At 40.9% G+C, this 71525-nt stretch overlaps 1 protein-coding gene and 1 long non-coding RNA gene across 4 annotated transcripts; both read left to right on the forward strand.

Moving 5' to 3' along the window:
* Positions 1 to 662: 662 nt before the first annotated feature.
* Positions 663 to 49705, forward strand: EXO1 (exonuclease 1). Of its 3 annotated transcripts, XM_014858916.3 has the most exons (15): positions 663 to 798; positions 1148 to 1599; positions 2514 to 2693; positions 12644 to 12763; positions 15447 to 15570; positions 16572 to 16709; positions 17886 to 18098; positions 25959 to 26146; positions 26853 to 26949; positions 31901 to 32126; positions 35345 to 35591; positions 39970 to 40531; positions 43172 to 43273; positions 45862 to 46055; positions 48973 to 49705. In XM_014858916.3, exons 3-15 carry the CDS (start codon positions 2533 to 2535, stop codon positions 49106 to 49108), a joined length of 2508 nt encoding a protein of 835 aa, XP_014714402.3. In that variant the 5' UTR covers positions 663 to 798; positions 1148 to 1599; positions 2514 to 2532; the 3' UTR covers positions 49109 to 49705. The 3 variants fall into 3 exon arrangements, with proteins under 3 accessions (XP_014714402.3, XP_070357622.1, XP_014714403.3); XM_014858917.3 differs by lacking the exon at positions 663 to 798 and having other exon boundaries at positions 1460 to 1599; positions 35348 to 35591; XM_070501521.1 differs by lacking the exons at positions 663 to 798; positions 43172 to 43273.
* Positions 49706 to 63437: 13732 nt separating this feature from the next.
* Positions 63438 to 66424, forward strand: LOC106842416 (uncharacterized). The gene is made up of 3 exons (XR_001400912.3): positions 63438 to 63508; positions 64201 to 64314; positions 65483 to 66424. It is a non-coding gene; the product is annotated as an uncharacterized lncRNA (long non-coding RNA).
* The last annotated feature ends 5101 nt before the right edge of the window (positions 66425 to 71525 follow it).

Consider the following 71525-nt stretch of genomic DNA (forward strand, 5'->3'; position numbering starts at 1 on the left):
TCAGCAGCCTGAGCCTCCTCGGGCAGGCCCTCTACGGAGCTAGGACCATCCTAGGGATGTGGCCTTGAGCTCTTCCACACCACGCTAGTGTTCTGTTCATCTTCATAGGCTTAGTTGAGAGGAGAGCTGGGGAGGCGGCTCCACTTCGGTGGAGGAGAGAATGTGCGTCACTCATCAGTTACATTACTTACTAAGCGCCCCCCTCTCCTTCCCAAAGTCCACAGTCTGCAATACCCCAAAGAATACTATAACTCAAGCTGCACCTCCCGTTTCCCTGGAGCCCACCGCGCAGCTGTCTGAAGACCCGCGTGGAGAGGAGCACAACGCGACCACTAAGGGCTAACTGCAGCAGGGATCCTTCCCGATGTTGTCAGCCCTCAGCGCAAACGCGCGGCGGCGCTCTTTAACCTTCCCTAGAGGGAACTGCGACGGCAGCCAGGTGGAACTACAACTCCCAGCAGCCCCGGCGACAGCGAAGGCTCCCACGTCAAGGGCGCCGCTCCCCGTTGGCGACCAGCGCCAGCTCCGCTCACCCCTTCAAGAAGCTGCACGGGGTTCCGACGGCCAGCGGCGGCCACAGTCGCAGGACCCCGGGCCTCTGTCGCTACCGGCCAGGCAGATGCTCCGGACAAGGAAGCGTGAGGCCGCGGGAAGCGGCGCCGGCGTGACGGAAGTGCGCTTACGTCACTTCCGCTGGGCGGGCCGCTGGTTATCCCGCGCAAATTGAAAGGTCCGGCCCTTGGTGCGCGGCTGCAGCCCGGCTTGTTCCGCGCCGGCCGCCTCGCGTGCTCCGGCCAGGTGAGCGGTGCGTGGGGGGCGGGTTTGGGAGCCTCCACCCGGGCGCTCCGGAGCTGACAGCGAGAGCCTTTGCGGGGAAGCGAGCGCGGTGGGCTCCCTGCTGGTCCCCCGCGTTGGGCCCGGGCAGCGGGGTCTCCCGGGCAGGGCGGCCGAGGCTTGCCGGGTGCCCGCCCTACAGCGGGTCCTGGGAGCGCGCCGGCGGCCGGGCTGCCGTTCGGTGACCCGAGGGGTTCTGCCCACTGCAGGCGCGGCCCCCCAGCGTTCGGGCCGCGGCGGGCCGTGCGGGGCTGCCGTGCAGCGTCCCGGCCGTGACCTGTTGACCGGTGCGTGCTTTTCTTCTGTCGTGCAGGCCGACGGACGGTGTCTTCTGGGATGGGCCCGCGGGCGTCTCCTGCGCCTCCCCGCGAGCCGCGGGACCGGGACCTCGGCTGCGGCGGGCGGGCTCCTTGAGGTGACATGTGCGCGGTGGCCCGCAGTCCGGCCTGCCGTGCTGAAGGGAAGGATTTATTCGAGGCTGTTTCCCTGGCAAGTCTCGTGAAACGTGTACTATGTCAGTTTTCCTCCGAGTGGAAGAAAACTCCTTTTAGGGACGTTATCTGAGAGCTCGGAGGCTGATTGCTTTTCCCAGGCTGCGGCTGGGGGACCACCTGCATCCAGATCACCTGCGCAGGGTAAAATTCAGAGCCCGCCTCCCTCCGGACGAGAGCGTCGCCGTCGCGGGAGTGGAGCTGAGCGTCCGCGCGCCTCTGAGACCTGCGAGTGCGGCCCGCGCGGAGCGGCGACGGCGACAGTGCCAGCGCGGTGAGGCCGGCCTCCCATCCGCTGCCGCTTCCCTTCTCCCAGGCTCAGCGCTGGGCGGCGGAGGCTGATGCTGTGGATCGCTGAGCAGCTGCTCCGTGCCCTCTGCTGTCTTTTACTTTTTATGGTGGGAAGTGATGGGGGCTGGGAACAGTTGCTTCGGAAGGGACTGTGGCAGCCCCCCAGTTTCTGTATGGAAAGGGCTTAGGGGCCGCACGCCCGCCGGAAGGGGACGGGAAGTTAAAGCACTTGTCCTGAAGCCCTGTTTGCACACCAGGCACAGTTCTTTGGGGCAGCTTTCAGAGCCTGGTGGGGTTGCCCCTAGGGGCCTCCACTGCCTGGTAGCAGAATGCTCGTTGCGTGGAATAACGCGTTCTATGGCAGTGAATTTCAGTCCTAGGAAAGTACATGTCTAGTGCTGTAGTTCTGTCTAAGTTTTCTATTGGAATGCCTCTCTTCCCACAACCTGTTCGAGCTTCCTCTCCTATTCTAATTTGCGTGTTGGCCGTGATAACGCCTGTTTAGATGCCATGTCATGCACAATTTGTAGACGTTAACAAAGCCTTTTTGGAGAAAAGAGAAACGCATACTTTTTTTAGCACCTCCTCTGTCGCTAGTACTGTCTTAAGGGCTTGGAGCACACTATGATTCCAAGTGGGAAAGCACTTTGGAAAGAATAAACCTTAGGGAGCTATCAGGTGGCATTAGAGATAGTAGTAGTGATCAGTGTAAATATTCTAGACTACAGAAATTGTTAGGGAGGAGCTCAGTTACAATTTTAAAGAGCAGTGATTTCCCAATATCTAAACAATAACAGTTGCTATACCAGTTTCCAAGCTCTTTGTCTTTATTTTTCTGACTTCCGGGTAAATATATTTTGCTTTAAATATTGCCATTTTCCCTTTCTCCTTTCATAGCACTAGTTAACTTGGCACCATGGGGATACACGGATTACTGCAGTTCATCAAAGACGCTTCTGAACCCATCCACGTGAGGAAGTATAAGGGGCAGGTCGTAGCTGTGGATACATACTGCTGGCTTCACAAAGGAGCCATTGCTTGTGCTGAAAAACTGGCCAAAGGTGAACCTACCGATAAGTAAGTTTGGACCTTATATTGGTTCCTTGCCGATTAAAAATGAGCCTTATCATGCCTTTTTTCCAGAAAGGGATCATTTTCATTCAATGCCAGGTTTATCGAGAAGTGAGTGTGTGTGTTTTGGAACATTGCCAAATCCGGGGTGACTTCTTCTATGACATAGACCTAGTTTTCATTCTTTGTAATAAGCCAGAATACCTGAACACCAGTGGACAAAGACCAAAGATCGTCTCCTTTATTCTTTATCTGAGATAAACTCTTTAACAAAGTTCTGAACACCGTGGTGGCTTCAGTGTCCTTCCTTCTTGGCTGCAGACAACACACTGCTAAGCCCCGTTAGCAAAATGAGGCAGTTGCCTGAAAGGGACGGGACGTTCTGGCTCCCTTCTACTTGACTTGGGGCCACAGTGGTGGGACCTGTTGACCTCCGGTCATAACTCTGTGACTTCATTTGAGGAAGATTCCTGTAATATTCTCTTTTTAAAATAGAAACGTTAGAGAAATAAGCAAGTATAATTTCAGGACAGAGATTTTCCAGAGGGATTTGGTCGCTGTTATGTGCTTCCTTTTTTGCAATATATAGTGTATCTCCTAGAGGAAAGGCACTCAGATCTCAATATGACTGACTTACACACAGTAGACAGTAGGTGAAATGTTCTAATCCTGTTTGTTTCCTAGAAGAAAGGGGGCAAAATCCTTACTGAGTAGTGAGTGTCGTGGTCTCAGGCCTGTCTTGTTAATTCGACTGGGAGTGCCCTGTGACAGCATGTGTGGGATCTGAGGCAGCCTGGGCACCTGTCCCACCATCTTCTGAGGTCATGTTTCGAAAGCAGCTTCTTTTCCACCAGTAAATTTGGACAGTTACAATTGTAGATGAAGACTACAAGTTTTTCATTGCTACTTTCAGTGTTTCTTTGAATATTTCTTCATGGGGGGAGAACTTTATCTCTAGTGTTTTATAATTCTTGAGGATTCTGAGATTTTTGACTAATTGAAAGAGTTGTCCAAAATACAGGGACCGTCCTTTATTATTAGAAATGTCGCAGGTGAACTCCACAGGACCTGCCTGCCATGTAGGAGGCGCTCCATAAATGTTTCTTGAACTACAAAGTTTCAGGACTTTCAATAATGTAATGTGTGTTTTAATTTTTTTCCACCATAGCAACTAAAAAGTCACATTTGATAAGAGTGTATTTTCTTCTTCTTGTCCACCTTTGGATGGGTATTAACAGAAAAGGTCAGCGAGGTTAGATAAGCCCACAATAAACATTTATGACCATTGTAAAGAATGAGGTAGATCTATGCGTGCTGACCCTGACAGATGTCTGTGAAATATATAAAATGAGGATGTCAGGTGTCTGATGTTTGTATTCTGCCTAGTTAAAAAAAAATTTTCCAGGGCCGGCCCCGTGGCCGAGTGGTTAAGTTCATACACTCCACTTCGGCAGCCCAGGGTTTCGCCGGTTCGGATCCTGGGCGCGGATATGGCACTACTCATCAGACCATGCTCAGGCGGCCTCCCACATGCCACAACTAGAAGGGCCCACAACTAAAATATACAACTATGTACTGGGGAGATTTGGGGACAAAAAAAAAAATTTCCCTTGAAAATTTATCATTTTATATTTGCTTTCCCCTGTTTTCACTTGGTATTTAATCAGTGGGTTCCAATCATTGTTCTGTAGATCAGTGCAGGTCCAGTGTCACTGGTTTATAATAGAAAAGGGACCACGTAGTGAGTCTTTCATTAAGATGAATATATTTGATTTAAAAGATTATCTTAGGATTATATCTTTCTATTCCTGTTTTTTTTTTTTATTATTATATTTTCTCTTTTTTTTTTTTTTTTTTTTTTTTGAGATTTCAGTTGTACATTTTTGTTAGTCATATTGTGGGTACACCACTTCCCCCTCCGTACCCTCCCCCCACCCCCCCTTTTCCCTGGTAACCACCGATCGGATCTCCTTCTCAATATACTAATTTCCACCTATGAGTGGAGTCATATAGAGTTCGTCTTTCTCTGACTGACTTATTTCGCTTAACATAATGCCCTCAAGGTCCATCCACGTTGTTGTGAATGGGCCAATTTCGTCTTTCTTTATGGCTGAGTAGTATTCCATTGTGTATATATACCACATCTTCTTTATCCAATCATCAGTTTCTGGGCATGTAGGCTGGTTCCACGTCTTGGCTATTGTAAATAATGCTGCGATGAACATAGGGGTGCAACGGACTCTTGAGATATCTGATATCAGGTTCTTAGGATAGATACCCAGTAATGGGATGGCTGGGTCATAGGGTATTTCTATTTTTAACTTTTTGAGAAATCTCCATACTGTTTTCCATAGTGGCTGTACCAGTTTGCATTCCCACCAACAGTGTATGAGGGTTCCTCTTTCTCCACACCCTCTCCAACATTTGTCGTTCTTGGTTTTGGATGTTTTTGCCAATCTAACGGGGGTAAGGTGATATCTTAGTGTAGTTTTGATTTGCATTTCCCTGATGATTAGCGATGATGAACATCTTTTCATGTGTCTATTGGCCATATTCATATCTTCTTTTGAGAAATGTCTGTTCATGTCCTCTGCCCATTTTTTGATCGGGTTGTTTGTTTTTTTGTTGTTAAGCCGTGTGAGTTCTTTGTATATTATGGAGATTAACCCTTTGTCGGATAAGTGGCTTGTAAATATTTTTTCCCAATTAGTGAGCTGTTTTTTTGTTTCAATTCTGTTTTCCCTTGCCTTGAAGAAGCTCTTTAGTCTGATGAAGTCCCATTTGTTTATTCTTTCTATTGTTTCCCTCAACTGAGGAGTTACAGTGTCCGAAAAGATTCTTTTGAAACTGATGTCAAAGAGTGTACTGCCTATATTCTCTTCCAAAAGACTTATTGTCTCAGGCCTAATCTTTAGGTCTTTGATCCATTTTGAGTTTATTTTGGTGTGTGGTGAAAAAGAATGGTCGATTTTCAATCTTTTGCATGTGGCTGACCAGTTTTCCCAGCACCATTTGTTGAAGAGACTTTCTTTTCTCCATTGTAGGCCCTCTGCTCCTTTGTCGAAGATTAGCTGTCCATAGATGTGTGGTTTTATCTCTGGGCTTTCAATTCTGTTCCATTGATCTGTGGACCTGTTTTTGTACCAGTACCATGCTGTTTTGATCACTGTAGCTTTGTAGTATGTTTTGAAATCGGGGATTGTGATTCCGCCGGCTTTGTTTTTCTTGCTCAGGATTGCTTTAGCAATTCGCGGTCTTTTGTTGCCCCATATGAATTTTAGGATTGTTTGTTCAATTTCTGTGAAGAATGTTCTTGGGATTCTGATTGGGATAGCATTGAATCTGTATATTGCTTTAGGTAGTATGGACATTTTAACTATGTTTATTCTTCCAATCCATGTGCAAGGAATGTCTTTCCATCTCTTTATGTCATCGTCAATTTCTTTCAAGAAAGTCTTGTAGTTTTCATTGTATAGATCCTTCACTTCCTTGGTTAAGTTTATCCCAAGGTATTTTATTCTTTTCGTTTCGATTGTGAATGGGATAGAGTTCTTGAGTTCTTTTTCTGTTAGTTTATTGTTAGTGTATAGAAATGCTACTGATTTATGCACGTTAATTTTATACCCTGCTACTTTGCTGTAGTTGTTGATTATTTCTAATAGTTTTTCTGTGGATTCTTTGGGGTTTTCTATGTATAAGATCATGTCGTCTGCAAACAACGAGAGTTTTACTTCTTCGTTACCTATTTGGATTCCTTTTATTTCTTTTTCCTGCCGAATTGCTCTGGCCAGCACCTCCAGTACTATGTTGAATAGGAGTGGTGAAAGTGGGCACCCTTGTCTTGTTCCTGTCCTCAGAGGGATGGCTTTCAGCTTTTGTCCGTTGAGTATGATGTTTGCTGTGGGTCTATCATATATGGCCTTTATTATGTTGAGGTACTTTCCTTCTATACCCATTTTACTGAGGGTCTTTATCATAAATGGGTGTTGGATCTTGTCGAATGCTTTCTCTGCATCTATTGAGATGATCATGTGGTTTTTGTTTTTCATTTTGTTGATGTAGTGTATCACATTGATTGACTTGCGGATGTTGAACCATCCCTGTGTCCCTGGTATAAATCCCACTTGATCATGGTGTATAATCTTTTTGATGTATTGCTGTAATCGGTTTGCCAAAATTTTGTTGAGGATTTTTGCATCTATGTTCATCAGTGATATCGGCCTGTAGTTCTCCTTCTTTGTGTTGTCCTTGTCAGGTTTGGGGATCAGAGTGATGTTGGCTTCATAGAATGTGTTAGGGAGTTCTCCATCTTTCTCAATTTTCTGGAACAGTTTGAGGAGAATGGGTATTAAGTCTTCTTTGAATGTTTGGTAGAATTCTCCAGAGAAGCCGTCTGGTCCTGGACTCTTGTTTTTGGGGAGGTTTTTGATTACCGTTTCTATTTCCTTACTTGTGATAGGTCTATTCAGATTCTCCATTTCTTCCTGATTCAGTTTGGGGAGATTGTAGGAGTCTAGGAATTTGTCCATTTCTTCCAGGTTGTTCAATTTGTTGGCATATAGTTTTTCATAGTATTCTCTTATGATCTCTTGTATTTCATTGGTATCTGTTGTGATTTCTCCTCTGTCATTCCTGATTTTATTAATTTGCGATTTCTCTCTTTTTTTCTTGGTGAGTCTGGCTAGGGGTTTGTCAATTTTGTTAATTCTTTCGAAGAACCAACTCTTTGTTTCATTGATCCTTTCTATTGTCTTTTTTGTTTCAATATCGTTTATTTCTGCTCTTATTTTTATTATTTCCCTCCTTCTACTGACTCTGGGCTTTGTTTGTTCTTCTTTTTCTAGTTCTGTTAGGTGTCGTTTGAGGTTGCTTATGTGAGCTTTTTCTTGTTTAGTGAGGTGAGCCTGTATTGCGATGAATTTCCCTCTTAGGACTGCTTTTGCTGCATCCCAAATGATTTGGTATGTCATGTTCTCATTTTCATTAGTCTCCAGATAAAATTTGATTTCTTCTTTAATTTCTTCAATGATCCATTGTTTGTTGAGAAGCGTGTTGTTTAGTCTCCACATTTTTGCACCTTTCTCTGCTTTTTTCTTGTAGTTGATTTCTAGTTTAATAGCATTATGATCAGAAAAGATGCTTGATATTATTTCAACTCTCTTGTATTTATTGATGTTTGCTTTGGTTCCCAAAATATGGTCAATCCTTGAGAATGTTCCATGTGCACTTGAGAAGAATGTGTAACCTGCTGTTTTGGGATGAAGTGTTCTATATATATCTATTAAGTCCATCTGGTCTAATTTTTCATTTAATTCTATTATTTCCCTGTTGATTTTCTGTCTGGATGTTCTGTCCATTGGTGTTAATGGTGTGTTGAGGTCCCCTACTATTATTGTATTGTTGTTGATGTCTTCTTTTAGTTCTATTAAGAGTTGCTTTACAAATTTTGGTGCTCCTGTGTTGGGTGCGTATATATTTATAAGTGTTATGTCTTCTTGGTGGAGAGTCCCTTTTATCATTATATACTGTCCCTCTTTATCTTTCTTTATCTGTTTTGCTTTGAAATCTACCTTGTCTGATATTAGTATAGCGACACCTGCTTTCTTTTGTTCGTTATTAGCTTGGAGTATTGTTCTCCATCCCTTCACTCTGAGTCTGTGTTTGTCTTTGGGGCTGAGGTGTGTTTCCTGGAGGCAGCATATTGTTGGATCTTGTTCTTTGATCCATCCTGCCACTCTGTGTCTTTTGATTGGGGAGTTCAATCCATTTACATTTAGAGTGATTATTGAGACGTGGGGGCCTTCCACTCCCATTTTGTGTCTTGTTTTCCGGTTTTCTTCAGTTTCCTTTGTTTCTCGTCCCATGGTTTAATCTGTTCTGATGTAGAGCTGCTACTCTCTGTTGTTGTCCTTCTACTTATCTCCTCTGCTCTTGGTTTTGTAGCCCCTTTCCTTTTTTGGATTTTTCAGGAGTGAGGGTTTTCCTGAGGATTTCCTGAAGAGGAGGTTTTGTGGCAATAAACTCCCTTAATTTTTGTTTATCTGGAAAAGTTTTTATTTCTCCATCGTATTTGAAGGATATTTTCGCTGGGTAGAGAATTCTCGGCTGTAGATTTTTGTCCTTCAGATTTTTGAATATATCATTCCACTCTCTTCTAGCCTGTAAAGTTTCTGCCGAGAAATCTGCTGATAGCCTGATGGGGGTTCCTTTGTAGGTTAGTTTCTTTTGCCTGGCTGTCCTTAATATTTTCTCCTTGTCGTTGACTTTTGCTAGCTTCACTACTATATGTCGTGGAGTTGGTCTTCTTGCATTGATAAAGTTTGGAGATCTATTGGCTTCTGTCACCTGCAGATCCATCTCCCTCACTAGATTTGGGAAGTTCTCAGCCATTATTTCTTTGAATAGGTTTTCTGCCCCTTTCTCCTTCTCTTCTCCCTCTGGTATACCTATAATCCTTACGTTGCATCTCCTAATTGTGTCTGATAATTCTCGGAGAGTTTCTTCATTTCTTTTAAGTCTTGCTTCTCTCTCCTCCTCTGCCTGCAACAATTCTATATTGCCATCTTCCAAATTGCTAATTCTTTCCTCCATATTATCGGCCCTACTGTTCAGAGCATCTAGATTTTTCTTAATCTCCTCTATTGTGTTCTTCATTTCCAATATTTCTGTTTGGTTCTTCTTTATCGTATCAAACTCTTTTGTGACATAGCTCCTGAACTCGTTGAGTTGTCGTTCAGAGTTCTCTCTTAACTCATTGAGAATCTTAATGATGGCTGTTTTGAAGTCGTCATCATTTAGGTTATATATCTCATTTTCTTTGGGATTGTTTTCTGTGTATTTGTTACCTTCTTTCTGTTCTGGAGATTTAATGTATTTTTTCATATTGCTTGATGTTGTTGATTTGTGCCTCCGCATGGAGATAGAGTTTAGTTGCTCCTTTCACTTGTTTCAGCTGCTGTGGTGGGGGGAGCCGCTGTATATACTTCACCAACCAGGAACCCTGTCCGTAGTTGCTAACTGGGCCTGGGCCCCTCTTCGTAGCCACAGTGGCCCTTTGTATTCCCTCCTCTGCCGTGGGGGCCGTCACAGGGGGGCTTCAGGCTGCAGGTGCCTACTGTTGCAGCCCACCTAGATGTGCTCTCTCCTTGGGGTCTGCAACGGTGTTATGGGCTTTTCCAGCGGCCAGGGGTGGGATCACTTATATTTGTTGCTCCGTTGCTCTCTGCACCCACCAAAACTCACTTGTCCTCTATGGGTCGCAGGAGAGCTATTGGCATCTTCTACAGTCTGTGGTTAGTACACCTAGCTATGCTGCTTTTGCCCTGGGGTCTTCCAGCCTTGTGGCTGGCGGCTGGGTGCCTTCTACTGGTGCTGTGCAGAGGCTTTCCCTAAGGCTGCTGTGAGCCTGTAGGGTTTCCCACTAGGCTACTAAGCTGGGTCTCTGGAACTCTCTCCAGTCCCAGTCCTCTCTGAGATCTCCGGCAATCCCTAGCCTCACGGGGCGGGCAACGGCAGCTGGGGGTCGCCCCGCCCTCAGGGCTTCTCTCCCGGCCTCTGCCGGAAGCCCTGAATGCTGGGCGTGGCCCCTCTGCTAATGGCAGACAGAGAGTTTTGTCTGCTGCCTGGCGGAGCTCCGGCGCTTCCCCTCCGGGTCGCAGGACCGGCCTTTGAAACTTCCCCCCGCCCCGGTCCTCTCCGAGATCTCCGGCAATCCCTAGCCCCACGGGGCGGGCAACGGCAGCTGGGGGTCGCCCCGCTCTCTGGGATTCTCTCCGGGCCTCTCCCGGAGCCGTGACCGCTCAGCGTGGCCCCTCTGCTAACGGCAGACAGAGAGTTCTGTCTGCTGCCCGGGCGGAGCTCCGGCGCTTCCCCTCCGGGTCGCAGAACCAGCCCCCGAAACTTCCCCCCGCCCCGGTCCTCTCCGAGATCTCCGGCAATCCCCAGCCCCACGGTGCGGGCAACGGCAGCTGGGGGTCGCCCCGCTCTCTGGGATTCTCTCCGGGCCTCTCCCGGAGCCGTGAATGTTCAGCGTGGCCCCTCTGCTAACGGCAGACAGAGAGTTCTGTCTGCTGCCCGGGCGGAGCTCCGGCGCTTCCCCTCCGGGTCGCAGGACCGGCCTTGGAAACTTCCCCCCGCCCCGGTCCTCTCCGAGATCTCCGGCAATCCCTAGCCCCACGGGGCGGGCAACGGCAGCTGGGGGTCGCCCCACTCTCTGGGATTCTCTCCGGGCCTCTCCCGGAGCCGTGACCGCTCAGCGTGGCCCCTCTGCTAACGGCAGACAGAGAGTTTTGTCTGCTGCCCGGGCGGAGCTCCGGCGCTTCCCCTCCGGGTCGCAGAACCGGCCTTTGAAACTTCCCCCCGCCCCGGTCCTCTCCGAGATCTCCGGCAATCCCTAGCCCCACGGGGCGGGCAACGGCAGCTGGGGGTCGCCCCGCTCTCTGGGATTCTCTCCGGGCCTCTCCCGGAGCCGTGAATGTTCAGCGTGGCCCCTCTGCTAACGGCAGACAGAGAGTTTTGTCTGCTGCCCGGGCGGAGCTCCGGCGCTTCCCCTCCGGGTCGCAGAACCGGCCTTTGCAACTTCCCCCCGCCCCGGTCCTCTCCGAGATCTCCGGCAATCCCTAGTCCCACGGGGCGGGCAACGGCAGCTGGGAGACCTCTGTGCCCTCCGTGTCTCTCTCTGGGACCCTCCGGGCGCCCCGAGCACCAGGCTGGATCTCCCCGCCAATGGCGGGGAGAGACTCTCCCCGCGGGCTCAGGTGTGCAACTCCAAAGTTTCCCTCTGCGTTTAGGAGTAATTGCGGGGGGTTTAGGTAGGGTTCTGGTCACCTGTTTCCACCGTCGCTCCTCTGTTGTGTTCTCGCTCCTGGCCTAGATGTGTGTGGATCCTCTGGGGGCGTCCGTTGGAAGAAAGCCGCTTGCGGGTACTAGGCTGCCCGTCGGGGTCGGAGAGTTTTCACCTATTTCCACATCCTCCCGGAGGAAAGTCCATTCGCCTTCCGATGTATAGTCGCGTGGGTGTCTCAGACGTCCTGAGATGTTGTCTGGATATCCTTTGTCAAGCGATAAGTGTCCAAATAATTGTAGACTCGAAGGGCGAGAGACAAAGAGGACTACTCACGGCGCCATCTTGGACCAGCCTCTCTATTCCTGTTTTTGAGTTAAGATATCCTTTTCTTTATGAAATGATGGAAGTTGTAAACCTAACTATTTTTGTTAATTGCCTTGCCAGAATAAAAAACTAAGTGCAGTCCATGATCCTTGTTTGGATGCTGGACGGGGGAAGAAATTGTAGCAGTGCTCAGCTGGAGCCGACTCATGGGAGTTTGCTACACCATCTCCCCCAGTGCAGCATTCAGAGACCCTACATTGGTAGTTTATCCACAATTACAGGATATTCACATGTCAGAGAAGTTGACAAATGCTACAAATTAGGCACCTCTTCCCCAGAACTGGTTGTTAAACATTTACCAGGACACCATTGCTTATAAGAAACATTATTGGGATAATTGGACACATTTTAATATAGACTATGTATCAGATGATATTGCTGTTAAAGTTCTTGGATGTGATAATGGTGTTGTTGGGGGAATCAGGTAATAATTATACTATACTCTGAACTTTTTTATAGATTTGAAGTTTTTCAAAGAAAAACAAAAATGGGGGAGAGAGGTGAGGTTTGGAACCACAAAATGTTGAGCTGGAGGGGATGTCAAAGCCTTTTAATGTGTGGATAGAGGATCAAGTCCCTCATCAGATATCACATAGACCAATAGGATCCAAGGCAGGACTGGAACCCAAGTCTAAATTAGAGTTTTCATTTCCATGAAAACATTTGCTTAAAAAAACAAAATAAAAACCTTCTCTTTTTGTAATCATTTCATCTAGTTTTAAAAAGAGCGAAAGTATTATCTTGTAAGATACAAAGCACTTAACTGCGTTTTTCTTTATTTTCATAGGTATGTAGGATTTTGTATGAAATTTGTACATATGTTACTATCTCATGGGATCAAGCCTATTCTCGTATTTGACGGATGCACTTTACCTTCTAAAAAGGAGGTGGAGAAGTCCAGAAAAGAGTAAGTTGACTCTCTATTTAATCTCTAACTTAACTGTGTTAAGGTCTGATGCTGTGGTCTGTGTGATACCAATTTTTTTAGTTTTAATTTGTTGAGTCTTGTTTTATAGCCTGGTATGCAAATAAATTTCCTTAAATGTTCCATGTGTGCCATAGAAAGGAATGTGTATTTTCCAATGATTGAGTGGTTTTATGTCTGTGCAGTAAATCAAGCTTATTGATTGTGGTATTCAAATCTTCTGTATTCTTAGTGGTTTTTTGATTTTTTGTTTTCTTATGTATATCTACTTAATCCATCAATTACTGAGAAAAGTGTGTTAAGTTTTCCCTGTGATAGTGTGTCAATTACCTCCTAATTCTGTTCTTTTTTTGCTTTATTTTGAAGCTATTTCATTGGTTGCATTCAAGTTAGAATTTGTTATATTTTTGTGGTAAATTGAAACAATATGTAGTGACTCTTTTAGTCTCTAGCTATGTTTTTTTGTCCTTAAGTCTGTTCTGTCTGATATTAGTATAGCCATAACAACTTTCTTTTGTATGTTTTCTATCTTTTATCTTTTTCTATCTGTTTACCTTCAGCTTTACTATGTCATTGGTTTTTAGGTTTGTCTTTTATAAAGAAGTCATCAGTATGTTTTTTTATCCATTCTATCAGTCTTTGCCATTTTAAAAAATCTTTTAAAAGGAGAGTTTCATTCCTTTTACATTGATCATTAATTACTAATATATTTTGATCCATTATTTCTCTTACTTTATATTTTATTTTTGTTCTGCTCTCTTTCTTTTGGTTAACTCCTACCTTGCTTCACTTCTGAATTGATTGTTTTTTCCACCCTTATTATTTTGTTTCTAGTCGAAAAGTGATGCACTCTATTTCTGTTCTTTTGGTAGTTATACCAGAAATTTTATCATTCATATTTAACCTAACAGAATCTAGTAATTTTACAACAATGGACCTTAGAAAGAATTTCTCTATTTTTGTGTGTGTGTGAGGAAGATTGGCCCTGAGCTAACATCTGTGCGCATCTTCCTCTACTTTATGTGGGATGCCACCACAGGATGGCTAGACGAGCAGTGCTGGATCTGCACTCAGGATCCAAACCTGTGAACCCCAGGCTGTGGAAGCAGAACATGAACTTAACCACTGTGCCCGCGGGCCGGCCCCTGAATTTCTCTGTTTTAATGAAGCAGCCGTTCCATCTCACTCATCTCTTCTTGTTTTTCCCCTGCATTAGCTTTTAGGTCCATGAGCCGTTGCGTTGTGTGGGGCACTTTGACAGCTAGGCTTAGTTGTCAGAGGTAGAAGACAGCCTCATAAGCTGAGGGAGCGTTTTGCGAGGGGCAACAGCTGCTTGCCTGCTGTTGCTCTCTCTGGGCCTAGAATCAGGCCAGACAGGGTCCTTCAGGTCTGGGTTCTTCAGTCTAGCTGTACCTAGAGGGCTCTGATTCTCAAAGTCAGAACTCTGTAAAGTTTATTAAAGGACTAACTGAGGCTGTCTGAACCCACATTCTAATACGAATAATATACGATTTACCAAACATACTTTTAATAAAAAGCCAATTCCAGGTTAGTTCTAGAAGGGTTGGTGACAACCCTAAACCAGCGTGGCAAAGGGACTAGTCCAAACCATGTCCCGGTTCGGGGTCCCCCACCATGTTCTTAATTGTAGTCACAGATAGTTACTGATTTTCTCTTGTTAATCTCAAGACTGGCTAACCCAGGTTTCAGCCGTCTGTCTCTGACCTGAGGGCTCTTTCTGTCTTACCTCTGTAGGTTCATTTGAAATCCTTTTCTGAAAGGCTCTTCATCTAAAAGTGGGACTAGGAAATTTGTGCATATACGTGTATGCACATTTACTTAAAAAACTCATGAGTTCAGACTGATACTTCCACTTCAAATTCAGGACTACAGGGTTTTTACTTAACTCCTGCTGTATTGCATCTATATCTGCTTTCTTCTATAGTGAGAATCCTTGTTTTCCAAGGGTACAGGGCTTGGAAAAGTTAGAGCATCTTATAATTATTCATTTATTTTATCTCACATTATACTCACAATAGATTCAGAATAAAATAGTACCACTACCAATACCCTAGTGAAAACGGTTGAAATTTCCTTCTTTTGTATATGCACACTCTCTCCCCATTTTAAAGTTAGTAGTACAACATTGTTAGAGCACGTAGCTATTGCTGTCTCCCTGGTTAATGCTTAGCCTGGATTCTGTAAGTTCCCATGTTTGATGGTTATTAGCTTGTCCTTATGTCACTGTCTCTCTCTGGTGTCATTTTGCTTTCTCGGAAGTTTGCACTCTAGTAGATTCTCACAAACAGTTTTTCACAAGCTCCTTGTATGTTGATGAAGTTGTACCCTTTATACTTGAAACTTAGCTTTGATGGTGTAAAAGCTTTGATTCACATTTTCTTAAGTGTCTTAGTTATTCTACTTTCTGCTGACATAGGGCATTGCTGTGGGAAAGTCTGATGATAAGCTTGCGTGTGTGTAGATTATAAATCACTTGTTCTTTTTGCCTAGAAGCCCAAAAGATCTGGGTTAGTATTCCGAGGACCTGGTATGTGCTTTCAAATGAGTCAAACTTTTTTTTATTCTGGGAAAATGTCTTGAATTATAGTTTTATTATAGTTTCTTGACTCAGCCTCTTAGTGTTTTTTTTTTTTTCCTCTTGCAGAAGACGACAAGCCAATCTTCTTAAGGGAAAGCAGCTTCTTCGTGAGGGGAAAGTGTCAGAAGCCAGAGAATGTTTTACCCGCTCTGTCAATATCACGCACGCGATGGCCCACAGAGTAATTAAAGTAAGCCAGAGAGGAGGGAAAGCCAAGGCAGCCAATGGCCACGTTCATTTAAGCTCATCACAAGTTGTTCACACGGGAGAGCAAGAAAATGTGGGAAGAAAGTTGTTCTAGGCCTAACCTCCAGGAAGGGACAGGTGTCAGAGGAGAAAGGAGCAGTGTCTTTAATAGAGGAGAGGAGAGGAGACCAATAGTGTTTAAGGGAGAAATCCTAAGGAAGAAGTACAGCTCTCCTTTTCAGATGAGTCAGTTAGGTGGATAAACTCCATCACTTCGTACGCCGTGTTGCTCTGTAGAGATGGGAGGGGTAAGCTCCTGCAGGGTCGGTCTCGCCCCACTCATGCAGCACTCAGCACCTACCATGACCTTCACTCTGGAGTGACATCCGAGGTCTGCTGAACCTGCCTCATCCGCTCAGGAACTCCGGACACTTCTAGCCTGCTTAACCTGCCTCTGCTTAAAGCTTCTTTCCTCATCATCTCAAGTCTTAGTTTCGCCATGCCCACAGTCCCAGCCCTCACTTCTGCCTTTCCAGGCCTGTGTTCAAACTGCATGGTAAACATGGGAAAATAAATATAGGGATCAGATTCTGTAATTTTATCAATGCCAGGTCAGATAGACTTTTCTAGTCTGACAAGAGAACCTGTTATTTTTATGGGAAAAATACTTTTGGAGCATCACTATTCTTAAGATGGAAGCTATCTGTAATTTGAAATAATTCAGGTTTGTAGCTTGTAGGGCTTTTGTTTCTCCTGAATGTACAGCAATATTTCTTTTCTCCAAATTTATAAATTTATTTTTTTAAAAAGATTTTTTAGTGGCTATGTGATTAGTTCAATATATCCTAGGACTAAAAGCAGAAAAAGTTACTTCAAAGGAAATGATTTCCAAAAGTAGTATGAACGTGTGCATGTTTTGGTTGGTAATGAAAGGAGTTTGAAACAGGAAGCTGTTTAGGGCTTTGCAGATGCTGTTCTGGGATTGACTGCAACCCTCTCACACAGGCTGCTAGGTCGCAGGGAGTGGATTGTCTCGTGGCTCCATACGAAGCGGACGCACAGTTGGCCTATCTTAACAAAGCTGGTATTGTCCAAGCAATCATTACAGAGGACTCTGACCTACTCGCTTTTGGCTGTAAAAAGGTACTTAAATACAACTGCTACATACTGCTTTTCTATATGGATGGAAATAGTGTAAATCAAGGAGCTAAATAAAGCCTTTTCCTCTCCAAGGATAATTATTTTATTTAATGCCTGCAATTAATATCTACTTACAGTGTTAATAATTATTTTATTTAAAATGAAAAGAAGGGTTTTGCTGCTTGACGTTTGCGTAATCTGGACGCTTTTTCATAGTAAGCCCTTAAGGTTAGAGACTTTTGTTGTTTTGTCTAAGTTTGTTAGTAGAATGTAGTCTTATTGTTTAATAATGGTAACTTATATGCTTTATATTTTTCAATTAGGTAAATTAATTTATCTACTGAGGGGATTATGCATAAAACTTTAATGAAAAATTTTTTCATGGTACATTGAGGGAAATTAAGATACAAAATTATAAGATGATCTCAGTTTTGTTAATACCTATGTTATTTATATTATCTTTATTTCATAGATGACTAGAAGAATCTGTGTGAAAAGGTTAATACTGGGTAACAGTGATAGATGGGAGATTTTGGGCAACTTCTGTTTTCTTCTGAGTTTCTGTTTTCTCCATATTTTCTACAATGAACATGTGTTACTTTAGGAATAAGGGAAAGGTTACTTTAAAATGTGAAAGTAGAAGGTAAGGAGAAAATGCTTTCTTTTTTAGGGGGGTAGAGGAAGATTGTCCCTGAGCTAACGTCTGTGCCAGTCTTCCTCTGTTTTGTATGTGGGTTGCCTCTACAACGTGGCTGATGAGTGGAGTAGGTCTGTGCCTGGGATCCAAACCTGCAAACCTGGGCTGCTGAAGTGGAGCACACAGAACTTTAACCACTCAGCCACGGGGCCAGCTCCTGAAAATGCTTGTTGTATGAATTCCTATTTGGTTGCCATGACAACCCTGTAATATAAGTACAAAGTAAAGAGATGCAGAAAGGGTGTTTTTTGTACCAGAGTCAGGACCGTTGAGCCCTGCCATATGACCTTGTCTAGTCATAGCCTCTGCTTCAGTTTAATTTATTTGCACATTTCACAATACTCAAGTGGTCTACCTGTGTCTCCTCTCTATCAGTGTTATGATGAAGAACAAAAAAGATTTCTTAGAAATATCACAGTGGATTAGATGAGGAAAAATAAAAGTGGTGCTAATAGGTGTAACAATTTTCCTTCCTTTTGAAGGTGATTTTAAAAATGGACCACTTTGGAAATGGACTGGAAATTGATCAGGCTCGGCTAGGAATGTGCAGACAGCTTGGCGATGTGTTCACAGAGGAGAAGTTCCGTTACATGTGCATCCTTTCAGGCTGCGACTACCTCTCTTCGCTGCGTGGGATTGGACTGGCAAAGGCCTGCAAAGTGCTGAAACTAGCCAATAACCCAGATATTGTGAAGGTGAGAGTGATTTTACCAAGTGTCATGTTCAGTTTATGAAGCATTGCTTAAATAATAGATAAACCACTCAGAATATGGATTTTAAATATTTTGTCAGTAGCCTATATCGTGTCATTGAAAGGAAAAATGACTAAAACATTCAGACTTTGTTTTTGGCAAGTGATGAACCATGTTTTAAGAAGTTGACAGAAAAGTAGTAGTAATTTTTTTTCTTACTGAAGTAAAATCGGTATAGAATATTATATAAGTTTCACTTGTACATTATAATTCAACATCTATATCACCACGAGAAGTCTAGTTACCATGCATTACCGTACAATTGACCCCCTTCACCCACCCCCCAACATCATTTTCCTCTAGTAACAACCAATCTGTTCTCTGTATCTGAGTTTGTTTTTGGTTTTTGTTCATTTATTCTGTTTTTCTTTCTTTCTTAGATTCCACAAAAGTGAAATCATACAGTATTTGTCTTTCACTGTCTGACTTATGTCATGTAGCGTGATGTCCTTATTACGAGTAGTATACCATTGTGTGTGTGTGTGTTTGTGTGTATATATATAGCACACCTTCTTTATCCATTCATCCTTCAGTGGACACTTTGATTGTTTCCATATCTTGGCTATTGTAAATAATGCTGCAGTGAACATAGGGGTGCATATATCCTTTTGAATTAGTGTTTTTGTGTTCTTCAGATAAATACCCAGAATTAGAATAGCTGGATTGTATGATAGTTCTGTTCTTAATTTTTTGAGAAATCTCCATACTGTGTTCCATAGTGGCTGCACCAGTTTGCACTCCCACCAGCAGTGTATGAGAGTTCCCTTTTCTCCACATCTCCAACATCTCTTATTTCTTGTCTTTATTGATAATAGCCATTCTAACAGGTGTGAAATGATACCTCATTGTGGTTTTGATTTGCATTTTCCTGATAATTAGTGATATTGAACATCTTTTCATGTGTCTGTTGGCCATCCATATGTTTTCTTTGAGAAAATGTCTGTTCAGATCCTCAGCCCACTTTTTAATCAGATCGCTTGTTCTTTTGTTGTTGGGTTGTATGAGTTCTTTATATTTCCTGGATATTAACCCCTTGTCAGGTATGATTTGCAAATATTTTCTCCCATTGAGTAGTTTGCCTTTTTGTTTTGATGATGATTTCCTTCTCTGTGCAAAAGCTTTTTAGTTTGATGTAGTCCCATTTGTTTATTTTTTTCTTTTGTTTCCCTTACCTTTGGAGTCTTATCCACAAAAACGTCACTAAGACTGATGTCAAGGAGCTTACCGCCTGTTTACCGCTAGGAATTTTATGGTTTTAGGTCTTAACATTCAAGTCTTTAATCCAGTTTGAGTTTAATTTTTATGTGTAGCGTAAGATAGTGGTCCAGTTTCGTTCTTTTGCATGTGGCTGTCTAGTTTTCCCAACACCGTTTATTATAGAGACTATTCTTTCTCCATTGTATGTTCTTGGTTCTTTTGTTGTAAATTAGTTGTCCATATATGTGTGGGTTTATTTCTGAGGCCTTAATTCTGTCCCATTGACCTCCATGTCTGTTTTTGTGCCAATACCATACTGTTTTGATTGCTAGAGCTTTGTAGTATAGTTTGAAATCAGGGAGCGTGTTACCTTCAACTTCGTTCTTCTTTCTCATGATTGCTTTGACGATTCAGAATCTTTTGCAGTTCCATATAAATTTTAGAATTATTTGTTTTAGTTTGTAAAAAATGCCATTGGAATTTTGATGGGGATTGCATTGAATCTGTAGATTGCTTTGGGTAGTATGCACATTTTAACAATATTAATTATTCCAATCTGTCAGCACCATATATCTTTCCATTTATTTGTGTTGTCTTCACTTTCTTTCTTTAGTGTCTTATAATTTTCAACGTAGAGGTCTTTCACCTCCTTGGTTAAATTTATTCCTAGTGTTTTATTCTTTTCAATGCAATTGTAAATTGGATTGCTTTCTTAATTTCTCTTTCTGATAGTTCATTATTAATGTATAGAAAACGACACAGATTTCTGTATATTGATTTTGTATCCTGCAATTTTATTGGATTCATTAATTAGTTCTAACAGTTTCTTGTGGTGCCTTTAGGGTTTTCTCTATAGTATATCGTCTGCAAATAGTGACAGTTTTACTTCTTTTCCAATTTGGATGCCTTTTATTTCTTTTTCTTGCCTGATAGCTGTGGCTAGCTCTTTCAATATTGTGTAGAATAAAAGTGGCAAGAGTGGGCATCCTTGTTTTGCTCCTAATCTTAGAGGAAAAGCTTTCAGCTTTTCACCATTCAGTATGATACTAGCTGTGGGTTTGTCATATATGGCCTTTATTATGTTGAGGTACGTTCCCTCTGTACCCACTTTGTCAAGAGTTTTTATCATAAATGAATGTTGAATTTTGTCAAATACTTTATTTTGCATCTTTTGAGATGATCATATGATTTTTATCCTTCATTTTGTTAGTGTGGTGTTTCACATTGATTTGTGGTTGTTGAACCATTCTTGTATCCCTGGAATAAATCCCACTTGATCATGGTGTGTGATCCTTTTAATGTATTGTTGAATTCTGTTTGCTAACGTTTTGTTGAGGATTTTTCCATCTGTGTTCCTCAGGGTTGTTGGCATGTAATTTTCTTTTTTTGTGGTTCTCTTGGCTGGTTTTGGTATCAGGGTAATGCTGGCGCTATAAAATGAGTTTGGAAGTGTTCCCTGCTCTTCAACTTTTTGTAAGAGCTTGAGAAGGATAGGTATTACATTTTCTTTAAATATTTGGTGGAATTCACCAGTGAAGCTTGCTGGTCCTGGACCTTTGTTTGTTAGGAGGTTTTTTTTTGGAAGGAAGATCAGCCCTGAGCTAACATCTGCCGCCAATCCTCCTCTTTTTGCTGAGGAAGACTGGCCCTGAGCTAACATCCATGCCCATCTTCCTCTACTTTATATGTGGGATGCCTACCACAGCATGGCTTGATGAGCAGTGCATAAGTCCACACCCAGGATCCAAACCAGTGAACCCCAGGCCGCTGAAGCAGAATGTGTGAACTTAACCACTGTGCCGCTGGCCCGTCCCCTTGTTGGAAGGTTTTTGATTACTGATGCAGGGTCCTTACTGGTATTAGTGTATTCAGATCTTCTGTTTCTTCATAATTCAGTCTTGGAGGATTGTGTGTTCCTAGGAGTTTATCCATTTCTTGTAGGTAGTACAATTTGTTGGCATATAATTATTCGTAGTAGTCGCTTATGATCCTTTTATTTCTGTGATATCAGGTGTAACTTCTCCTCTTTCATTTCTGATTTTCTTGTTTATTGAATTTATTGACACTTGTTTTGTGGCCTAACATGTTCTATCCTAGAGACTCTTCCATGTGTTCATGAGAAGAATGTGTGTTCTGCTGCTGTTGGATGGAATGTTCTATATATGTCTGTTAATTCCATCTGGTCTAGTGTGTTGTTTAAGATTGATGTTTCCTTATTGATTTTCCTTCCGGATGATCTATCACTGTAAGCTCAGTGTTGAAGTCCCCTACTGTTATTGTATTGCTTCCAATTTCTTCCTCTAGGTTCCTTAATATTTACTTTATATATTTTGGTACTTCTATATTGGGTGAACATATGTTTTTAAATATTATATCTTCTTGCTGAATTGACCCCTTTATCATTCTTTAATGCCCTTCTTTGTCTTTTATTAGAGTAGTTGTTTTAAAATCTATTTTGTCTGATATAAGTATAGCTACACCACCTTTCTTTTGGTTTCCATTTTCGTAGAATATCTTTCTCCATCTCTTCATTTTCATTGTGTGTGTCCCTACTTCTGAAGTGAGTCTCTTCCAGCAAGGATATAGGTGGGTCTTATTTTTTATCCGTTCAGCTGTTCTGTGTCTTTTGATTGGAGAATTTAGTCCATCTACATCTAAAGTAATTATTGATAGATATGTACTATTGCCATTTTGTGAATTGTTTTCTGGTTATTTTCATAGTTCCTCTCTGTTCCTTTCTTCTTCTCATTCTTTCTTCCCTTGTGGTTTGATGGCTTTCATTAGCATTATGTTTACATTCCTTTCTTGATTTTTGTGTGTGTCCTTACTATAAGTTTTTGGTTTTTGGTTACCATGAGGTTAACATATAACATCTGTGTATGTAATGATCTTTTTTAAGTTGATACCAACTTAAATTTGAACATATTCCGAAACTTTACATTTTGCTCTCCCTTCCGTGTTTTATATTTTCGGTGTCACCTTTTAAATGTTGTTTTACGCATCCCTTAGCTAATTATTGTAGGTTTAGTTAATTTTACTCCTTTTATTTTTTAATTTTCATACTTGCTTTGTAAGTAATAAATCCACTACATTTTCTATATATTTACCTTTTTTCAGTCATATATTTTCTTTTTACTATTTAGTACCCTTTCTTTTCAACTTAAAGAAGTCCCTTTAACATTTCTTGTAAGGCTGGTTTAGTGGTAATGAACCCCTTTAACTTTTGCTTATCTTTTTTTTTTTTTTTTTTTTTAAGATTTTATTATTTCCTTTTTCTCCCCAAAGCCCCCCGGTACATAGTTGTATATTCTTCGTTGTGGGTTCTTCTAGTTGTGGCATGTGGGACGCTGCCTCAGCGTGGTCTGATGAGCAGTGCCATGTCCGCGCCCAGGATTCGAACCAACGAAACACTGGGATGCCTGCAGCGGAGCGCGCGAACTTAACCACTCGGCCACGGGGCCAGCCCCCAACTTTTGCTTATCTTAATCTCTCTCCTTCAGTTCTCGTTTTTTTTTTTTTTTTGAGGAAGATTAGCCCTGAGCTAACTACTTCTAATCCTCCTCTTTTTGCTGAGGAAGACTGGCCCTGAGCTAACATCCATGCACACTTTCCTCTGCTTTATATGTGGGACGCCTACTACAGCATGGCGTGCCAAGCGGTGCCGTGTCCGCACCCGGGATCTGAACCGGCAGACCCTGGGCCACCGAAGTGGAACATGTGAACTTAACTGCTGTGCCACCACGCTGGCCCCTCTCCTTCAGTTCTTAGTGATAACCTTGCCAGGTAGAGAATTGTTGGTTGGAAGTTTTTTCCTTTTAGCACTTTGAATACTATATCATGCCGCTTACTTCTGGGCTGAAAAATTTCTGCTGAGAAATATACTGATCGCCTTATCAGTTTCCCTTGTATGGAACCAGTTGTTTTTCTCTTGCTGCTTTCAAGATTCTCTCTTTAACTTTTGTCATTTTAATTGGAATATGTCTTGGTCTGGGTCTCTTTCGGTTCATCTTATTTGGAACTCGGGGCTTCCTAAACCTGGATGTCTGTTTTCTTCTGCAGATTAGGGAAGTTTTCAGCCATTATTTCTTCAAGTAAGTTTTCTGGTCCTTTCTTTCTCTCTTCTTCTTCTGGGTCTCCTATAATGTGAGTGTTATTTTACTAGATGTTGTCCCAAAGGTCCCTTAAGGTACTTTTACTTGTTTAAATTTTTTTCTTTTTGCTATTCTGACTGGGTGAGTTCCACTGCTTTGCCTTCCAGCTCACTGATCCATTCTGCTTCATCCAATCTTCCCTTGAACCCCTGTACCGCATTTTTCAGTTCAGTTCTTGTATTCTTGTAGCTCTGTAACTTCTACGTGGAACTTTTGTATGTTTTCTATCTCCTTTTTGAAGCTGTCACTATGTTCGTTCATTCTTCTCCCATGTTCAGTGAGCATTTTTATGACCATGCTTTGTACTCATTATCAGGTACATTGCTCATCTTCAATTCATTAATGTCTTTTTCTGAGGTTTTGTCTTGTTCTTTTGTTTGGAGCATATTCCTCTGTCTCCACACATTGCCTGACTCTGTGTTTCTTTCTATGTATTAGGAAAATCAACTCTCTGTCCCATTCCTGATGGAGTGGCCTTGTGTAGGAGATGTCATGTGGGCCCCAGAGGCCCAATCCCCCCCAGCAATCAGATCTAGGAGCTCAAGGAGTGTCCTCTGTGTGGGTTGCATGCACCTGTGGCTGCAGCTGGGCTGCAAGTGTAGCACAGAGGAGGCGGGGCTCTCGGTGTGGTGCTCCCACCAGCTCTGCAAGTTAAAAGGAGTGTACCAAAATGGTGGCTGCCAGCCCCAGTCATAGCAAGGTGCCCACCAGTGTCTCCATCCCTGGAGAGAATCCCATCAGTTTCCTGCCTCTCCAGCAGGCGTTTCAAGAATAGTACGTGGGTCCATCCCTCCCATAGGGTTTAGGCGCTTTTCAAGTGGTGTTTTTGCACCAAGTCCTGGGGTGAGTGAGTCTGTATGCAAGCTCTTAAAGAACAGGTTCTCCATTCCCTACAGTCCTTTGGTTTTCCCAGATATAATCCCCATTGGTTTTCAAAGCCAAGCATTTTAGGGGCTCATCTCTCTAGGGCAGGATCTAAGAGTTGGCATGCCTCATGTGGAGCACAAACCCCACACTCCTCTGGGAAAAGTTCTGTGTTTTTGAGATCCCTCCTGATTGTAGATCACCCACCTGGAGTGGGTTGTTGTGTCTTGTCTTGTTTTGTTGTTTTGGTGAGCCTGTATCTCTGCCTCTTACTGTCTGTCTCAATGCTGTCCTTTGATCCTCTTGTGGAGGCTCTGTTCCTCCAGTTTTCAGATCTTTTTCAGAGGAAGTTATTCCACATGTAGTTGTAGATTGTTGTTTTTGTGGGAGGAGGTGAGTTCAGGATCCTCCTACGCTGCCATGTTGAACCCCTCTCTCAAAGCAGTAGTAATTTATAAAACGAAGACTAATATGAAGACTTGAGGGCAAAATATTCTAGGGTGGAGTTAGTGTTAAATATACAGTCTTTTGATTTCTGTCCTATTTGCCAAAGCAGAAAGTAAAACAAAAATTTAAATGCTTACTAATTCACTTAAAACAACAATAATAAATTCATTGTATGTTAACATATTTGTTATTATCATACATGCATTATTTTTGTGAAAAATAGCCATGTGTTCTAAAACAAATGAAAAGTATAAGAGAACTTGCACATTTATGTAAATCTCTTTAATGTGGCTTAGAAGAAGACAGCTGGACCCTCATATCTACTTCCTTGTACAGTCTGACGCAATGTCATGTGTCACGTATCCTCTGGAAAACTGAGACCCCGTACATCACTGCCCAATAATTTCTCTGATGTCTGTACCTTAAAAAAATAAGTATACATTAAAGAAGCTCATTTTTCCCCTTTGGATAGTTCTCTAAGCCCTTAGAGTTTGCAGAGCAGAGTTCTCATTTTCTGTTTGCAAGAGTCCACAGTGTGAGTCCTCTCAGGACTGAGGGTGGCGTAGTGGAATGGAAAGATCTCTAGATTGGGAGGTGGTGGCAGAGCTGGGGATCGAGCCACTTGCCCTAACCAGCCTGTGACTCAGAATCACATCATTTCTCTGGGTCTTCCCTTCCTCATCTGTGAGTTTGATATAAAATATTTAAAACCACTTACAGCTTTAATCATCCATGACTGTCAGAAGTTAGAAGATTGACTTCACTTAAAAATGTGATCTAGGAATATTTGGGTTTTTTTAATTCTCAGGTTTTGTGTGTTTTTTGCTTTCTAGATGAAAGGGACTTTGAGGGTGAAGGATGTATCTTAATGTTGTACCTAGGAATACAAGCTTGATCTGTAGCTGCATTTTTCATTCTTTGCATTAATAATAGAAAAACCAAAGAAAATACTGTTATAAAGACTTAGAATTTTAAGTGATTTCACATGGCTGTGTTTGCTGGTAGAGATTTTTAGTGTAGATAAAAGCAATTGATTTTTCTGCCCTTCATCCTTTTCTGATGTAAACCAGTTGGTCTTGGGGATATACATTTCCTATTCTTCTTTTGCAGATTAACTCATAAATATTTTTACATCCATTATTAGGTTATCAAGAAAATGGGACATTATCTCAAGATGAATATAACAGTACCAGAAGATTACATTGAAGGATTTATTCGGGCCAATAATACCTTCCTTTATCAGCTGGTTTTTGATCCCATCAAAAGGAAACTCGTCCCTCTGAATGCCTATGAAGATGACATTGATCCTGAAACATTAAGCTACGCTGGGCGGTATCCTTTCTGAACCAGAATGGTAGACTTTTGCAATTCTTCCATATTTTTATGGTGATTTTTTAGTGAGACATTCAGTAAAAAGCTTGCAAACTGTTTTTTACTGTCTTTTTTATAGCAAAATCTGTGTTTTGTTCATTTTAATTACAATGCTAATTTTCATTATAATGCTAGTGAAAATTTGGAGCAGCTTTTTGTTTGTAATCCTGAGGCTCATCTGTTATAACTTCTGATTACTTTGACGTGACAGAAACGTGTACCGAGTCAGTCACTTCAGGTACATATTCTAAAGGTGACACTTACGAGAACCCCTTGTGGCAAGCCAGCTCCATTTATTAGGAGGAGCATTCTGGGCATGCGAGTACACCAGTCGAAGATGCCCTTCCCATGGCTGCTGGCCATGTGTACCAGGTGATGCAGAGCCCTGGGTCACTTAGTGATGGCCAGGACTTTCCATTTCCCTTGAAAGGGGTGAGTGATGACCTGAGGCTTTGCTTCAGAAACACCAACTCCTGCAGTGACAAGCAGAGACTAGTAAACTGTGCCTGCAGTTTCGATAACGCGAGTGTAGAAAGGAAGTGGGATCCGTTAAAGTCATAGACCTGAAGATTTTCCGTGATGATAGAGAACACTTTTCTATCTTATTACAGTAACATTTGTTTGGTTGTTAATAAGAAAGCATTTTTCCTTAATCTTACCAACCTAGGTATGTTGATGATTCTGTAGCTCTTCAAATAGCACTTGGAAATAAAGATATAAATACTTTTGAACAGATTGATGACTACAATCCGGACACTGCTACGGTAACATTTTAACGACTTTCTTTCAAAAGAGCACATTTTAGTAATGTCTCAGGAACCGTGACTAAAGACATAGCTTTATTTAGTAAACATCTTTTAAGCCTTTCTGTATCCAGGCACTATGCAGAGTGTAGATTGAAAACAACTTGATTCTAGAGAAATTATCTCTCTTAGAACGTAGGTAGGTGTATGGGTTAATTTCCTCAAATTAAAAAGTGACCACATTATATATTATCACACCTTTAGACTTGAACATTTCATTTGAATATACCAAGTGTTTGTTGCCTTTTTTCTCATCTCACCCCATTCAGCCTCTGGCATTTGGCGTTGTTGAAGACCCAAACCTAGCAACAATACCCTTGGGAGTAAAAGCTGTTTTTTCACTCATTCACCATTTAGCAAATACTCCTAGAACACCCTGCTGTGGGTCTTTGAGCTCTTTCCCGTTTTCCTCTCCTTTTTCCCAGTTGTATATCCCTCATGGCACTCTCCCACCGTGCTCTTGTTTCTGTTCATACTTTCATTCACACTCTTATCTTTTGTGTTATTTATTCTTTACATAAGTTCTTATGACTGATTACCTCATTTATGCAGACAGCTCATACATCTTTCACCCAGTCTCAAGTCTGTGCCCCAACCACGTAATTCTAAATGTCTCTTGGATCGCTGCACAGCTGATTTCGTCTAACACTAAATCCATCCACAGTCAAAAGCAGACTCTTCATTCCTTATCAACTTTTCTTAATAACATTTCCTGTTTTTCTTTTTAGCACTTATTACTGTATAAATTATGTCTCTTGTTTATTTTCTGATTCTTCCCGATAGAATGTAATCATAAAGGCAGGATTTTATGATCTTCACTGCTATGTTATGTTTACCATGTTTATTTGTTGAATGAATGAATGTCAGTTACATGATATCTTTCATTCTCTCAGACTAGAAAACTTAGAAATAAATTTTGGCTTCTCTTTCATTGCTAAGTCCTTTTGCTTCTTTTAGTTGTCTTTCTTGCTGATCGTTTCTTCTCTCTCATTAGCTTCTAGTCTGATCCAGGTCTTTTTATTCTTGCTCACTAATTCAGTCCTTTACTGTGCATTTATTAAGCACTATAACAAACAGATTAGCTAGTGTTCTGGAATATAAAGAAAAATAAAATATAATCCTTGCTCATAAGGTACTCATTGCGTAGGGGAAGGAGATTATATATATAGAAATGTTGTAAGTGCTATAATAGAGATGTGTTCTAGTCTCCATGGAAACAAAGGGCATGTACTTAATTCCACCTAAGGAGAGAATGCTTCATAATAATAATAGCAAATGTTTACTGAGCATTTTCTATGTTCTAAGTGCTATTCTGAGCACCCTACACATAGTAACTCATTTACTCTTCAACAAGCCTCTAAGGTCAGTACTATTATTCCCATTCCACAGATGAGGAAACAATTAGAGAGAGGTTAGCTAACTTGCCCAGGTCATGTGTTTAATAAGCAGGGGAGCTGTGATGCCAAGCCAGGCTCTCTACTCTCCTTGTAGAGAAACTGATGTGTGTCTGGGTTTGCAAAGATTAGTGGGGAATTTCAAGACAGATGAGTGATTCCAGGCTGAAGAAATGGCATGTATGGAAGGGGGTAACACGTTAACAGAACTCTAAGTAGTTTCTTATGACCAGACCAAGAATGTCTCAGTGTTCACCAGGTAGAGGAACCAGAGTGCCTTAGGACAGAAAAAGGTGAACCTGGAGAGCATGGCCACTGACAAACCAGTGACCAGTGTACACTGAAAAGAAATCGTTATTGTCGGTTGAAATAAACCCAGCCTACCAAGAGAGCACACATCCGTAATGACACTAACCAAGAACTTCATGTTCATCAACTCAAATTACATAAACCTGGCACTCAAGTTGCTATTTCCTCTTTACTGTTTTCTCTGTTTCTAGAGCTTCTATTGACGTTGGATTTCTTCATCTTCAAATTTATTTTTTTTTTTTTGAGGAAGATTAGCCCTGAGCTAACTACTGCCAGTCCTCCTCTTTTTGCTGAGGGAGCCTGGCCCTGAGCTAACATCGTGCCCATCTTCCTCTGTTTTATATGTGGGACGCCTACCACAGCTTGGCGTGCCAAGCGGTGCCATGTCCGCGTCTGGGATCCGAACCAGCGAACCCTGGGCCGCCAAGAAGTGGAACATGCGCACTTAACCGCTGTGCCACCGGGCCGGCCCCTTCATCTTCAAATTTTGAACCTTTTCTATTTCAGTCCTGTCTTTGTCTTTTGTTCTCTCTGTGAAAATATTTTTTTAATTTTGTCTCTCAACTTTGCACTATCCAGTGTGGTAGCCACTAGCCACATGTGGCTATTTAAATTAACATGAAATAAATTTAAGTTTTAGTTCTTCGGTTGCGTTGGCCACCTTTCAAGTGCTTAGCAGCTACCATGTTGGACAGCACGGAACATTTCTAGCATTGCAGAAAATTCTGTTGAATTTTTAATTTCTGTTATCATTTTCATTTCTAAGGGCTCTTCTTTAATTGTACTTTTTTAAAGATTTTGTTTCATAGATGTAATCTCTTATATCTCTCTCAGAATATTAATTATAATTTCTTGAACATTTTCTTTGCTTCTGTGTTTTTTTATGTTTTGGCCTTTTCTCTTCTGTGGCGAAGTCTTTCTTCTCACGTCTGGAGCTCGTTGTCCAGTTGTTCCTACTGGGAGAGGCACCGAGAAGTGCTGGAAGCGTGTGAGTGAGGGGCTGACAGCCTTGGGCTTTGCTCCCAGGGGTCTGTTGGTGACAGGCTGGCTTTGTTTTGTGAATTCCCCATGTGGTTGTGTGCATTTTGAGAGCAGGATGGGGTGAGTGAGTGGGGCAGGCCAGGGAGGGGAGGCAGCTTCCCGCCATTCGGTGTTTAGTCTTTCATTTGACCTCTGTGTTTAGGGACGTGGACCTTCCCAGCTTCTCAAGTGTGCGCTGTTTCTGTGTTACTGTTTCTGGGTTTATTTCAAGTGTCCAGTTGCTCTGCTTCTGAAGGCAGGTGGGTGTGAATTGACTGTGTGGTCAGGTTGAAGATGAGGGCCAGGGGTCAAATCATCCTTTTGTCGGCCCTCCCCATGTTTATGGCCTCCATGGTACCTGGTGCCTTAAATCCCTGAGCCTTTCTCCAGGTTTCTGTATTTGGAATTGGCTTCTCATTGGTATTGTCTTCTGCAGACCCTTGGGTTTGATCTCTCTTCTGCCAAGTTCCTTCATTCCTTCTGTCTATACTGTTGTCTTCACGGTGGTTTGGAAGTTACACACATGTCCTAATTTTATTGCAGATGGAGATGGTCTTTCTTTCTTGCTCTTCTTGTTTTGGAGGATGACTACTGAAAGAAGGGACTGAAGTGTTTGCTATCTTCTCTGCACATTTGAATTATTGGTATTATAATTTCATCAGGAATGATTCTTAAGTTTTTCCTTTGCCTCAGAAACTCAAAAATAATTGGTTGTATTGAATATGTCCGGATCTGAACAGGAATGTTATGGCTCTTTAAGATGGCTATCCTTTATGAACACAAATCCTTATCAGATCTTTCCTTTCTTCATGGAGAAATTTCTCCAGGAACCATTAATTGTACATCAAACTAATTCATTCTTTTTGTTTATCTAAAACTGTTTCTTCCCAGTATGATTTCCTACTTGCCTATTTCTCTTTTTTCAATAAAACCATCAGTGGGCTGTAATGCCATGATCTATACTGCTTAAGCTGTGTTTTATACCCATTCCCTCAAGTATTCTAAATTACCTTCCTTGTTAATTCTCAAAGTGTATCCTGAGTAATGTCACCTTGTTTTATTTATGTATTTCTACTTTTATCCTTTATTTAAGTAAAAGACTTAGGTTCTAAGTTCAGGTGGGATTTTTGTCAGGTGGAATTCATGCCCTAAGTACCAACATCTTTTGTACCTTTGTTAATTTTTCCCTTTGCCTCTCTTGCTCTATTAGAATATCATTGACTGGGGCCGGCCCCATGGCTGAGTGGTTGAGTTTGCGCACCTGCTTCCGCAGCCCAGGGTTTTGCTGGTTCAAATCCTGGGCACGGACATGGCACTGCTCATCAAGCCATGCTGGGGCAGCATCCCATATGCCACAACTAGAAGGGCCCACACCTAAAAAATACACAACTCTGTACTGGGGCGCTTTGGGGAGAAAAAGGAAAAATGAAATCTTTAAAAAAAAAAAAAGAAGAATATCATGACATCCTCCTAGCAGATCATTGTCATCCAAAATATATTTAGTTATTAATTGTGAATAACTTATATTAGCATTAAAAATGATTGCTTACTGGCAATACATCCTTTCTCAAAGGAATTTTATGCAGCGCTCAGTGTAGACCACAGTAGCTTTCTGTTTCTCTGTATTTCCCACTGAAGATGGTACCAAGCATGGGTCTAATAAAAACTAGTGTTTTGCAAATTAGATTGTTTTGGTTTGAACTCAACCATTTCTAGAGGTGGGATAGTTAAGTACATGATTTTATGGTTTTAACTTTCAGGTGCTTTTTAAAGGGTAGGTAAATGACTATTTAGAGGCCTATTGTCAGATCATTATTAAGCTGATTAATACTGTGTTTTGAAATAATACTCAAATTTTAAAAGTACTTTTTTTTCTGGCCACGTTTTGTCAAGTGCAGTTTCATTTCTTGAACTGTTCATCTTAGGAAGATTCATTTTATATTTCTTAGAAATGAGCCAACAAGGTTGCTTGACCTTCACTAGAAGAGAAACAGACCTAGGAATATAAGACATGATTAATGGAAAACTGTACAACCAGCAAAGTATGAAATGTTATTAGAGGACAGATATTTCATCAAAAACTGCTCAAAGGAGTAATTTAATTATTTCCTTATAGTTTATATTGATACAGAAGGAAATGGTTTGCCTGTTTTCCTTCTTCAAGTAACCTTTTCCTTTTACTATTTTAGCCTCCCCAATCAAGAAGTCATAGTTGGAATGATAAAACATGTCAGAAGTCATCTAATGTTAATAGCATTTGGCATAGGAATTATTGCCCTGGAGTTGAGCTGGATGTTGTTTCAGATGCTCCAAGGTTGAAGGAAAAGCCAAGCACTGTGGGCATTGAACAAGTGATTAGTGCTAAAGGGCTAAATCTTCCAAGGAGGTCATCCATTGTGAAGAGACCAAGAAGTGGTACGTATTTTGTTTTTGTGAAGTACTGGTGAGTCTTGGTCACGTTTAAGAGGTCTTTGCTAAACCCGAGATCACTAAGAGTCTCTCCTGTTTTCTTCTAGAAGTTTTATAGGTTTACCTGTTACATGTAGGCCTTCAATCCATTTTGAATTACTTTTTATATGGTGTGAGGTAAGGATCAAGTGCACTTTTTTTGTATATGACAATCCAGTTGTTCCAGCACCATTTGTTATAAAGATTGTCCTTCCCCATTGAATTGCCTTGGCACATTTGTTGACAATCAGTTGACCATGTGTGTGTGGATCTGTTTCTGGACTCTCTTATTCTGTAGCCTGGGTCTCTTCCTATCTGTATGCCAGACACATGGTCTTGATTACTGGAGCTTTATAGTAAATGTTGAAATCAAGTGGTAAAGGTCCCCTAAGTTTGTTCTTTTGCAAAGTTGTTTTGGCTATTTCGTGTTCTTCACATTTCCATACAAATTTTAGAATCCACTTGTCAGTTTCTAAAAAGAAAATTCCTGCTGAGATTTTGATTGGGATTTGGTTGAATCGTATAGATCAGTTTGGAGAGAACTGACATCTTAACAATATGGAGTTTTCTGATCCATTTATTTAAGCATTCTTGAAGTCTTCAGCAGTGCAATAGGTCTTGCATACCTATTGTCAAATTTATCCCTATATTTCAGATTTTTGATACTATTGTAAATAATATTTTTATATTTGTTTCTAGTTATTCATTGCTAGTAAATAGAAATACAATTGATTTTTTGTATATTAATCTTGTATTCAGCAACCTTACTAAATTCACATATTAGTTCTAGCATCTCTAGACTCTGTAGGATTTTCTATACAGATGATCATATCACCTGCAAATGAAGACAGTCTTGCTTCTCCTTTTCCAGTCTAGATGCGTTTTATTTCTTTTTCTTGCCTGCTGGAACTTGAGCTACAAGACTGAAGAGAAGTGCTAAGAGTGGAATTCTAGGTATTGGGAAAAGGGTTTTTCACCATAGAGCATGTTTAGAAGTAGAAAGAATAATTGTAATCTCTTCCTTCTCTCTTCTTTCCCTCAGACATCCACATGAATGAATGAAAGTCTAACAACAAAAACAAAACAAAGCCCTTTGTAAACTTTTAGATCATGCTTTTATTTTTTAATTAGGTATAGATTATTCATATTTGGCCAAAATGTCCTGATTCCTTATGAACCTAAATCTTTTTCATGATAACATCTCTGAACCTTTGTTTCCTCTTCTGAAATGGGAATGATACTGCCTATTTCACAAATTTTTGTATACGTTGTATAACATATATCGGCCCCTGGTACATAGCAAGTACGCTATCCATATTAGTTGCTTCCCTTCTGCTACCATCAAGATAGGCTGTTCATTTTATGTAGAGAGCTCATTATCAGTAAGTTCCTTATGTCAGACTAAGTCTGCTTTGTTATAACTACCACTTATCAGCGGATTTTGTCCCCTGGGCACACACACAAACAAAAGAACAGTACGTTTTTTACCTCTTTTATGTGACAGCCCTTCATATATTTAGGGACAGCCATTTTGACCCTCCTAAATTTCTTTTCCAAGCTGAATGTTCGCTATCTATCCAGGTTGTGCTTTGGATACTGTATGTACAGTCTTTTAATAATTGTATAACTGTTACAGTGAGAAGTTGTTGAGATATGGTCTGCTTGCCATGGAGCACAGTAAATATTTAGAAATGTGCTATTTCAGTCCTGCATCCAGAGACTGCTTTTATTATTGCAAACTAAGATAGCATTGCTTTTATTAGCGTTCTTGACATTTTGCTGCCATTTACTGAGTTTATAAGTCTGGAAATCTAGAGCACTCTGCTAGAGACAGACCTCCCTTCTGACTGATAGTCGCCAGCGATCTTTCAGGGCTGTTCACCTTGCTGCAGATCGGATAACTAATATCTCGCAAACTTTGCTCTACAGTGTCCACTAGGATAACGTGAGAGGCACTGAAGTGTCCTGCTCGGTTCAAGTTATGCTAAATCTATGGACTCCCCCGGGTAGCTTGTCCAACAGCCTTAGCACAAAAAGAAAGTGAGGTGAGCCTGGCTTGGCTTCTTGGTGAAGCCTTGCTGGAGAGCCTACAATATTTGTTTTTTCCTCTTCTGTAAGGGCTCACAATTCCCTGCATAATGAACAATTTTCAGCTTTTGCCAGGGATCAAAATCAAGTTTACTGATGTATAGCTTTTTAAAAATCTATGCATTTTTAAGTTTGAGGTATCATTTTTTTGTCTCTAGTATTTTGGTACCCCCAACCACTTTACCGACTCCTTAGAGAAGTGAGTGTTTACTCCTACATGAGTGGGAGCTGTTCAGACTGAGGGCAATATAAAGCACCTTAGTGCTTTCTCTATGGCCTCACCTATCTCAGGCTTTAACCCTTTGTATTGTTATTCTTATGATTTATTCTAATACCGTAGAATACATTTGCCACACAGCAGTCTTCTAGGGCCCATGGCTAGTAACGAGGATCAGAGCCAGAGCACAGATTACTTCCACTACGTGATGGTCACATGTACCTCAAAAATCATAACATGTGGATGGTGTGCACAAATAGCTGCTGGTTTTATTGGGATGCTTATTTAATTAATCATTTAAATTCAACATTAAATTCATCATACACTGACATATAAATTGCCTTAAATTATTTTACATTCAAATTAGGCCCTTTAGTATAATGAGTGTATAACTTTACAGAATCACTTATGTTCTAAAATTTTGGTTTATGTCATTTCACATAAATTGCACAAATAATTGACATTAAATCTTAGCTAACTTATGAAATTGTAAAGCACCGCTAAGGGAGTTTTTGTTTTTGTTTTTGTTTTTTTTTGACTCATCCTGGTATTTCCTTTTGTGATGCATAGTTTAAAAAATTAATGGCCGGGCTCGTGGAGTAGTGGTTAAGTTTGCATTCTCCACTTTGGCAGCCCAGGCTTCTCAGTTTTGGATCTCAGGCATGGACCTACACACCGCTCATCAAGCCATGCTGTGGCAGCATCCCACATACAAAACGGGAAGATTGGCACAGATGTTAGCTCAGGGCCAATCTTCTTATCAAGAAATAAAAAAATAAGCCTTCATCTTTAGGACAAGGAGACATGAACTGTGAGGTTAAGTCCAAATCTCTAACTACACGTGAAACAAAGAGTTACAAATAATTTTGTTTTTATTTAGAAGAGCTGTCAGAAGATGATCTGTTGAGCCAATATTCTCTTTCATTTACAAAGAAGACCAAGAAAAATAGCTGTGAAAGTAATAAATCATGGAACTCTGCTGAAACGTCCCTGCCTGACCTGGTGGATGGAACTACTATTAAAAAAAGCTTAAGCACACCACCAACGACAAGAAATAAATTTGCAGCATTTTTACAGAGAAAAAACGAAGAAAGTGGTGCAGTTGTGGTTCCAGGGACCAGAAGCAGGTACACTTTATACCTACAGAATGTTGTCTGTCTATTGTATTATATACTCTTGATAGTTATTTTAATCGTCTTGAGTAAACATTGCGTCTAGTGGGGGATAGATGTAGGACCTGGCTCAATCCAGTTAGAGTCTTTATCACGGATTGCCTTAGTTCCACTGTTCCCTTGAGCTCCTGTTACTTCTATAGTCTCTCCATGCAGAACCAAGGTAACAATTGTAGACCCTAGTACATTTTGCATTAGAAGAATTCTTTTATTTTGGGGAGTCCTCCACTTCTTTGTTTCTACTGTTTTAGTTTCTTTAAAAGCTAAATACAATTTTGCAAAGTGCCTTTATAAATATATTTAAGTACAGATGACTAGTTCTAGTATTAATTGAGAACTTAGTACCATATTAGGTGCTGGGTTACAAAAATGAGACATAGTTTTTGTTCTTGAGAAGCTTGTAGTTTAGTTGGAAAAAGAGGTCCATAAACAAAATCTTTCCATACAGTGTGGTCAGTACAGTGACAAAAGCATCGTAAGCGTTCTGAGGGCATTAAAGGGTCATCTAATGCCGAGTCACTGATTGAGAAGGGTGAGCGGGGAGGGACGAGGGCTAGGTGCCATTACCTAGGTTTATATGCCCAGGAGGGAGAAGCAGATGAAGAATGGAACCAGGTGCCTTCCCAGTGGAGTCAGCAGCTTGGGCAGAGGCGTGGGGGTGAGCAACAGCATGGCGCATGGGGCAGCTACTCGCTGTTGATCACTGCTGTTTTTACTACCACCAGAATTTAAGATGGGGAAAGGATGCTGAGGGAGCAGAAATAAGCAGGAGGCCAGGTCATAGAAGGCTTTAAGCAAGCTACGGAACTTATAGTCTTGGGGGTGATGGGAAACATTCAGAGGGTTTTAACCAGGGGATGGGTACGGCTTGACTCCTGGTTTGGATAGACCACGCTGAGCACACTGAAGAATGGACTGCAGACGGCCAGATGTGGATTAGAGAGGTCAGTGAGGCTGTTGCCATAGTCCCTGTGAGCAACGATGAGAATTTGAAGAGTCGGTATAACTTTGGGGTGCGGAATTTGGACCCTGGGAATGGACCACCTGGATTTAAATCCTGTCCTGTTTACTCATAGATGTTTGACTCGGGCAGGTAAACTTCTGGGGGCTTCACTTTCTTCTTTTTAAAAAATGGTGCTAACAACCTCAGGATCCTTGAGAGGATTAAGTTATTACTCTAAGTAGAGTGCCTAAAACAGTGCTTGAGAGAGGATACACACACACACTATGAATAGCTCTTATTTCTTTGTCTGGATGGTGGCACCACAACCAGAAACAGGAAGTGTAAGTGTCAGAAGTTATTTATGCGTGATATAGGAACTCTAAGAAAAGGAAAATTGATCAGCCCTGCTATTCCTCTAGAAGACTTAGAATGGATATTTTTTGTTTTTCAAGTTTATTAAACCAAGCTGCAGCCAATTTTGTCTCATCATGATGGTGGGAGATGGGCATGCAGGAGTGAACGACTGGTGACCCCTAAGCCTCACTTCAGGTGGTGTTTCAAACCCCTCTCCCGTGAGTCTTCTCCTGTCGACTTTTCTCAAGGAAACAGTCGCAGTACAATTAAATGGTCATTTTGACTCTTCTTTTGCGAGTCACCCTCATTAAAGGTGCTGGTTAACAGTGGACTGATGAACAAGTAGGCTGCAGAAGATGGGAAATAGGGTTCTAGATGACATATGCTGATTAATAAGTTCTAGAAAGTCGACTTCCCTCGCTTGGAGAAATTTTTGGAACTTGTGTTTCATTTTTCCACTTGGGCGAAAATAGAGTTTCTTTTTTCTTTCTCTTAGTGTTTATCTGTTAATGAGAACACTGTCTCTACAGATCTTGCCTGTTTAGTCATTGTAGAAGCTTAATGAGCTCTCCGTCTGAGGCTGTATACAGCTGCTTTATGTAGTTTTGTTAGATGGTCCCCTAGTAAATTGTTCAGAGAGTGCAGTAAGACATGCTTGGAGAAACCATTTTTTCTCTGTCAGCTTCCTGTGAAATAATAATTGGGAGTAAGTCTTTGATGTATAATTTTCTGATCTGGGTTATATAGCAATATCTAATAATAACTAGATATTATTAAATTCATTTTCTTAGCTAATTTTCAAAGTTCTTTTTATGTGTTCGCTTATTCCTCATAACATTTTGAGATATTTAGATTTGGCGTTATTTTCTCATTTTGGGCTAAGAAATTGAGGCTCTGAGAGGTTAAGAAGCTTTCCAAGGGTCCTATAGTTAGTATTGATGATAAGAAAGAATCCTCGTCATAGTTGGTGTGGTGGATTGAAGGGAGCACACAGTCTGATAGGCTAGGACTTAAATCCCCAGTCTGTCTTCTGGTGAGCTGCGTTATCTTTCACACGCCACTTAACTTCCCTGAGCATATTTCTTTAGAAAATGTGGACCATGGTATACGTAAGGCTGTTCTTAAGACTAGTAGGAGTTATGCATATCAAACACCCAGCACATTGCCCAGTCATTAATATATATGCAAGTATTCATTACCACCCCATTCTTTTTAATATAAAGCAACAGGAGGTATTAAATATGCAGAAGATTGTCTCCAATCTGTCTGCATTTTTGCAAGTCTGTTTTAAGTCTTCATTATATAGATACTTATCCTAGAAACATGCCAGTTTACTTTTTGAGATCTAGAAATATAAATATCAGTTGAGTAACACCACAGGCTGGTTGATTTTATGACCTTGCCACTGTCACTTCTCTTAGCGATGAAATAATACATGCGAAGATAATTGGAAAGCATAGGGGTTATTATTTACTTAAAAATGGATTATGTGATCAGATCTAGGAGCCCACTTTTCTGCTCAGTGAAGAACCTGGCAAGACCTTCCTTCCATGTTCTGCTTTTTTTCTGCCCCGTACCCACACACCTCAGCTAGGCATTTGATGAAAGGATAGAGAGGATTTCTGTTCCAGCATTTAGTAAATATTCTGTTTATCATCTTGGACTTGGACTAATGCTTATTAAGAAGGTAAGTTCTCTTTAAGTTTCATATTTATCATGTACTCTAGGATTCTGTTTTTCTCTTCTTTTTTTTTTTAAGATTAGCCCTGAGCTAACATCTGCCACCAGTCCTCCTCTTTTTGCTAAGGAAAACTGGCCCTGAGTTAACATCCATGCCCATCTTCCTCTATTTTATATGTGGGACGCCTTCCACAGCATGGCTTGACAAGCGGTGCATCGGTCTGCACCCGGCATCCGAACCAGCAAACCCCAGGCTGCCAAAGTGAAGCATGCGAACTTAACCACTGTGTCACCAGGCTGGCCCCTCTAGGATTTTCTTTTTAAAGCTAAAAACTCTCCTTGAATACAGCCTCCCCAATGATGGTACTGATGTTTCATTTGTAGTGGAGTGTTTTTAAGTGATTTATTGAAGCTGCTACACAGAATAAGTAATACTTCTTTAGTAGCATAGAATTTAATGATTGATGTGAAAGTCAACCTCAATATTTAAGATAGTGTAGTAGTTTATAGGATATATAAAAAGCTGATAGATTAGCATGCTACTATAAGTTCCCAGATGATTTGCTACTAGGAATTAAGCTAAGATGAGGGGCAAATGGTAATATCTTTCATTTTGCTTTTACAGAATAAGAGACAGTAGTTGTAAATTGTGCTTTCTGTTGCATATTTCCATATCTGTTCAGATATCTGACTGTCAGCCATGTGTTGGCCACTCTTTGAGGTACTGTGGAGGACACAAAGGCAAGGACAGTACCTTTCCTCAAGGAGCTTGTAGTCAAGGAATTAAAAAGGTTAGAGGAAAGCAAACCTATGTGATGATTAGGTATAGATGAAGTGCTCAAGTTCCAAGTACGTGTATGTATAGGTGACTGCTTTTAGAAAGTTCTGTCTTGGGCCGGCCTGGTGGTGCAGCGGTTAAGTTCACACGTTCCGCTTCTCGGCGGCCCGGGGTTCACTGGTTCTGATCCCGGGTGCGGACATGGCACAGCTTCGCAAGCCATGCTGTGATAGGCGTCCCACATATAAAGTAGAGGAAGATGGGCACGGATGTTAGCTCGGGGCCAGGCTTCCTCAGCAAAAAGAGGAGGGTTGGCAGTAGTTAGCTCAGTGCTAATCTTCCTCAGAAAAAGGAGTCTGTCTCCAAAGTCGGTGTGTAAATAAATTTCTAAATGTGGGAATGTTGGCATAATCAGAATTTAAACTCTCAAGATCTAGTTTGCCTTTATTTATGAAATTATGTAACTGTAAGACTTTTTTTTTTTTAAAGAAACTTTCATTTTTCCATTTTGAATTTTGTCACCTTTGTGAGAAAACTCTAAAATACTTAGGCATTCTTTCTGTTGTGTTTTTTGTTAGGTTTTTTTGCAATTCTCTGGAGTCCACTGATTGTGTATCAAAGACAGCAAGCAGCCAGCCTCTAGAGGAAGCCACTGTCACAGATAAGCAGACCAGTGTAAATGACTCGGATTGTCCAGATGGCCAGAGTCTGGTCGATAGGACTGTAGCGCCTAGCTCAAGTGATCAGATTCCGGATGAGGCAACTGGGACTGCTGATGATGAGGCTCAGTCTTCTGAAACCGACAAATTCACAAGGACCATTTCACCACCCGCTCTGGGAACACTCAGAAGTTGTTTTAGTTGGTCGGGCAGTCTTGGAGGTTTCTCGAGAACCCCGAGCCCCTCTCCACGCGCAGCACTGCAGCAGTTCCGCAGAAAGAGCGATCCCCTCACGCCTCTGCCTGCCGGTAATGAGACGTCTGAACCCTCTCAGTTAAAGAGCCAGGAGGCAGGTGATGAGCCTCAGCCCTCGCAGGAGGCGCGTTGGTCCTCACAGTCTCAGGAAAGCGTGGAACTGTCCCCGCACAGTCTGAATGTATCAAGCCTTTCCCAGCCTTCTAGTAAGGATTCGGATTCAGAGGTACGTCACGTTAGGAAGCCTTTGTTTTCAAATTCATGCGTAAGAGAAAATAGGATGTTTATCAGATAATTGAGGAAATTTTGCCTACGTTATGGAAATAATTGGCTGTCTTGATTTTTTCTTCTAGATCTTACTGTGTAGAAAGTTCACAGTTTATTCATCAGAAGGACTTCTCTGTATCTTTCGTATTTTAAACTCTTGTCTGTTTACTGTAACTCTGTTTCTTGAATCACTATGTGTTCCATTGATAGGTATCTCAAGTTGTGGAACAGTTAAGACCTAAGCTGAAGAATAAGCTATGAAAAGTTGTTATAAATTTTACATTTAAATCCTTAATATTCTCTTGAATCCAGATAACATTTGAAACTTTATGAGAAATGGCCCTATTAATGTGAGGGTGTTTGTCTTAAATTTTAGTACTTTACAAATGTATTTTCGTTTACTCATCTTATTCTTGCTAAACTTCCCTTTCTAACAAAACAAAATAGTAATGCAGGTGATTTTATGTTATTCTCTTTTAAATTAATAAAAGCATCCTAACCATTTTTTCTTATTTATAAAATATCTCTTATTCTGACTTAAATAAAATCAAAGCTCCAAATAAGAACTGTTTATAAGACCCAGTGACATTATGTTTTAAAATGACATAATAGCATAATAGCTTTCTTTAAATCTGAGTTATCTCAAATATTACCAATATAACATACTTTGTTTTATCTTTACCAACTATAAGTACCAAGTTGTAAGAACAATTTCAGCCTTGGTAATATTTGACAGAATTTTATGTCTCATAATCCTGAATACTGAACAGCATCTAATAAATCAGTATAGCTTATATTTACCAAAAGGAAAATATTTTGTTCAAATTCCCAAAGGAAACTTGAGTTGTATTGGACTCAAATTGAAGAAAAAAGCCAAGTTAAATGTAGAAGCAAATTTTCATTTGGAGAAAGCTGAAATCAGTTAATATATTCAAATACAAAATTTGTCCCATGGAGTGTTTTTTAAGTTTTAAGAGTATGCCAAACCAAATTTTTGCTTTTCTTTTTCCATTTCACTTGCTTTGCCTTCAATTCATCCATACTGATATAGAAGACTCTTTCTGTTTCTTTTAAGATGAGTCTCCTAAATTTTAGTGTCATCTTTTTTATTTTTCATCTCATACTGCATTTTCTCTGTAATGGGTCACCATTTGGGTACCACCACAGTTGCTTTCTCTTGAGCATCTTTCATAAAATCATCACCATCTATTTGTGAGGATACTTTTAGTCTCTTAAGCTCCTTTGGGGCATTCTTTTTCATTTTTCCAGCAGACATCTTCCTGTTTCACTTACTTTGTTAGCTTGTAGCCGTGTTTACGGAGAAGCCTTACCAGCTCACAGGCTCTGGGCTAGTCATGCTGGGCTAACTGTTTTTTATACTAATCAGTTATAGAAACATGAATCCTCTCCCCCCACCAAAAAAGCAAACTAACTAAACTTAACCAGGAATCATTCCTTAAGTCATCTCTTCCCATCAGATGTAGTGAATTCCTATTAGGATAAATGAGTTATTAATTCTCACAGAATTGGGACACTAACAGTTAACAAAAAGCTCTGTAGTCTTTCTTTGATTCAGAAAGTGTTTCAGAAAGTCACAGTGCCATTGGGGCATCATTTTGAATATCAGTTTTTACTGTATGGTTCTGAAGAAAATGTTTCTCTGCGGACACTTCTGTTGTTGGTTCACTGAAAAGCAAGAGCTGTGGGGTCTGTGCGTGAGTTGATTGATGCTCTCTGAGGGGAATCACTCTTAGGATCTTACTCAGGAGTTTGAATTTAGGAAATGATTTAGCACGGAGTCACCACTGCTAGCTATGAGCCAGGAATAGTAGAGTTTTTGTAAGTTACAATCCAAATTTATAGAGTATTTTTCACTTTTGCGTTGTTTTTTAAGTGCATTCCAAGATAAATATTTTTTTTTAAAGTATGAAAAATGCAGAAATGTGAAGTCTTCTGAATTTCCATTCACTGTCCTTTATGTATTTGACTTTCATGGGAATCCAGATTATTCCGTCTATAGGAAAGTCTTCCATGGTGGGATTGGGGTACATAGGGTAGGTCTTAAAGTCATTGCGAAGGTAACTGCATTTGACACAATACTACCCTATTTCTTAAAAGTAGGTGCCTTTTTTCTCTTTAATGTTGAGCACGTTACGCAGTTAAAAGAGGAGATGTGGAACTCTCCTAGTTCAGCATTTTGTAGCTAGTAATGTACGGAAATTGTTAGCCAAGCGTGCAGTGATGTTACAGCAGGAAACTTGTCTTATCTGAGTCAGCATTTTGATGCTCCTGAGATGATTCAGAAAAGCTTCGATTTTAAATGCAGACTTTATGTTATACCATTTACTTCTCCAGGTAAAGCATCTGCTAGTATCTGCAGTGGGACTTGGAATGAAACTGGCAACATTCTTTCCACAGTAGATTCATTTTCTTTTATTCTATCCTGTGCTTTTTATACTTTCTTTTCTCAGAAATTACATTTTATTTACACTGATTTTTCTCATTTTACTTGTTTCATGTTTTGTTGAATATTAGTTGTCATTAAAATTCCATAGTAAAAATCTAATTTTATTTTATTTTTTGATCTGGGGGAATCTAGGAATCTGATTGCAGTTTTAAGTCAATTGGTAATCAAGGTAATCAGAAATCCGAGCTACATTTATCTCATTTTTCGAAAAAAGACATGCTTCTAAGGAACAAGGTAAAACTTTTACTTAAATTTTTTTTAAGTTCAGAAGCACTGCATGCTTATTACCAGAAAATTAGAAATATAAGCAAAATTTAAATTCCCATATTCTTATTTACACAAAAAGGTTTACTTTCAAACCTTCTAGGACCGTGTTTGTGCTTAATTGTAGGTGTTTAAGTTGTGAAATCTGCTATTTTCTCTTACCGTATAAAGATCTTTCTCCGTGTACTTATTATAGCATTACTTATAATGACTGTATACTATACCATTCTTTGGGTTCAGCTGATCCTCTTATGTTTGTCCTTTACCCTAAAAATGTTGTGCTGTAGCGAACACTATGGCCACTACAATGCGGAGCTGAAGTATTTGAGTACACGTTCTTGCTTATTTCGTAAGGATGAATTCCTTGGAGTGGGCTTACTGGTGCCAAGGCGTGTATGATTGAAAGCTTTGAAATATATTGTCAAAGGCCTTCTAGAGACTGTACCCAATAAGCCAGCTTTTTTTAATCAAAATGTATAAATATTTCTGTGACTGCATAGTGAAAGCTCGTAAGCTAAAGTATATTTTATATATTAAGTGGTCTTGCGCATCAATATGAAAACACTAATTCCTAACTTAAAAACAGGCAACGGACATGGACAGAGATCAAAAAAGAAAAAGTGCAAACTGTTAATTAATATATAAAAGCATGTTCAACCTCATTAGAAATCAAATAATGCAAATTAAAATAGTAAAATGTCTTACCCCTCAGATTTCCAAAAGATATTTTTAATGGTGCTCATTTTTATGAGGGTGTAGTGGGATGAATAATCACATACTTAAGAGAATACAAATTGCTCTGCCACTTGGAAAGCAATTTGAAAGAGTTCGAATAATTTAACCCAGTAAGTGCATTCTAGAACTTGAGCCTAAGGAAATAATGATAGTTTAAGTACAAGAAACCTTATTCCTGCCTTGGTTATAATAGTGAAAAATTGAAAATGATCTAAATATCTAAAAATAAAGGAGAGAATTATTAGATAGATTATTGGTGTTAGCTCTTAGCTGGTAGGAATGTAGGTGAATTTTTTTCTGTCCTTTTTTTCTATAGTAAGTGTATATTATTTTTCTTATATAAGTGAACTATATTTATAGTTATATTTATTTTTCTTATATTTTCAAAAGCATGAAAACTTTAAAATTTTTTCAATAAATGGTCTGCATATCCCTTTGAAAGAAGATCCCTATCTCATACTATATGAATATAAATCCCAAATATATTGAAGATATAAATATAAAATAAGTAAATAAAGATTATTTTTTAAATCTTTGAGTAGAAAGCCTTTGTCAAACGTGTCTTGGAAAGATGGCTGTGTTATTTTTGAATGAAAAGGAAAAGCATAAGTAAAAATAAGTAGCACGATGTTTTTGTTTGCTTAAGTACTTAAAAATGCTCATGCACACGTGTATGTTTGTATAATCATAATAAAAAGACCAAAAAGATACCAAAATTATTTGCATGATGGATAGGACTAGAGATGTAGAAAGTACTTACCCAAAAGGAATCGTGTCTAGACATTAAACCATCATCTTTTTATCATTCTATTACTATTCCCGCTCTGAGATTTGCATGGGCAGGGTTTTAACTGTCACGTCTGTTTTGGTGAAAATTCCTCACATGAACCTTCCCATTGGTCCCCAATATCCATCATTAGTACCTAAAATCAAACTCATCTTTTCTACCTCTAAAGCAGCTCTTCCCAGAACATTTTTCTTTTTCTTTGTTAGATAAAATTATATTATTCTCTTTGTCATTTAGTTTAAAAACCTTGGGATTGTCCTTTTTCTTTGTAACTACCAGCTTGATCCTTCTTCTGCAGGGGGTGAAGAAAAACCACCAAACGTCTATGCCTATCCAAATTCTAGTGTTTCTCTTACATTGTCTTGTTTTTTGCTCTCTCCCTTTTTGCCATCACAACAGCCTAATTCAAGATTCATCTTTTGGGTATGAGCCTTCCCATTCTTTATACACCCTCTGCCAGATTTTTCCCTTTTAAAGCCTTGTTTTATATACTTCACTCTTACTATCCTAAAAAACAACAGAATTTTAATGGCTGCATATTTCCCACAGGATAAAAATCACCCCTTCAGTGAAATAACCTAAATGTCAGTAGGAATCTGTTTAAGTAAATTATGGCACATTTATACAGTGGAAGAACAGACAGCCTGTTCAAAACAAAATTCAGTTCTACACGTGAAATGGAAAAATCTCTGAGATACGCTGTTCAGTAGAGTCAAGACATGTTAAGTGACAAAGACAGTTTTGTGTGTGAATGATCCAGTGGGTGCACAGGCAACTGGTCGCAGCGATTGCCTAGAGGCAGTGAGGAAAGGGAGACTCACTTTTCTGTTCTTTAGAGTTCTTGAATTTAGTGCCAGGGCGTGTATTACCTGTTAAAATTATTAGGATAATTTTTGTCGTAGACGTTTATAAATAGCACAGTTTTGCACATTGCTTTATAGGTTATTTTCTCTTCCAGTGTATAGAGAGTAGTTTGAAATTAACTAAAGACAGTTGCTCTAACAGAATAGTATTAAAATGGGCATTTAATCTGCAGGTTCCTGGGCTGTATAAATCCAGTTCCGTGGACAATCTTTCTACTACCAAGATCAAACCTCTTGTGCGCGCCAGAGTCAGTGGGCTGAGCAAGAAACCAGCAAGCGTCCAGAAGAGAAATCATCATGATGTGGAGAACAAGCCAGGGTTGCAGATAAAAATCAATGAGCTCTGGAAAAATTTTGGATTTAAAAAGTGAGTTACCTTGTCACTTATTCTAAAATAGGATAGATTATTTTTTTATGTAATTTCAATCCCTTTCTCCCAACTCTTTCTATTTTCATGTGAATCAACTTATTTTCTTCTTACCCTGAGAGAATTATTTTCCTCTATTCCCTTTAGCTGATTCTTTGTGAGTATATTTAACTTCGATTTCTCTACTTTTTTTTGGTGGAAAGATGACAAACTAAAAAAACCTCAGTTCTCAGTCTGGCTTTGGGCTCTCTCTGTTATTAAGCAAATTACTTTTCCAGGCCTTGTAAGTGTCTCTGCTTTCTTTCTTCTTCTCTCTCGGATTATAATGAGAATAAAGTTGTTTTGGACATGGGGGTGGGAATGTAATGCCATGTCATTCTTCTAGATTTAAAGCAATTTGTTTCCCTAAATTATCACATCTAAAATGTGGAGGATCATTGAGTTTGTATGGTGAATTTGCCAGATTTCCAATGTATGCAGCAAAGACAATTTTGAAAGAATTGACTCTATATGTCTACATTTTTGAACCACAGTACTTCTTTTAGACTATATAATTAGCCACAGAGTAGCATCAATTTATAATTAATTTTCTTGTTCTTCTCCATAAAGCAAGTGTGCTAAGAATAAAAAGAAAGAAGAAAGAAAGAGCAGTTATGTGAGGTGATAGGGTTAAACCTTACTAACACAAATGTCACAATCAGACGAGATAGTATGAGTGTGAACACTTTGTAAAGAAGTAAGTGCTGGACAATTATTTTTTATTTTACATTGTGTAAAGTCTAGGATTAGACTATGTAACAGCAGTTCTCAAACTTTTTGCCTTCAGGAACGCTTTACACTCTTAAAAATTATTGAGGGCTCAAAAATACTTTGGTTTATGTGGGCTGTATCTGTCACATTTAACCATCTTAGAAATTAAAATGGACATTTTAAAAATATTTATTTTTAATTAACAATAAGCCCATTACATATTAAAATTGATATATTTTTACAAAAAATAGCTATGTTTTCCAAAGCAAAAAGTAAAAAGTGACGTTTTCTACATTTTTTGCTAATCTTTACTGTCTGGTTTAATAGAACTGAGCCGGATTCTTCTATCTACTTCTGTGTTTGGTTGTTATATGTTGTTTGGTTGAAGTATATGAAGAAAATCTGGCCCCACACATATTTGTAGTTGGAAAATGTATATTTTAATAGCCTTTATACTTAATTATAAATTTTCCTCTTTGATACTACACCAAAATTCAGCAAGTGTTGGTCTCATTAAAGGTTAATTGCAACGTGGAATGTGAAGCTGTGTCGATTGGCTGTTCATACCCTGTTACACTGCAGTCCGTGGTCCATCCTGCACCAGGAGTGCATCTTTTCTCGTACATGATTTTGTAACCTTGTGCTTTGGTCTTTTGGAAAATACTGGTTTATTGAGTTGTGCTTATCATCCACATGTTGACACATTTCATTTTACAATATAAAAAAACTACAGTCTTATCAACAAAGCCTTTAAGTATTGGGAAGCTGTCAAGTGGCAGATAGAAGTTTTCCAAAATTCTATTTTCACTTGAAAGCCTGAATTGTATCATTGGCGACAAATGCTGCTAGTTTGTTTTCTTTGAGGTAACCAACAGGCTCTCTCTTCATTTTAGAGAAGCCGTTTGCCAAATACCTAAATTTGATAACCATAGCATCACAGTGCTTTCACTTCAGATAACCATCATCCTACAGGATGCAACCGAAGTGCCCATGTGTGTTTCCCATTTTGTCACACAATATTAAGAAATTGAGAGGGTTGAGAGTTAATAAAATTAATGATTTTTACTGCTTCATCAAGAATGTTCTTAAGTGAGATGGACTTTTTCTTAAAAATTTTTTTGTGAGGAAGATTGTCGCTGAGCTAACATATATGCCAATCTTCCTCCTATTTTATGTGGGATGCCTCCACAGCATGGCTTGATGAGCAGTGCTAGGTCCATTCCTGGCGTCGAACCTGCAAACCCCAGGCTGCCGAAGCGGAGCATGTGAACTTAACTGCTACACCACTGGGTCAGCCCCAACTTTTTTTTTTTTTTTAAGTGCAAGTACGTGGAGCTGGGGAATACGTGTACTGCTAGTGTTTCTTGTACAGTCTGGTGCTGCTGTCTTGATTCGTGCTAAGTTGCCAGCAGCTTCACTCAGTTCTGTTTTGAATCATCACTACAAACATCAGCCCAGTGGAAAAGGCAGATAAAGTCTAAATATTACTGTGAAAGTAGTTTTGCTCTTGCAAACCCCGTTTCAAGGGCCTTGGAAACTTTTAGGGGCCCAGGGACCATTCTTCGAGAACTGCTACTAGAGAGAAATTAAGGGCACAACAGGGGCTGGATGCAATCTTCCTCAAAAAAAAGGATGCAACGGTATTCTTCAATGCCTTTTAGAAAAAAAGATTTACTGGTGTTGAAGTTTTGTTGATAGGAGATAGAATTACCTGTGTTAGCTTCATAATCAGATGAATTTTTATAGACTTAGAGCTCCCTTCCAGCAAAAAAAAAAAGAGAGAGAGAAGGAGGAGTGAAAGATAGGGCTTAAACGTTTGCTCATGCTTCACTGATGTTGGTTCTTAGCTAGACTTGAGAAGAGCGCTAAGGAGAAAAGAACTAAAGTTTCCTTATTGGAATCATGCTGCCTTAGCTAATGTATATTTAGCAGTGACCTAGCACCTCCTTTGAAAGGTGATTTAGAAGGCAGGAAGGAGTACTAGGAAGCAAAACTCACATTTTATTCTCGGAGGAGAACCTGAATGCGTCATAGAATGAAGTGAAACAGATTCTGCAGTAAAGGCTCTTATCCTCCTCATGTACCTGTATTTTGTCCAGGTAGATTATACTCTAATAATCACTACCCTAAAAACACCAAATTCATTTTAATATATTATATTTTGCAGAGATTCTGAAAAGCTTCCTTCCTGTAAGAAGCCCCTGTCTCCAGTCAAAGATAACATCCAACTGACTCCGGAAGCAGAAGACGATATATATAACAAACCTGAATGTACGCGTGTACAGAGAGCAATATTCCAATAAACTCAGGCAGCTGGGAGGCGGCTGCCCTCAGGAGAAGCCCTATCAATTTGAAGTCCTGTTTGGGAGTGAGGCATTTACCAGTATAAAAGATTTGTTCTTAGATCTATACCATTTTTTTAAGTAGAGTCCATTTTGTATATTAACTGTAATTGTTTATTTTGTTCAGCTTTTTATATTTTCATAAGAAGCTAACTAGAGAAGTAATCTTATCTTTGACAGTTCTTGGGAGTTTTAATGTTAATTGGGCAAGTCTCCTAGAATTTATAAAATCTACTCTAAGGATTTCTATAATGTTGTCAAGAGTGGTAAATGAAAAACCACAATTATGTAATCATTTTATCATAAGGAAATTAATGTATTTCTCCAAGCTTTAAATTTTTCCACCTGCCTTTCCTGTCAATCTTTCAGGGTTGAATTGAAAATAAAGCTGCTGGGATAGGAGGGGTGGTGGGAAGGGATAAAGGTCATTGCACAAGTGGAACAGGGCCCTGTTATCCCTGAAGCGTTTGCTTGGGTTACCAACTGACAGTGAAGGAAAGTTTCTTTCAGCCTCACATAAAAGGAACTACTTACATCATTAATAGTCTCAAACTTCAAGATAGCCTTGGTTTTTCTTAATGTCTTTTTTGAAGTATGGGCTAAAAATCCTTGACATATGTTTAAAGCTGGTGTCCTGGGTGCACTGTAAGATACTGACGTGGCAGGATCTGTGATGTGTACACTCTGCAGAGAAACAGGCAGAGACCTGGAAAGGGAAGCAGGCAGACAAGTGAGATCTGACAGGAAGTGAAGGAGTTATAGAAAGGTGTCTGGGCTGCAGATGATAAAGGAAAGGGACCCGGCGTATGGTAATTTTTATGTGGGATTTTGTAGAGGATTCTTGGATAAAGAGGTCAGAATGGAACAAAAAACATAAAGCTGTAAGAAACAGCATAAAAATTTGAAAAGAAAAATTAAAGCCAGTCTGGAAAAGACCAAATCCAAAGAAGAAAAGCAAATTTGACTTCTCCATGAATGTTGTCTGCAAATGTCTATCTCCTCACCCGTTTCAAATGACAGAAAAGCAGTAAAACATACTGTAAATCCACAAAGGTTAGCAAGAAGAAGAGACATCAGGCAAGGCAACAGATGGGTAAGTGGTAAGTGATTTAGCGAAGAAATGACCATTCATTTCTCCAGGGACAGAATCCAACAACAGCCAAAAGTTTAGATGGGTTCCATAAATGGAGGCATCACGCAAGTTCCCCTGAAGCCAAGGGTTCCTGCAAAGCTGAAGCTGACAATGGGATTGGCTGAAAAACTTTTGAAAACAGCAGGAGAAAGTAAAAGGGAAGATGGCAGTAGTGCCAAGTGTTTCAGTCTCCAAATCCCATATAACAGCAACTGGATAGCAAAATCAAAAACCTATGGATGACACTGCAACAAATTAGGTGACATGGTGTCCTTACATCCTAAGTTATAAGTGGGTGAAGACAAGCCACCAACAGCCACAGGACCACAGGACGGTATTGGCCTCCATCCAGGAGAAGCAGAGGAAGGCAGCAGGGCGTCGAGGACCTAAGAACAGAACTTGCAGGAACCAGTGCAATATAGCGAGCCAAACTGGAAACAGCATTTGAAACTGGGAGGGGCTCGGCCCTTCCAATAGTGAGTGAGTGCAGGGGGCCCGGAGTAATGTCTGAAGGCTGAAGCGTCTAGTCCGTGTGAACTCTCAAAGCTGGTGGGCCCAGTTTGCCAGGCTCTCTTCCAGGACTGCTTTTACTTGGGGAGTAAAATCAAAATTGAGCAGGAGACAAAGGAAGAGAAGGTTAAAATGCAACTGGAAGAAGGAACAGTTGACCAGGAAATCTCAGCAGAATGTCCTATTTTTGAACACAAAATAAAGCTCTGAAGTTCAAGAATTTCTATGAACCATGCTTCCTTCTCAATATTTAGGAAAACTAATTTTACTTTAAAAGAAACGACAGAAAAGTTTTTAGATCAATTGTTACAAAGTTATTTTAATTTTTTACAAAAAGCAGAATAAAGTCTCTACAGATGATAAAAATCTACCATGGCCCAAAGAGAAGATCAAAACTAGTCTATTTGAAATTGTGTTAAAAGATTTTAAGAAAATGATACAAGCTATATGGGATATTTAGAATAAGGAACAGAAGCAAACACTGCAATTAATGCCCTAAAAGAAATAGAAGGTAAAACAAAATGGAAAAAAGACTTCCAAAGATTAGAAAGTGACAAATATTGAAGATAGGGACAGAAGGTCCAATATACAGATAATAGGAGTCTTTGAAGGAAAAATAAAACACTAATTCCAGAAAACTCCTAATATAAAAAACCATTTGAAATAATATATATATATTTTTTATTGAGGTAACTGGTTTATAACATTGTATAAATTTCAGGTGTACATCACTATATTTCAACTTCTGTATAGACTGCATCATGTTCACCACCAAAAGTCTACTTTCCATCCATCACGTAGACATGTGCTCCTTTAGCCCTTTCACTCTCTCACCCCCTTCCCCTCTGGCAACCACCAATCTGTCCTCCATATCTGTGTGTGTTTATCTTCCACATATAAGTGAAATCATACAGTATTTGGCTTTGTCTGACTTCACTTAGCATAATACCCTCAGGGTCCATCTATGTTGTTGCAAATGGCAAGATTTCATTTTTTTATGGCTGAGTAGTATTCCATTGTATATATACACCATATCTTTATCTGTTCATCCATCGACAGGCACTTAGGTGGCTTCCAACTCTTGGCTATTGTGAATAATGCTGCAGTGAACATAGTGGGGCATGTATCTTTTTTAACTAGTGTTTTCATGTTCTTTGGATAAATACCCAGAAGTAGGATAGCTGAATTATATGGTGTTTCTGTTTTTAATTTTTTGAGGAATCCCCGTACTGTTTTCCATAGTCTTGCCAATTTATATCCCCACCAGCAGTGTAAGGGGGGTTCTCTTTTCTCCACATTCTCTCCAATACTTGTTGTTTCTTCCTCCTCTTCTCCTTTTTTTTTTTTTTTTTGGAGGAAGATTAGCCCTGAGATAACATCTGCCAATCCTCCTCTTTTTGCTGAGGAAGACTGGCCCTGAGCTAAGATCTGTGCCCATCTTCCTCCACTTTATATGTGGGACACCTAGCACAGCATGGCTCGACAAGTGGTGCCATGTCCACACCCGGGATCCGAACCAGGAACCCCAGGCCGTAGAAGTGGAACATGTGCACTTAACCACAGCGTCATTGGGCCGGCCCTCTTATCTTTTTAATAACAGCCATTCTGATAGTCATGTGATGATACTGTCGTTTTGATTTGCATTTCCCTAATAATTAAGAGACGTTGAACGTCTTTTCATGTGCCTGTTGGCCGTCTTTATATCTTTGGAAAAGTGCCTGTTTTTATCCTCTGCCCGTTTTTTGATCAGGTTGCTGGGGTTTTTTCTTCAGTTCTAGGACTTTGTATATCTTGGATGTTAACCTCTTATCAGATATGTGGTTTGCAAATGTGTTCTCCCATTTGGTAGACTGTCTTCATTTTGTTGATGGTTTCCTTTGCTATATAGAAGCTTTTTACTTTGATGTAGTTCCATTTGTTTTTTGTTGTTGTTGTTTCCCTTGCCTAAGGGAACATATTCAAAAAGATACTGCTAAGACTGATGTCAAAGAGCATACAGGCTGTGTTTTCTTCTAGGCATCTTATGGTTTGAGGTCTTTAATCCATTTGAGTTAGTTTTTGTGTATGGTGTAAGATAATGGATTTCTTTCATTCTTTTGCATGTGGCTGTCCAGTTTTTTTTTTTTTATTTTATTTTATTATTTTTTTTTTTTGAGAAAGATTAGCTCTGAGCTAACTGCTGCCAATCCTCCTCTTTTTGCTGAGGAAGACTGGCCCTGAGCTAACACCCGTGCCCATCCTGCACTTTATACGTGGGACACCTACCACAGCATGGCTTTTGCCAAGCAGTGCCATGTCCGCACCCAGGATCTGAACCGGTGAACCCTGGACCACTAAAGTGGAATGTGCGAACTTAACCACTGGGCCACCAGGCCAGCCCTGTCCAGTTTTCCCAACACCATTTATTGAAGAGACTTTCCTTTCTCCATTGCACGTTCTTGACTTCTTTGTCAAAGATTAGCTTTCCATAGATGTGTGGCTTTATTTCTGAGCTCTCGATTCTGCTCCATTGGTCTGTGTGTCTGCTTTTGTGCCAGTACTGTGCTGTTTTGATTGCTATAGCTTTGTGGTATATCTTGAAGTTGGGGATTGTGTACCTCAGCTTTGTTCTTTTTTCTCAAGATTGCTTTGGCTAGTCAGGGTCTTGTTGTTCCATATAAATTTTAGGGTTCTTTGTTCTATTTCTGTGAATAATGTTGAGATTCTGATTTGGGTTGTGTTGAATCTATAGATCATTTTAGGTAATAATATGAACATTTTAACTATGTTGATTCTTCCAATCCATGAGCAAAGAATATCTTTCCATTTCTTCATATCTTTGATTTCTTTGAACAGTGTCTTATAGTTTTCAGTGTACAAATCTTTCACATCCTTGGTTAAATTTATTTCTAGCTATTTATTCTTTTTTTGTTGTGATTGTAAATGGGGTTGTATTCTTGATTTGTCTTTCTGTTAGTTCGTTGTTAGGGTATAGAAACACAGTTGATTTTTGTATGTTGATTTTGTACCATGCAACTTTACCATATTCATTAGTTATTTCTAATTGTTTTTTGATGGATTCTTTAAGGTGTTCTATATATAAAATCGTGTCATCTGCAAATAGTGACAGTTTTATTTACTTTCCAATTTAGGTACCTCTTATTTCTTTCTTTTTTCTTTTTTTTTTCTTTTTTCTTTTTTGGCCTTATTGCTCTGACTGGGACTTCCAATACTATGTTGAATAAGAGTGGTGAGAGTAGGCACCATTGTCCTGTTCCTGTTCTTGGAGCAATAGCTTTCATTTTTTTCCCGTTGAGTATGATGTTGACTGTGGGTTTGTTGCCTTTATTATGTTGAGGTACTTTCCTTCTATGCCCATATTACTGAGATTTTTTACCATAAAGGGATATTGAATCTTGTCAAATGCTTTCCATGCGTCTGTTGAGATGGTCATGTGATTTTTATTCTTCATTTTGTAAATGTGGTGTATCACGTTGATTGATTTGTGGATGTTGAACCATCCCTGCATCCCTGGAATAAATCCCACTTGGTCATGGTGTATGATCCATTTAATGTATTGTTGTATTCAATTTGCTAATATTTTGTTGAGGATTTTTACATCTGTGTTCATCAGTGATATTGACCTGTAATATTTCTTTTTGTGTTGTCCTTGTCTGATTTTGATATCAGGGTAGTGTTGGCCTTGTAAAATGAGTTGGGAAGCATCCTGTCATCTTCAGTTTTTTGGAAGACTTCAAGAAGGATAGATATTAAATCTGCTTTGAATGTTTGGTAGAATTCACCAGAGAAACAATCTGGTCCTGGACTTTTGTTTTGGAGGAGGTTTTTGATCACTATTTCAACCCCTTTACTAGTGATTGATCTATTCAGATTCCCTATTTCTTCTTGATTCAGTTTTGGGAAGTTGTATGATTCTAAGAATTTATTTCTTCTAGGTTATCCAATTTGTTGGCATATAGCTTTTCATAGTATTCTCTTATAATCCTTTGTATTTCTGTGATATCCCTTGTAATTTCTTGTCTTTCATTTCTGATTTTAGTTATTTGAGACTGCTCTCTTTTTTTCTTAGTCTAGCTAAGGGTTTGTCAGTTTTGTTTATCTTTTCGAAGAACCAGCTTTTAGTTTTAGTCATCTTTTCTATTGTCTTTTTGTCTCTATTTCATTTATTTCTACTATGATTTTAATTGTTTCCTTTTTTACTGACTTTGGGCTTTGTTCTTTTTCTAGTTCTTTTAGGTATACTGTTAGATTTTTTATTTGAGATTTTTCTTGTCTCTTGAGATATGCCTGTATTGCTGTAAACTTCCCTCTTAGTACCGCTTTTGCTGCATCCCATATATTTTGTTTTCATTTGCATTTGTTTCTGGGTATTTTTTTATTTCTTCATTGATCCAATGATTATTCAGCAGCATATTATTTATTCTCCACGTATTTGTGACTTTTCCAGCTTTCTTCTTGTATTTGGTTTCTAGTTTCATTACATTGTGGTCAGAAAAGATGTTTGATATGATTTCAGTCTTAAATTTGTTGAAACTTGTTTTGTTTCCCAACATATGGTTTATCTTTGGGAATGTTCCATGTACACTTGATGATAATGTATATTCTTCTGCTTTTTGATGGCATGTTCTGTATATATCTATTAAGGACATCTGCTCTAGTATTTCATTTAAGGCCAGTGTTTCCTTGTTGCTTCTCTGGATGATCTATCCATTGATGTTAGTGAGGTATTAAAGTCCCCTATTATTATTATGTTGCTGTCTATTTCTCCTTTTAGGTCTGTTAATAGTTGCTTTATATGTTTTGGTGCTCCTATGTTAGGTGCCTGTATACTAATGAGTGTTCTGTATTTTTTGTGTATTGTCCTCTTATCATTATATAATGTCCATCTTTGAATCTTATCTTCTTTGGCTTGAAGTCTATCTTGTCTGATATAAGAATGGCTACATCTGCTTTCTTTTGGTTGCCATTTGCTTGGAGTATCATCCTCCATCTCTTCATTTTAAGCCTATGTTTGTCTTTAGAGCTGAAATGGGTCTCCTGGAGGTAGCATATTGTTGGGTCTTGTTTTTTAATCCCCCCAGCCACCCTGTGTCTTTTGATTGGTGAATTCAATCCATTCATATTTAGAGTAATTATTGATATATGAGAGCTTACTAGTGCCATTTTATCTTTTGTTTGCTGGTTCTGTATTTCCATTGTTTCTTTTTCCTTATGTTTCTGTCTGCCATTTCAGTTTGGTGGTTTTCTTTGATGTGTTTCTCAGATCCCTATTTTTTGTCTCATGACTCTGCTCTGAGATTTTTGTGTGTGTGATTACCATGAGATTTATATAAAAGATCTCATAGATTATATAGTCCTTTTTCCTATTCCCCTTGTTTCTTGTTGTCACAAATTATCCCTTTTTGTGTTGTGAATTTGTTACCAAATTGAAGTGATTATAGTTATTTTTAACACTTTCTTCCCCAGCCTTTATGTTATAACTAAGTGTTTACTAACCTATTCTGATACAGAGTTGCAATTTTCTGATTCTATCACTTTGCTTAAGGCTTTGCCTTTTTGTTTCAGGTAGGAGAGCTCTTTTCAAGATTTCTTGGAGGGCAGTTCTAGTGGCAATGAACTTCCTCGGCTTTAGTTTCTCCGAGAAAGCCCTTATTTCTCCTTCAGATTTGGAAGATAACTTTGCTGGGTAGAGTATTCTTGCCTGACAGTTTTTCTCTTTCAGTATTTTGAATATATCATTCCACTCTCTCCTAGTATAGAGTTTCTGCTGAGAAATCTGCTGATAGGCTAAGGGGGACTCCTTTGTAAGTTATTTTCTTCTCTTTGGCCATCCTTAATATTCTTTCTTTGTCATTGAATTTTGGCAATGTTAACATAATATGCCTTGAAGAAGGTCTTTTTGTGTTGAGATAATTGGATGTTGTATTAGCTTCATGTACTAGTGTTTCCTCTTTCTTCCCCAGATTTTGGAAGTTATCGGCTATTATTTCTTTAAATAAGCTCTCTGCTTCTTTCTCCCTCTCTTCTTCTGGGATACCCACTATCTTTATGTTGCTTTTTCTAACTGAGTCAGATGTTTCTCATAGAATTTCTCTATTTTTAAAAAATATTAGCTCCTTCCTCTTCCACTTGAATCATTTATGGGTTTCTATCATCAGGCTCACTAGTTCTCTCTTCCATATGGGCCACTCTATTTCCAATATTTTCTGCTTTATTCTTCATCTCATTTATTATATTCTTCAGCTCCAGAATTTCTATTTGGTTCTTTTTTCAGGTTTTCAATCTCTTTGATGAAGTACTCCTCTTCATTAATTTTATTCCTGAGCTCATTGAACTGTCTTTCTGAGTTTTCTTGTAACTCATTGATTTTCTTCATAACAGCTATTTTGAATTTTCTATCAGTTAGATTGCAATCTTCTGTGACTTCAAGTTTGGCTTCAAGAGAATTGTCATTTTCTTTTAGTTTTTCATGGTGGTTGATGAGTTCTTCCTTTGCCAGCACATTTGTGATAGCAAGCACCTGTCTTATTTGGGTAAGATTCTATTTACTTCGGTCCTGAGCTGCTGCTTGTATTTGAGAGCCTGCCCTTTCCACCTTCCACTGCCTCTGCCAGAGGCATTGTCAGTGCCCTCCTTGTGCTGCTTGTGCCTTTGAGGTTGCTGTGCTTTGCTGCTTATGATGTCATTGTAATCATGGGTGTTGCCACTGGGGTGACCAGGCTGGTGAACACCTCTGCTGCTTCTGGCATTGCCTGAGTCATGGGTTCCCTGACTGTGGTGTGGGGAGGGGGAGAGTGGGACAGGGTCTGGGGTGACAAGCACCTCTACCACATCCAGTTTGTTCAGTCTTCAGGTGCCACTGCTCCAGCTGGGAGAGCTGAAGTTGCAAATGCTGCTGCAGCTGTGGGGGACCAGGCTGTGGGCTCTGCTGTTGCTTACCTGGCTCTCCACAGGCTCTCTGCCATGTGCACTGTTGCCACCAGGTTTTCTAGAGACGCTGGCACTGCTCTGCCAGGGACACTGGGTTTGTAGTGTCACCACTGCTGCCATGTGGGCCAGGGTCATGAGCAACACAGCCGCCACCATGGGGGTTGTGAGCACCACCACGGTTCCTGGATCCTCAGGTCATGGACACCACTACTGCTGCTGGGGGTCTTGGGTCTTGTATGCAGCCCCCGCTACTAGAAGGGCCTGTGTTGAGGGCACTGCCACCAGAAGCCAGGGAGGGAGCTGGACCCCAAGTATTGTTGCAGTTTCCAGAGCCTCCTGTCATGGGCCTTGCAGTGGTTCCTGGCACCTCCAGGAGCATGGGCTGTCTGGGTTCCTGGGGCCTCCTTTCACAGGCGTTACTGCAGTTCCTGGGGCCACAGATCAAGGTGCACCTGCAGTTCCTGGAACCTCCCATCTTGGGAGCTGCTGCCCCTGTTCCCTTGATTCCACCACCTCCAGGAGGTCCAGTCCTTCCACTTTCAGATGTGTAGATGTATGGATGTCTCAGGTGTGGTGTGCTGTGCAGAGTCCTTTGTTGGTCTATGGATGGCCTACTGGTTGTAACTTGAGGGGAGAGACAAAGGGAACAACGCACTCCACTGTGATGCTGACATCACTGGTCAGAAATAACATGTTTAAAGTGCACTTATACCTAAGATTATTGACCCAAAACAGCTAACACCAAGACATAACTAACATAAAGTGACTATTCTTTAATGAGAGAAAAGATCCTTTGGGTAGGTAAACACAGCAGGTAACATATAAGAAAAAGAATTACGTGATCATCAGACTGTTCTACAATTATACTTTATACTGAAGAAATGGAGTAAAATTTTAAAGATATGCAAGGAAAAATTGAAGGAAAATATTTTATATCCAAAAAAATGGACTTTCAAGTATAAAGGGCACAAACTCATCCAACTAATCCAATTTGGGAAATATTATTCCCTTAAGCTAGGAATCTATCAGAAAATGAGTTCCATGAGATAACCAAAATGACTAAAGAAATAGCACCATAAAGACTGGTAGTGGACATTAAACAAATAATAACTTGTACAATTGAAAAATAGAGTTAAGGGGCCAGCCCTGTGGCCGAGTAGTTAAGTTTGCGTGCTCCACTTTGGCGGCCCAGGGTTTCACTGGTTCAAATTCTGGGTGTGGACATGGCACTCATCAGGCCATGCTGAGGCAGTGTCCCACATGCTACAACTGGAAGGACCCACAACTAAAAAAAAAAAAAAATACCCAACTGTGTACCAGGGGGCTTTGGGGAAAAAAAGGAAAAATAAAATCTAGAATAAAATAAGAAAAATAGAGTTAAGGGAGAGAGTGTGGTATGCAATGGCTGTGTCCAGAAGACAGAGGCAGTACGACTAACAGGAAGAGATGTCCAGGGACATTTGGTTTAGATGGTGGCAGTTTGATAGTATTGTCACTTTAGGACTGTTGTGTGTATAATGTGGGATAAAGTAAATGAATATTTATGGGATATTTTAATTCATCTCTAATTTTCTTGAGAACCAGGATTCTTGATGTGGGGAAAAGGAGATACAGATATAATACAGAGTGGGTTAATGTTTTTTAAATCCCTGTAGTTATGAATTTGAATTAGAAGTACTGATAGAAACTTAGATAAAATATTTAGGTATGTATACACACACTGTATATATATGCATATGTACTACATATATATACACACTGAAGAGACCTAGAAATAACCAATCCAGTATCAATAAGCATCTCTCTTACTCTGCTTGTAGTCTTCAAATACTATTTTTCATTAAAAGAAATCAGAGCTTCTTGGTAAAATAGTCTGGCTGGAAATGTAAAAGATAAGCCTGGACTATCTTGTTAACACAGAAGTGATCACAGGCTACTCTGTAATTTCAAAAAAAATTAGGATCCAACTTAAAGAGGCTCCCACTGTCCAAACATGAGAAAATTTGGTCTTGAAAAAGCATACTAATTACAATTTATTGAAACCCATCATAAACATATTAAAGAAACTTGTCATCTTCAGAGAATGACAGAACATCAATTTACTATCTTGAAAATAGGAAAATAAAGGAGAAATATCAATCATTTTTCCTGTCTTTCCTCTGAACTGTACCACTGGGTAACCAAACAGCAGATGAATGGAGGGGAAATCTCTTTTTAGAGTTCTAACTAACAAAAAGAAAGATAGTATCACCATTTTGCAACCCCCAGTGGACCAATGGATTTAGACTTTGAGCATCAGGAGTGGTTAATATCACAAAAAGACAATCACACATTTCATGCCTCTGAATGAAAGAACTCAGCATCCTCCACAATCTTGCAGGAGATTGGAGATGAGTCTGATCACACTGCTGGATGATCAGAGGAACATGAGTTCCTCAGCACAAAGTGTCATTAGCAATTCCAGACTGTGAGAAACTACAGGTTAATACCCTGGGATTTTCAACAGACACTTTGTAAGGAAAGGGATGGAGAGGGAAGTTCTATATTAAAAAATGGACAAAACTAAAGTAGATCATTTAGGGATGCACACTTTGGTGATAAAAAATAGAAATGCACGAGGAAGCGATAAGTATAAAATTCAGGAGAGTGGTTACTCCCGGGGGTGGGGAGGGCACTGGATTAGGACAAAGCCAGTCGGGGGGATTCCGGGAGTGGCTGGCAGAGCTTTTATTTCCTGGGTGGTGTATTTTATGACCGGGTTTGTCTTACAGGAACATAATAGCTTATTAAGCTATCCATACCATAAGGTAAGGTGTTAGCCTTATAATAACTTATCAAGCCATTAGCTGTTTTGTATGGTTTTCTGCACTTTGTTTTACAATAATTTTTTAAAATAGTACTAGTATTTCATGAAATTGAAGATGTAAACTGTAAGATGCATCATTGTTTTAATATCATTGAAAGAAAAAATCCGTTATATTGACACCCCACCAACTTTAAGACACTATTTTCAAAAATGTTACAATGTGTACCTTAAAATAGATGAAATGTAGCAACTAGACACCACAGATCCTGTCCCTCATGCACAAGATGAAGCAACTATCCTCGCTTCCCAAAGACCTGAGGTTTCCTCTGTACAGCTGGCACCAGACAGCCTCTGATCTTAAAGGTGGGAGCACAGCTGAGGGAAGGTGAGGCACGGGGCTGCAAAGAAGGGAGAAAGTGAAGCCAAACTGGACAGCATGCCGCCCGTCCCAGGGCCCTGTTTACCTCCTGTTCTCTCTTCCCCTTTTGGGATTCTAGTTACACCACGTTAGACTGCTCAAAATTCTCCTGCAGCTCTTATGCTGTTATGTTTACTTTCTGTTTTTCCTCTATTTTTCCTTTTGGGTGATTTCTATGAACCCACTTTCAAGTTTGCCAGTTCCTTCCTTGGCTCTTCATCTCTGCTTTTGTGTGTGTGTTTTTTTTTATTTCTAGCATTTCTATTTTGCTTTTATAGTTCTGATCTCTCCACTGACATTTCACCATCTGCTCATGCATATCATCCACCTTTTCCACTAGAACCTATTAACCATCATTAATTTAAATTCCTTTTCCGATATTTCCAATATCTGGGTCATCTCTGAATCTGGTTCTGTATCTTGTGTCTTTGACAGTGGTTTCTCTTTCCTTGCTTTTTTGTGTGTCATCTAGTTTGACTGAGTGCATCTGTGTTGATGTAGAGGGTAGTGACTGAAGTAAATATTTATGTCTGGAAGTAGGCATGCCTCTTCTGCTACTAGGTGGTCAGAGTGGGGCACTGCTAAAGTCTAGTTAGGAGTTTAAGTGGGTTGGGTGTGTTGTTGCTACAATCATCAGAACTGAACCCCTGACTTCACATTTCTCTAGTGTTACCTTGTGGTTGGCGGGGGACCGGGGTGGGGGATGCTATGGTGCCAGGGTTTTGTTGTTTTCTTCAGTGTTCCTGCTCTATCCTGGGTTGTCACCTTCTTTGTGCACCTGTGGCTCAGCAGGGGCCTCTCTCCATGCCCTTACCCCTCCCCAGCAGTAGGCTGCTGTTGCTTATTATATGATGCTTGTTTAATGATTAGATGCAGCTGTGAGGGTAATCCTATTATTAAACGTGTCAATTATATTAAATTTTACAATCCACTACACAATAAAAGCATTATCCACCTTTGTTTCTCAGCTCCCAGCAAGATCCTGGCGACATGGTCAGCATTCCACATTCTTCTTATTAAGTGACTTGTAGCCGCCACAAACTGTATATCATCCAGCACCTGAACTCTTTCCAAACACAGTTGATATCAAACACTTGTTGACGCACGATTGAGGCAGGTAGGAGTCAGAAGCCTTGATCTGTAACTCTGACTTACCTAAAACTCTACGTGACTTTGGGTAAAACACTGAACCTTTATTGTCTTCTTTCTCACAGGACAAACATGAGGGGTTGACCTGTAACTCAGAAATTGCAACTCCAGAATCTTGTGAACTAAACACAATAAATTCTTTGATTTCTGAGTGACCATTTAAAGACTATTCCAGAAGCTCCACAAGAGGGCAGCTCCTCCACATTCCTTAACGTCTGAAAAGACAATCCAAGCACCTTTAAGTCTATTTTAAAAAACCATCCACTTATAAATATTTTATTTTTATTTCTTTTAGTTATGCAAGTAGAGCACAAATATATTCCCACTTATAAAAATTCCAACAGTAGGGGCCGGCCTGGTAGTGTAGTGGTTAAGTTTGCACACTCTGCTTTGGCATCCCAGGGTTCACCGGTTCGGATCCCCGGTGCAGATCCACATGCAGCTCATCAAGCCCTGCTGAGGGGGCATCCCACATACAAAACAGGAAGATTGGCACAGATGTCAGCTCAGGGCAAACCTTCCCCACCAAAAATAAATAAATAAAATCCAACATTACAGACCAACTTCAAGTGTTTGTGGATTAATATTCCCAACCCTAATCCTCTCCCCCTGGGTATTTTACTTTTTATAAAGTTTTGTTTTCTGTGTTTTTTTTTTAAAACATGATTTCTGCAAGTAACTTTTTAAAAATCCACATATGATTTGAACATCTTTTGCTGTTATTATACATAGATTAATTTATCTTTAATTACTCTAACTCCATAAAATGCATGTCATAATTTACTTTTTTTTTTTTTTTTGAGCAATATCAGCCCTGAGCTAACATCAGCTGACAATCCTCCTCTTTTTGCGAGGAAGACTGGCCCTGAGCTAACATCCATGCCCATCTTCCTCCACTTTATATGTGGGACGCCACAGCATGGCGTGCCAAGTGGTGCCATGTCTGTACCTGGGATCCGAACTGGCGAACCCTGGGCTGCCGAAGCGGGACGTCTGAACTTAACGGCTGAGCCATGCGGCTGGCCCTACTTATTTCTTAATGATTTTATTTTTTTCAGTATTTGAACAATGTTTCATCGAATATTTGAGTACTGCATTTTGAAAAGTAAGAACCTCCCAAGATTTTATGGTAATTAACATTTTAAAGCTAATTTATTAAGCCAAAGTAGGAATTTTTAATAATTTTACTAGCCACAAAAATATATGAAGCCAATCCACAGAAAAGGGACTGAAAGAGGGAACAACTCTTGAGAACCTTCCTGGGAAGCCTTTGGGGTCGCTCCATTCCGTGCTGTGGATCATTCCGGGATTCCGTTCCTGCTGGCCGTTTCGCAGGTGTGTTTTTGTCTCAGACTCCAGTAGACCTAAGCAACAAACGCCCCAGTTAGTGCAGAGAACGGAGACAAGGGAGGAGCGGTGAGCACGGCGCCCGCGGTGAGGGTGGGTGCTGGGTCTTGGTTTCCTCGGTACCCTCTGCAAGGTTAAGGAAGTGCTCTCTGGGAGTGAGCCAGAGCCGTCTGTATTTCATGTGAACAAGAAAAGTCAAATATGAATATGTCTGCGGATATTCATGCAAAATGCGTTGTACCTACAGCAAATATTCCTGGAGAAAAGGACGGGCCCCTCTTTGGGACCTTTTTAGGATGTGGAACCTGACCCGACTTGAGTGGGATGTGTGAGAGGGAGAGAGAGGAGAGGCGGGGCGAGGCAGGGAGTGCATTCTGTGTAGGACTTCACGCGATCAAAGCCAGAGAAGGGCTGCCCAGACTATGTTTGCAGAAAAGTGAGCCCAGCTGAGCCGGATCACAGCTTGCACTGCGGGGCGTGAGCGGTGGAAATTCAACTAGGGAATAGACTGCAAAAGGTCTTGGGGCAGCCGAGAGTCGGTGAGGGCTTCCTGAATGGCCAGTTTCTCTTCCTGTCCCCATTCCTAGGTCTGAAGTTCCAGTTCTTGCGTGTGAATGGGTAGCAGAGGGAAGGCGTGGGGAGGCCAAGAGTTAGCTCCAGTCAGAAGGCCCGCTCCCAACCCCAATTCACTGTCTTCATTACATATCACACCAGTCATCTTACTTTTACTCTTGTGTTTATTTTATTGTCTGTCTCCCCAGAAAGCTCCATGCAGACAGAAAGACGGTAACTACGATGACTGCTCTTCACTGGATCCTCAGCCCCTACCACAGAGCCTGTAACGGGACAAGGATCTAATAAGTCTTTGTTTTTGAGTGAGTGGCTGAATGAATGCAAGTATATTGCTGTGAAGTCAAAATAATGATCTTTTTTACGAAAGAGGAAACAGAAGCTCAGAGAAAACAACTCCCGTGGTAACCAGCATTCAGGACGGCCCGATGATCCTGGCCTCCTGGCTTTCGTGTCCCTGCACAGTTCTTTCCCACGATGAATAGGGCTCACTTGTATAAATGGAATGGAAATGTATAAATTGTGGAAATGACAGCGTGTCTTCTGAGCTAGCTTATAAAGCACTGTAGGGTCTCACTTATATGTAGCATCTAAAAAATCCAGGGGCTGGCCCTGTGGCTGAGTGGTTAAGTCCGCACACTCCGCTTCGGCGGCCCAGGGTTTGGATCCTGGGGGAGGGCATGGCACTGCTCGTTAGGCCACGTTGAGGGGGCATCCCACATCCCACAACTAGAAGGACCTGCAACTAAGATATACAACTATGTACTGGGGGGATTTGGGGGAGAAAAAAGCAGGAAAAAAAAAAAGAAGATTGGCAACAGTTGTTAGCTCAAGTGCCAATCTTTAAAAAAAAAAAAGGTACAAACTTCCAGTTATAAGATGAATAAGTCCTGGGGATGTAATGTACAGCATGGTGGCTCTAGTTAACAAGACTGTATTGTATATTTGAAAGTTGCTAAGAGAGTCGATCTTAAAAGTTCTCACCACGCACACAAAAGAATGGTATCTATGTGAGGTGATGGATGTGTTACCTAACCTTAGTGTGGGAATCATTTCGCAGTATATACATATATCAAATCATCACATTGTATGCCTTAAACTTACAGAATGTTGTAAGCCCATTATGTCTCAATAAAGCTGGGAGTGGGGCCAGCCCCACGGCCAAGTGGTTGAGTTCACATGCTCCACTTTTGTGGCCCAGGGTTTGCCAGTTCAGATCCTGGGCACTGACATACACACTGCTCATCAAGCCATGCTGTGGCGGCATCCCACATAGAAGAACTAGAATGACTTAGAACTAGGCTATACAACTATGTACTGGGGCTTTGGGGAGGAAAAAAAAAAAAGAGGAAGATTGGCAACAGATGTTGGCTCAGGGCCAATCTTCCTTAGCAAAAAAATAAATGAACAAATAAATAAATAAAGCTGGGGGGAAAAATAGACGCTGTGACTTCCACCTTATTCTTTTTCCAGATGATTTGCTTGTGGGGGAAGCCAGCTGCCATGTTGTGAAGACATTCAAGCAGCCTTTATGAAGTGGTTCACATGGCAGAGAACTGAGGGCTCCTGCCGGCAGCCAGCGTCAACTTTCTGGCCATGTGGCTGAGCCATCTTGGAAGCAGATCCTTCAGCCCCAGTGAGGCTTTGGGAGGACTCCAGCCCTGGCCAACAGCTTGACTGCAACTGTATGAGAGACCCCAAGACAGAACCACCCAGCTAAGCTGCTCCCAAATACATGACCCACATAAATTGTATGAGATGATAAATGCTTGTTGTTGTTTTAAACCACTAAGTTTTGGGGTAATTTGTTATGCAGCAATAGATAACTAATACAGCTCCCAAAGTTCCTATAACTGAGTTTCTCAGGATAAGGTCACATGGCAGGGGTCAGGCTGGAAAACTTCCCAAAGTGCCAGACCATCAGGTCATGATGACTGACTGATGCTGTATCCTCCTCCCGGCTTCAAGGACTCTGAAAACGGAGGTTTCTTAGGCAGCCACAGGGCCAATGGCCAGGTGTCTTCAGGAGTACATTACAGCAAACACAAGAGGTACAGAAAGCAAGAATTTTCTCCAGATCTTAGAAAAATGGGCTTTTGTGTTTGAGGTCATCAAAGCCTGACACCTTCTCCAACCCAGTTTGCAAACTGTTTTGAGGCCAATACTAGGCTTATTTTTGCCTTCCTACTTGCCTGTGTCTGAGGGATGCTTTGAGGTCAGATCATCTTTTTTCATCCCCATGGATAAGACACAAACACACGCAAAGCTGACTCACAAAAGGAGACTGACCAGTGCATTGTGGGAGCTGGAGGCAGGATCCTAAGACCACAAGATTTTTCACACCCAAGTTTTGTATTTGAAATTCAAGAATGGGACACATTAAGTTATAATGGAATGAGCATGGTTTTTGCGCTGTATAAACATGAGTTCAAATCCCACCAGCTGTACAATCCAGACCATCTTATTTGTTTCTCTGAAATTCAGTTCTCTTTTTTGGAAGACATAATTGAGAAAATATGGGTAGTGATCAGCACAGTGTCAAATACACTTAGTAAGTGTGCTTCCTCCCAATTCTGAGGAAGGATGATAACAGTGATGAAGGAGTTTGTGACGTTGATAAGCCAAGTCTGTTGTCCAACTGACCTTTTTCATGGACTCTGTGTCACCTCTCTGATCCTCAGGCTCTTCATCAGGAAAATGGCAAAAAAAAAATAACTTACATTTATTGAGGAGTATGTGCCAACCACTGCTCTAAGTCTTTTTGCATGTATTAACTAATTCATTTGATGGTCACCGTCCCACAGGGAAGATATTTTTATTTTATACATGAGGTAACTGAGGCAGAGAGAGGGGTGTGTCCATTAGCCCAAGGGCACACAGCCATTAATGCACACAGCACACAGCCCAAATGGCGTAGCTCCCAGAGCTGACACCCTTTTTTGTGTGGACTATTCAAATATAAAACCAACAAAGAACATAGTCATTGCTTGGAAAATAACAAACAATCATGGTGGTGGAGAACATTAGTGCTCACTAACGATAAAGGCCTCTGTATCAGTAGGATCGGATGACTATTATCCATCAACGGAAGGGGAGCGGGCCCTCAACAGGTATTGCTTTAAGCACATTAAGTCGGAGAAGGTTAAGAATGTGTCTTTTTCACCTATTTTCTCATCTGAACTTGTGGAAGGAAACGACTTTGAGATGACACACTTGCAAGTGTAAAGCAACGTGTGTACATGAATTTCTCCTGGAATAGAACCAAATAGGAGAGCCCCCCAGCATGCATTGGACTGTGAAGTGGGTGAGAATCAAGCTTTTCTTATGTTTTGCTATTGAATTCTGGGGTCTGTTTCTTCCTGCAGCATAGCATAGCCTATCCTAACTACAGAATCACTAAATGGTAGTAATGATTATTTTTCTCAAATAAAATACAGATAATCATGAAAGGAAAATATCAAAAAGTTGATACGATAAGTAGAATTCTTTCTTCTTGAGCAATAAGAAAGACAGTTTGAAAGCGCAGGGCTCAAGGGATTGGTTAAACGATATTGGGAGGGGATGTGTAGGAAGGGGACAAGAAGAGAGAAAGAGAAAGTGGTGCTAAGGCAATCATGTCTTTGTGAAAGACATGCCAGGGCCCTAAGTGGACCCAAGCCACCACCCCGACTTATTCCAGAGTCAGAGAAGCAGAGCATTCCTGGAGGAGTGGCCCCAGGGTCTGGAGGCCTCCTGAGAAACCCTTCTAACCAGTGGGGCCGTGCTCCCTCTCCACCCCGTGGACTTAAGGCCTCAGACTGTGCTCAGCATCAACTGTCCCAGCTTCCTAGGCAGGAAAGGCAAATTTTTTTTCAACAGAGATTCTTTAATAGTTAAATAAAAACCAGGAATAAACTACTGCTTTTTGTTCTGTCCCTCAACAAACCTGGAGAACGTCTGGCCGCTTTCCTTTGTATCATCATCATCTGACTGAAGACTCTTCAAATGTCAAATGTCTCTGCAGGAATGGTGCCAGAGATGACCTTGGAAGATCACGTACCTCCTCTAACCACGGAGGAAATACAAATGGTCCTGTTTATTCCCAGGATGGGGATGGGTCTGAACAAGATGGGGGGACTAGTGTGGGGATGAGGGGATGCGAGGTAAGGAGGGGGTCAACATCCGTAGCAACATTGTTTTCTATATGGGGAAGCTGAGTCACTAAAACCATCATGAATGCATAAAAGAAGCCTGATGGGGTGGAACCTCCTGGTCCAGGAACAAGGAGAACTGAGTCTGTCTCTGTCTGGTCGATCCTAGGCCTGCGAGTTAATTTTTGTGGACCTCACTTTCATCATCTTTTAAATGCAAGACCCTGAGTATGATAATAGCTGTCCTACCCACATTCCTAGAGCTGTAGAAATATGACAAAATATGTTGGAAAATTGCTGAGTAAAATAGTACTTTGGTACACACCTGGATTTTAACTGCAGTTTCACCTCTTTTTATCTGGGCAAATTACTCAACCTTTCTGGAGTATCTATTTCTTGCTGTGAAAAGCAGCAGCATATTTCCGGATAAAGTGACTCGATCTTCAATTTGCCTCATTACTACAGTATTAGAATGTCCTCGCACTGGGCTGTTTCTATACAGAGCTCCCAGCTTAGGCCGAAGGACCATGCTATAGTGAGGACCAGGGCACCACATTGGGAATCTTAATGTCTTTAGCAAAGACACATATTTAGCTAGTTGTGAGCAAAGTGACTTTTTCTGACCAGCAAGCAGGTGTTCCCTTTCTGTCCTCAGATCTGACCTCCTTCTGCCCAGGGAGGGCGGGAGAGGCCTGATGTCACACAGCCCCACTTAAGGGCCCCCTTTAGGCTCCTGCAGGGGGTTAGGAAGCAGCTGGAGGGATGAGCTAGGTCCTGGTTGTGGGATTTTTCTGTTTGTTTTAATTCAGGCGCAGGCACAGCTGTTGAAGAAACCGCAGACTCTGCAGAAAAGCGCGAGTGTCAGCCCCTTCGGGCGGAGGAAGAGCTCAGGAGAAGCTCTTGGCCCACCGTCTGGGTTCTGGCCCTTGAGGCAGGGAGGAAAGATACAGACTTCTATTACCTGCCATCTTCAATATTCACAGCAACCAGAAGAGGGGAAGTTGCTGGAATCTGGGTGAAGTTCCCCAGCGGGATCCCAGTAAGACTCCGCTGTGCTCCCTTAGGGGGGGATCTGTGACGTCCTGTTCTTTGAAAAACTAAAACCCAGCCAATGGCCTCCTTCTTTCTATTCCAAGTGCCTAAGACACAGAGAACTGAAGGCCCTGATTCAGAAGAGAGTCATGCTGACCCTCTTGACAGGCGGTGGGGGAGCGCTCCCCAGGGAGCAGTTCCTGACAGCGCTGGACAAGACCAAGTTCCTGGGCCCGCAGGGGCTGACCGTGACCCAGTTCCAGGGCGTCATGCAGTAGGGGACATGGAGCCCTCGGGGGCGTGTGCCCTGCAGCCCTGGGCCTTGGAGATGGTGGGATCTGGCAGCGTGAGAAGAGGAAGAATTTGTGCTTCACCTTTTCCCTTCAAGTGTGTCTTTAAAAAGGATGATCTCATGAATAACCAACTTTTAAAAGGTGGCAAGTACCTTGCTAGCAATTCTAACGACAGTGAGAGCTCCGGATATTGATGTAACAGCTGTTCTCTCTCTTATTTCAACATTTTACTGGTACTGAGTTGTAATGTCTGACTTCAGATTTCTCTAAGAATTTCCCAAAGGAAACTTTGGAAACTAGTCCAGAGAACCCTCTGGTTTCAGGTGTTTTAAAAGCCCAATGATAGCATTTTGCCCCTGGTAATTTCCCCCCTTGTGGCAGGGAGGGACGTGCGCTGTGCACCTGCGGGCATCACTGAGCACACGAGCCAGACCTTCCCCACATGCAGCCTCCACCAGCTCGGAACAAGGAAAGGCGAAGTGAAGCAAATGTTGCTGACTTTAACAATAAGGCTTAAGGGATTGAAGCTGTCACCTGCCAGCCGGACTCAATAAAAATGATATGAAAGTAACAATAGCTGAGTGGGGGCTCCGTAAACCTGGCTGGTGCGTGAGTCTCCTGCGCTGGAAACAGCCTCTCACAGGTTTGGGCCGACGCAGATGGTTTCTTTAGAACCTTTGCGATGATGTTTTTGAGCTGTTAGAACACTCTGCATTGTCCTCAGACCTGCTAAGGGTGAGGTTAATCCAGTGGAACGAGGGCAACTCAAGAAAAACCAAAGTCTGGCTTCGATCCCAACTCCTGTCAGGCTCCAGACTGCTGGGGGCATAAGTAGCTTCACCAGCAAGTGAGTGTGACCCCATTCCGTCCTTTTCCCGTGTACGGCGCCTCTCATTTTCCTACACTCCCCATTCTCCAACGCAGTAACGCGTTTAAGCGTATTGATACCTAGTGCTCACCACGCGTCAGACGCTGTGCTGGCCTCTGCGCATAGAATGATGCACGAGACAGAAATTCCTGCCCTGGACGGTTCCAGACCACAGAGTTCTCACTCTTGGGGGCTCCTGGACCTTAATGAAACGAGAGGCTGGTAGCAGAAGAAAGAAGAGGAAGGTGCAGTTTCTAAACGCAAGAGCCCATTGCAACAGGCTGCCTTCAGCTCCGCCCTTCCGGTGCAGAACACACATCTGCCTGTCCGGGGAGAGCAGCACAACGGTGGGCGCTGGGTTATTATCTTTAGATTATCCAGACTTAACCGGATTCTGAAAGTCTCCCCTCCCACGCGCCACGTAACCTTAGCCCCTCCTCCAGGGGCCGGGAGTGCTCCGCTGTGCCCCTAATGTTTGGGTGGGGGGCGGTTAGACAGGGTTAGCCATTACGGACAGACTCAACTGGCTATGCTGTCAAAAACGATTCAGAACGCCCGTGAAGTCCAGCCGGTATGGCTGCGCCTCTGCATCCTCATCCCAAGAGGAGGAACTTCAGACTTTCGCGCAGTAATTCCTTCCGGAACGTCCCGCAAAGCTGCTTAATTCATGTGCCAGAGCCCACGGCAATATACCTTCTCTTTGCACCAGACAGGAATTCTGAACGTTAAATTCATAACAAACGGAGGCGGTTTTGCCCCGCATTTTCGAGCTATGGATATTTTTCTGGTTAGTGATAGAATGGCCTTGCAGTCTGAGCCGGTCTGAGAGTCCTGGGCACTTTAAATCCCAGGAAAGTGAACAGAGTCTAACACTCTCTCAGCGCCGCAGGGACACTGCCGAGAGATGGAGAAGCGCCTTGGGCACGTCCTTTAATTTCTTTTACTATTTTATTTTTAATTGTGAGAAAATACCATCTTAACCATTTCTAAGTGTGCAGTTCAGGGGCATTAAGCACCTTCACCTCGTTGTGCAACCTTCACCACCATCCGTCTCCAGAACTTTTTCAGCTTCCCACACTGAGAGCCTGTACCGCTGACTCACCCTTGCAGCTCTCCCTGCCCCGCAGCCTCCTTCCTGTCTCTGTGAATTTGACTGCTCCAGGGACCTCATGAATGTGGAATCCTACAGTGTC

The sequence above is a fragment of the Equus asinus genome, chromosome 30 (genome assembly GCF_041296235.1).
Source record: "Equus asinus isolate D_3611 breed Donkey chromosome 30, EquAss-T2T_v2, whole genome shotgun sequence".
Classification (NCBI taxonomy): domain Eukaryota; kingdom Metazoa; phylum Chordata; class Mammalia; order Perissodactyla; family Equidae; genus Equus; species Equus asinus.

Excerpts from the sequence above, each read along its gene's own strand:
- EXO1 (XM_014858916.3), top strand. The coding sequence starts at position 2,533 with ATGGGGATACACGGATTACTGCAGTTCATCAAAGACGCTTCTGAACCC. Across the intron at positions 18,099-25,958 it reads ATAACCCAGATATTGTGAAG|GTTATCAAGAAAATGGGACA; the intron begins GTGAGAGTGATT and ends ATCCATTATTAG. Across the intron at positions 35,592-39,969 it reads GTTCCAGGGACCAGAAGCAG|GTTTTTTTGCAATTCTCTGG; the intron begins GTACACTTTATA and ends GTTTTTTGTTAG.